Consider the following 72,089-nt stretch of genomic DNA (forward strand, 5'->3'; position numbering starts at 1 on the left):
TTGTCAGCCTAGAACTTTCACTCACTGACTCTGGTATCACCAGGCAGCTGTGAGGACACTGGCAGGTCATGCCGGGCTATGACAGGAGTGCAGGATTCCAGGTCAGAGTGCCTGCGTTTGTCCCTTTCTGCACTTACTGTGTGATACGGGACAAGTCATTGGTTCTTCTGAATTAGTTCTTCTTTAAAATGGGGCTATTGAAGTATATGCCCCACAGTGGGCTAGCTTGGATGAAATGCATTTTCAAGTTATGGCATATAATGAAATAGGCCAATCACATTAACATCCCAGAGAGTTAACCACGAGGTTGAATTCTATAACACAAATACGAAAGTTGACAAATAAACTTCCTTTATTATCTAGCTTCATTTCACAAAATGTGCAATCCTTCTTATGATCCACCATTAGATTTACTGTGGATTTTATACGATTTTAATGCAGGAAAGGTGTGCGTACATTCACAAGTCTTTGATTGTTTCACCTATTTTTTTCATGACCCTTACTCAGAAAGTCTCACCTGTGCTTATAACAAAATAGCTACTGCATGGGTCTGTGTTTTCTTCCTTTCCAATCTTCTCTCCTCACCCTTGTGTGTCCCCTGTAGCTCACTGATGGTGCCCCATCAGGCTCAGTAGATGTGCGTTGGACATGGCCATCAATGTAGAGGTGTGCTGGGTTCCTGTGGAGTCCAAGGGGCCCTGCGTTCTCTGGAGTTTCAACTACAAACAAGCTGTCTCCTGAGCAGGAGTGGGGGCCTCTATCCACCTTGGCTCGATTACACCTTTCCCCATGGCTCTTCTACCTGTGCCCTGATGTCAGTTTTTAGGATAACAGCTTGAAGGCCAATACAGCACTTGGGGTCTGCATCAGGGGAGAAAATTAGAGGACAATTATGGAGCCGTACTTAGAACACCTTCTCCGCTGACTGCCAAGGCTTTTAAACAAAACAAAACAAAACAAAGCTGGATCATAACCATGACCCTTGTCTGAACCTTTTTTTTTATTTCCTTAAGGAAGGATTTTTATCCCAGGAGGCACCTCAGACTTTCATGTAAACATTGGTGGTGGGCAAACAATCTAGAATAATAGACATACCTGAAGAGTGGGTTGAACACAAACATCTTTCTCTATATTCCCATAGAGATATGACTGTAAAGTGAAAAGAAAAATGAAGGCAAAGTTAAATATAAATGTAATTTTAAGGGTAACTTTTTACTCGATATTTTCTATACATCATAAGAACCCCTGGGCTTAATTGATTTTATTTACTATAGTAGTGGTTTTCCAGTTTATAGTACTGTCCTTTACATTTCAAACAAATGAGAGTGAAGGCAAAAAAAGAAATATTCACTGACCACACGCTTCAACTTTCAGAGATTATAGAATTTCTTAGGCCAAACAATGTCTCGTTTATATTTGGAAAGACTGCATTCTAATGATTTATACGGTCATATTTTCTTGAGGGGGGAAATTATCCTAAGTATTTCTTTCCTCTTCCTTCTCATCCACTCCATCTGTTCTATATCCAGTCTCACATCTGGAGATAGAAAATTTACAGATTCTAAAATGAGATTAATTGACAATTTGTTGTTGTTTTTACAGCATGAAAAACTTTTCCCCTGGGGATAAAAAGGGGCTAATGACAGTACTCAAAACTGAATTGTTCTGTTTCTTCCAGGTATATGGCATCTGAAGAATGATTTCACTTTTCTCTCTGGCTTGGAATAGCTAGAAAATTACTTATTATATACACAGTGTCATTTTTTTGTTTTGTTTTGTTAAATCATATTTGAGACTTTGCCCAGAGCAGAACTTTCATGGAGCTTGAACACACAGCGTAGCTCTCGCTCCGGAGGCAGAAGCTTGGCTCAAGTATAAATTCCAAAAGAGCCTCCGTGTGCAAACCAGACGCATGAAGAAGTAGAGAGAGACCTTATGGTATATCTAGACTGAGCTTTTGAAATAACCTCATTCGAGTATTAAGATTTGTTATGGTGTTTTGGGCATCATTCTGTTTCAGGATACCGAAAGTATTGGCTCAAAAGCTTAATTTTGCCTCCTAAGTTTTTCAGGGGCAAAAAAAAAATCTGCAAGTTTACAACTAAATCAATGCTTGTGAAATTTCTAGTCCATTCTCCTCAGACTGAGAACATTAGACTGAAAATTAGAAGGTTATTCTAATTTTTTTGATGTTTATTATTTAAAAAATTTTTTTTAAATGTTTTATTTATTCTTGAGAGAAAGAGGGACAGAGCATGAGTGAGGGAGGGGCACAGTGAGAGAGGGACACAGAATCCAAAGCAGACTCCAGGCTCTGAGCTGTCAGCACAGAGCCTGACATGGGGCTCGAACTCATAAACCGTGAGATCATGACCTGAGCCGAAGTCGGGCGTTCAACCGACTGAGCCACGAGGCGCCCCTCATGTTTATTTATATTTGAGAGAGAGACACAGCAGGGGAGGGGCAGAGAGGGAGAGAGAGGGAGACACAGAATCCAAAACAGGCTCCAGGCTCCAAGCTGTCAGCAAAGAGCCAGACATGGGGCTTGAACTCACGAGCCGTGAGATCATGACCTGAGCCGAAGTCAGACGCTTAACTGACTGAGCCACCCAGGCGCCCCTAGAACGTTATTCTAAATTGAAATTTGAAGATTTTCTTGAACCTGAAAAATGTGTGTGTGTCTTTATGTGTGTGTGTGCATTGGCTATTACCTAAGGAAATGGTTACACTAACTCCCAATTAAAGACAAAATAGCTAAAAGCACTGAAGGTCATTGTGTGTGTGTGTGTATGTGTGTGTGTGTGTGTGTGTACGCGCGCGCTATAGACTTTTGACTAGCAAACCTTTATAATATGCACATAGGAACCCAATGATAGAAAGTTTACAACTTAACTCATTTTGAATGATCATTAAGAAGCGCTTTCCCCCAACCGTTATTAATGCTGGAGAAGGGTTTATCTTTGTGGTGCATTCAAGACTCCTATCAGCCACATGGCATATGAAATACGAATAAATACATGGCAAAGAACTTCCAGAATGACTATGGGCTGCAGGAATCATAAGAAAGTACTACCAATGTGGCATATTTATAATTACTGGCCAACAGAACCAAAGCTGGGAGGGATGGAAAGAGTAGCCGCCTTCTCTCCATTTATCCCAGTACAAAAGCAGTTAAATCAAGTTATGGCCTGACCCTACTGGGAAAGTACGGGTGAACAGCCTCACAATAATCACCGCTGTTCAGTTGTAAAAGAAAGAAGGGTTTTCTGTTGTTGTTGCTATGTTTTGTTTTGATTTTAAGAAGTGTTTTGGCAAGTTTAGGAAGAGGAAGTTAATTCTATGCCAAGTTGTCATTGATTCTTGTGGGTATTCCCTTTTGCTCTCCTCCAGAGCTGGGAATTTCCCTGCCCTTCTCCACGCTGGCCTCTACGCCCCCCCATCCCCCGCTTCAGGGAAGCAGCTTGCACAGAAGCCTTTTCCTAGATCTAGCCCCCTTTACGAAATCCACACCTAAACAGAAAGTTTTTGATGTATTTGAGTACAGTACAAACAATTCAGGTGGAGTTTTATTCTCTAAAGAATCTTCTTTCTCAGAACCCAGAAGATAATTCTTCCTAGGCACAGAAGCACATCTCTTCACTCTATGACCTCAAAGCTCGTGTATATAAGACATACCATTTTATAATTTTAAGATAAGAATTTGTACTTCTGTACATTTAAATTAATTTTGTCATCTTATCTCATGATTATCATTTGTTATGATGGAATAGAATAAAAATATGAAAATTATAAAGTAGGCTTATAATCTTCTATTTTCAGTTTCCCCATTTACTGAACATTATTGAATATTAACTGAATATTGACATTGTCACCTGCTATCATATTTCTTTTTTTTTTAATGTTTATTTATTTATTTTGAGAGAGAGAGAGAAAGAGCTTGAGCAGGGGAGGAGCAGAGAGAGGGAGAGAGAGAATCACCATGTGTCTGGCTGCCAGTGCAGATCCTGATTGACCTCACAGAGCATGACATCATGACCTGAGCCTAAATCAAGAGTTGGACACTTAACCGACTGAGCCACCCAGGCACCCCTTCAATCATATTTCTTATTTAACTCTAAGATTAAAAAAAATCATCAGTAAGAACATGGTGATTTTTTTTCATTTTCAAAGGTAGAGATCATTAAAGGTACCTTCAATTCTGAATAATTTAATTTAATATTATTTAATGCCCCTAGGTTGGGTGTAGGAGAGGATAATGTTGGGCACAGACTGGAACTGTTTATCCAAATGTGTGTGTTAGGTAGGTCTGTACACTGAAGCTATTAAAACAGTCCTCATTCTACTCTGGGACTGAGTATGGCCCTGAAGGCCAAGGCAATATGCACCTTGAATTATTTATTCTTCTCTACAGGGTGGGACTAAGGAGAAAGATTAGTATTACTGATTATGCCTTTTGTCGAAGGCTCCAATATGGCCTGGTGGGGCACTTGGTAGAGCATTTGATATTTTTGGGGCGCCTGGGTAGATCAGGCAGTTAAGCGTCTGATGTTGGCTCGGGTCATGATCCCACGGTTTGTGAGTTCGAGCCCCGAGGTGGGCTCTGTGCTGACAGCCCAGAGCCTGGAGCCTGCTTGGGATTCTGTGTGTGTGTGTGTGTGTGTGTGTGTGTGTGTGTGTTTGCATGTGTGTGTGTCTCTCTCTGCCCCTCCCCCTCTCATGCTATGTCAGTCTCTCTTTCTCTCTCAAAAATAAACATTAAAATTTTTAAAAATATTTTGCTTATCGTGACAGTTTTTGCATTAATTTGTATTTTTAAAATTATTGCATTGAAATGTGGTTTCTCCAGATTACTGGGTATTTGGGACCTCCTTAAATTTTGTGCCTGAGGCGAGTGCTTAACTTGCCTTATTCTGGTCCCTGCCCTGCTTTTGTCTTTGCTCTGTTTTCCCAGCTCTCTAGAATGAGTACCTGGAGTAGGGCTCAGCACAGAATAGATGTTTGATAAGTGGTTAATGCTCTTTTTTTTTCTTTAAAATTTTTTCAAATGTTTATTTATTTTGAGAGAGAGAAGGTGTGTGTACGAGTGAGGGAGGGAGACAGAGAATCCCAAGCAGGCTCCACACTGTCAGCACAGAGCCCTACGTGGGACTCGATCCAACGAGCCGGGAGATCATGACCTGAGCTGAAATCAAGAGTCAGACGGTTAACCAACTGAGCCACCCAGGCGCCCCGGTTAACGCTATTTCCGATGAAGGCTAGCTAATTGTGCAGGCCGGTCTCTTTCAATACAATGAGCCTAGCCATGTGGGCCAAGGGACACTAATAATATGCTTCATGACCTCTCCTAGGAGGTGGGAAAAGAGGGATAGTACTCTCCGAGAACAGGCTCATTCACTGTGTATGAGACTTTGCAAGCCCACTTTGAATGCAGTCCCTACCCCATGAACACAGACAGTGTATCCATACTATAGAGGTTGTGGAACCAGATCTCCTGGCTTTATAGGCCAGCTGGCCCACTCCTAAGCCTGCACAACTCTGGGCACGTTACGTAATTCTGTGCTCAGTTTCTTTATCTACATCATAGGGATATTAATAGTACCTGCCTCATGAGATTTCTGTGAGGATTAAATTAATGAATACATACACATTAGAGTAAGTTCTCTAGAAAACTGCCTGAAGCAAAAGCTTATGTGTTATCTCTATCATAGAGGGCAATCCCAGGAAACAGGAGTGAGAGGAAAAGGAATTTAGTAAGGCAGGAAAGGAGTGAGAATGAATGTTAAGTGGGGAGTGCTACTGGGCTGCCCCCAGTTTGCTAGTTGCATGGTCTCACAGGGCCTTGCCGAGAGGCTGTATAAAAACATTTAGAGACAGGCCCTCAGAGAGGAGGGTCAGCAACCAACCGGCTTATCTGCTGGCCACTTCCTATCTCCCATCTTTCATTGGTCAAAGTCGACCCATGGGGTTGGAACTCCTTCATGTGTCTGAATTTTATTAGCTGGTCCTCCAGACAACTGAGAGGAAAGCAAGAATCTCCATGGTTCCTGTCCAGTCAGTGTGCAGGTCTAGCGGTCTCTTTATGTCAGTCAGAGCCTAACACGGAAGCTTCCCATCTTTAGTGGCCGCTGTGGCTCTGGCTGTAAAGCCACAAAGACCATATGAGCCATATTATTGGACTCGAGGATCTTCCCAGTATCCCTAACCCTGGAAACTAGCTCCTTCTCCTTTAGCAAAGTAACCTTTTTTTTTTTTTTTAAGCTTATTTATTTATTTATTTTGAGAGAGGCAGAGAGAGCAAGGGAGGAGCAGAGAGAGAATCCCAAGCAGGATCGGCACCGGGTGAGTCACCGAGACGCCCCAGCAAAGTAATCTTTTGTACTTTTGAAGCAAGCACTTGTTTTTTGATTGGTCCTTCTGCCTTATAAGCTGTTCTTGTGATCTTCAAGTATCAGGATTATTTTGTTCATTTGGAGCTTAGCTCAAATGTAACTTCCTCAGAAAGGCCTTCCAGTGGCCAGCACAGCTTTCTTCATTCTCAGATAAAGAGATACGTTGGTATCCTTCTCTTATGTCCCTACTTTTAAAAAGCATGTACATTGGCTTCAAAAATGAAGGACTTTTTATGTTATAAAAGGGCATGAATCTGGGCCCTCAGCTTACTCTCTCACACCCTGCAGCTTAACAGTTCACACAGCCAAACCACAAATGGAACTAATGTCTCATTATTGGCTTCCCATCACATCTGACCTATTATGAATCAGCCCCCTTTCCCTACCAATATCAAAATTGGCTTGTTCAGGAAGTGAAAAGATATCATTTCTCCTCCTGCTTCTCTTTCATTGTTTTTATTTAAAAAAATTTTAATGTTTATTTATTTTTGAAAGAGAGACAGAGACAGAGGGTAAGCAGGAGAGGGGCAGAGAGAGAGGAAGACACAGAATCTGAAGCAGGCTCCAGGATCCGTGCTGTTGGCACAGAGCCCGACGCGGGGCTCGACCTCACAAACTGTGAGATCATGATATGAACCAAAGTTGATCACCCACCCAACTGAGCCACCCAGGTGCCCCTCTTTCATTCTTTTTAGAACAATTAACTTTGACTTTGAACTTTTGGCTTGTAGTAAATTTAAGGCTGACAACTGAAATGGGGGGAGGGGGACTGGGAAATCAGTGAAATACAAATATAAAAGATACTTTTTACATTTTTTCCCTTTTCTCTTCATCTCTCTGTTCCCTGCACCCTATAGAACATGAGTCTGGTGGATGGATCCCTTGCTACGATATTCTTTACTCCAAATACTTGTGTCACTCGTGGTGTCTTATCATATTTGGTCAACACATGGTAAGTTACTCACAAGGCTCAAGAATTCATCTTGTCGCAAAAAATAATGCAGGAGAAAATAAAATATTCTAATATTTCCCCTGTAATCATAGTTCACTTTAGGATCCTCCAAGGAAAAAAGTTAATTGACCAATTATTGTCCTTGTTTCAAAATTAACAGAAGTCTGTACAGTCTCTGTGTTTTTATCTGTCCCACTATCAAGTAACTTCTGTATAAAAGATAATGATCAGAACCGACATCTTTATTTAACAAATCTGGAAATAAACACCCTTATTAGCGATTGAATCCCTTGGCTTCCATGCAGCACAACCATCTGCTTGGTGAACACTCATTTCTATGACATCTTGACTGTGGTCACCCAGGTTCCGGTTGGAATTTATCAATAATAGGAATGTACAAGATAAGTCTTTCCATTTTAGAGAAGCTTTAATCATGATGGACTTTCTTTCTTTCTTTCTTTCTTTCTTTCTTATTTTGCATATTGAGCTATAATTTATTCTTTGTGACATTGGCCCACTGATTCCTGTTCACCCTACAAAGCAGTGTTTGACACAGTGTGCTCTGTGGACCCCCCACATCACAGTCAACAGTGGTTCCTGCTGAAACTCAACTCTCCTTCACATAGGGCCATTTTATTTTATTTTTAATTTTTTTTAACGTTTATTTATTTTTGAGACAGAGAGAGACAGAGCATGAATGGGGGAGGGTCAGAGAGAGGGAGACACAGAATCTGAAACAGGCTCCAGGCTCTGAGCTGTCAGCACAGAGCCTGACACGGGGCTCGAACTCACGGACCACGAGATCATGACCTGAGCCGAAGTCGGCCGTTCAACCGACTGAGCCACCCAGGCGCCCCCACATAGGGCCATTTTAAATGGCAGCTGGTGCCTCTGGAGCCCAGATCCCTGCTTCCATAAGCTTTTTTTTTTTTTTTTTAATGCTTATTTATTTTTTGAGAGACAGAGAGTGAGTGGGGGGAAGGACAGAGAGAGAGGGAGTCATAGGATCTGAAGCAGGCTCCAGGCTCTGGGCTGTCAGCACAGACCCCGACGCGGGGCTCGAACTCACGAGCTGCGAGATCATGACCTGAGCTGAAGTCGGACACTGAACCTGCTGAGGCACCCAGGCGTCCCTTTCACAAGCTTTAATAAGCTCCCCCTGCATCCTGTGTTTGAAGATTACTGTTCTGAAGCCAAAGAGAAGAGCAAGGTCAGTGCCTCGTACATGTGTAGCACTTCAGACAGCTGGAGACAGGTATTATTTTCTGTTTCTCCATGTCATCTGTTCTCTGGACCAGGTGTCCCAGTTTTTTCAATTGTCCCTCATAGGAAATGGTTCCAGATCTCATTCTCTTTGAGCTGGGTTTCATTTTCTTAGAGTTTGCACTAAAATGTGATGCCCAGAATGGAATATAAGAACTGAATAGAATGCTCTAGCTGTGCTCTGACAGGAGCAGGAGGTGGGGCAAAACGAAGGGACCAAATCCTTAGCCCAGGCTACTGTATTTGTTATGAGAGACCATATATTAAACATATTTATTTCATTCAAGAACTTAAGTTGCCCATTGAGAATTTGATCTAGAAAAAGACAGCTTAAACGTAACTGCACGTTTTCAACGAGAAGAATATTCATACATTCATTTGAATGTATGGTAAAATGTCATTACTATGGGGATTTTTGGTAGTTGGCATGGGATTAAGATAGAGATGGCTTTTGGTCTAATTAAGCTAAGTGGATTCAGTAAACAAACAAAAAAAATGGTATGAGAGATGGCAAGGATATAATTAACCTACTCGAGAGAACACATTTTTCAAGTACAGGTCTCCCCCACTATCTAAAAGCAGAGCATTCCTATGAAAACTTTCTTAAGCCGAAACGGTGTAAAGTGAAAAAGCAATTACCATGAACTTATATGTAACATTCGGGAGCATCCCCAACCCCCCAAAATAACCTCTTGTAGGTTTTTCTCATACCTTAGGACACATCTTGTTAATGGAAGTACAAAATACCTCAAGGGAAAGCCCAGACGCTCAGACACAGTCCAAAGCTCTGGCAGCTTGGTGCTGAGATGCTGAGTATAGTTCCTGGCGAGGGAGCTTGGCGACCCCCTTCTGGCTACCGGGGGTGCCCTGCCTCTAGAAAGTTCGCTGCAACAAATGCTGAATGCTGTTTTCACTCTTTGCCTTTTTTCTTAAAGGCAAAATTCCTTGGATTTCCTTTGCTTTGTGAAAATAGGTGCTAATGCAGGTCTTCCATAAAAGTGAAGTGTCATAACATGAACTTTCAGGAAGCAGAGGGCACCTGTATGTGGTCTGATATTGTCTGTTTGTGTGCTGTCAATTTGCATATTAATAATTTCGGTCATTTATGAAAAAAGTATAAAATACTTTCATAAAGTACCTATGTACCAGTACTCTCTTTGGCCTAACAGGACATCATTGTATAGGTCTGACACAATAAAACTGCGTTTACTTAAAGAATATAATTCATAGTTTTCAACAGCTTAGACTGGTCTCCTTCCCAGTTTGTCTGAGTTGAATAATAGTCGACTAAATGCAACCCTTGGTAGACCCGCTCAGTGTTGATAATTTTCTTGATGTCATTTAAGACGTTGACATCTCTGTCCTTCATACTGTAACCTGGTGGCTATTACTGTCTGTGTGAACAGGTATTTATAAAAATAAGACACACGCCAGACAATTTGTAAATCCTTCCCATGAAGTCATTTAATATCTAGTAACAGTAGAACCTAGTTTTTTCAGTCCCCCTCTTACAAGTTCTTAGTCGCCTTCCTGTGGCTCCTCTTTTCCCCCTCCCCCTTTGCTTAGAGCTGGTGCCTACCTCTCTCTCTCTTTTGGAGATTTCCTTCACTTTTGTGGCCTTATCTCCACTTCTCCTCTACCAGCGACTTCCTGATCTGTAGTCCTCTGGGCCAACTGTTGCCATTTAACTTCAAAAACAAAGTAAATGTTTATCAGGCATCTCCTCTGTGGTCCTTTCATGACAGTAATCTTCTTTTAGCCTCATTACAACCTTGTAGAGTAGGTTGTGTTACTCCTGTTCAGAAATGAAACAATTGAAGCATAGAAAGTTGTATTTAATATTACTTTAAATTCAACATGAGTTTGGGAGGATGGTTTGGTTACTGACTGTCACCATGGCATCTCTGTGATGTTCAGAGACCAGATCAGCTTGTGCGTAACAATTGTCTATATTTGACCTAACATAGAGTAAGCCCTAAATAAACACTTGAGAATGACTGAATGAATGGTCAGGTACGCATTTTAGGTGTATGCTAGGTATCATAGCATACATGTTCTTTCTCTCACCACGGTTTGTTGGAGTCTTGGGTTTTCTCGCTCTTTCTGGGCTATTTCATTCTTTCCAGGCTATTTTGTAGCTAGTTGAGTCCTGAGCATCACCTTCCACTGGAATCCAAAGATCTAGAAGGAGCTTCGGTCTGTGACTAGGCTTTCAATGGATTTGCCAACGAAGCTTTACCTATCCTGTGGCCCGGAACCTTCTCAGATGGCCAGTGAAGAAAATTCCAGGAAGGCTCAGCTGCCTCCAAACTGTCTCCGAAGTATTAATAAAGAACTTTAGTAAATTGGCTCTTGAGCCTAGTATCAAATTCCCTTCCCCTCTACCAGCATATCCACCCCAACAGCAGGACAACGAGAAGAAACCACAGGGGCTTATGGACCGAATACTCAGCAACAGGAGGAAGGGTGGACTTTGTTAACTGCTCCAAAAGAAAGGATGGGAAGGCTGATGTGGTTTATTTTATTAAAAAAAATTTTTTTTTAACGTTTATTCATTTTTGAGAGACAGAGACAGAGCATGAGTGGGGAAGGGACAGAGAGGGCGTCACAGAATCTGAAGCAGGCTCCAAGCTCCGAGCTGTCAGCACAGAGCCCAACGTGGGGCTCGAACTCACAAACTGTGAGATCATGATCTGGGCCGAAGTCTGATTTTCAACCGACTGAGCCACCCAGGCGCCCCAGCTGATGTGGTTTATTAAAAAACATTGCTACTTCAACCAGCATTCCATGGATGAATCAAGAGGGAAAAGATTTAGAGGTAGATGTCATTATTGCCTGTATCATAGAGATCCTTCTGAGGATCCCAGCATGGAGAATAATTATGACATGGAGTCAGTGTAAACATAAACCTTAAGATACTGTTTTTTTCTCGCTAGTAATTTTAGGATCAGTATGCCGCAGCTTGGGAAAGCTGCTCTGTTGAGACCAACTGTGTAATATTTTGATAATCTATGATGTAAGCTCTGTCCTGTCTTTCCTACCTAGATACCAGCAATTTGTGAGGAGTCCTGCTAGTTTGCATTTGAATGACTTCAATATACTTTACTTCCACTTTTTGATGTGACCCAAGGAAGTAGGTTTTGAGTGTTGCCTGTGTGTTTGAGAAGCCTGAAGTTGTTAAGATAGGTTAACCTAACATGGGGCTCCTGGGTGGCTCAGTTGGGTTAAGCATCTGACTAGAGCTCTGTAGAGTAGGGCTCTGTGCTGGCAGCTGGGAGCCTGGAGCCTGCTTCGGATTTTGTGTGTGTGTGTGTGTGTGTGTGTGTGTGTGTGTGTCTCTCTCTCTGCCCCTCCCCCGCTCACGCTCTGTCTCAAAAATAAACACATTTAAAAAAAAAGAGAAGGGCGCCTGGGTGGCTCAGTCGGTTAAGCGGCTGACTTCGGCTCAGGTCGTGATCTCGCGGTCCGTGAGTTCAAGTCCCGTGTCAGGCTCTGTGCTGACAGCTCAGAGCCTGGAGCCTGTTTCAGATTCTGAGTCTCCCTCTCTCTGACCCTCCCCCATTCATGCTCTGTCTCTGTCTCTGTCTCAAAAAAAAAATAAACGTTAAAAAAAAGAGAGAGAGAAAACCTAACATCAAATTGGAAGCCAAGTAACTTGTGCAGGAGGTATATACAGAGAATATTGGGTGGTTTGGCTAGAGCATAATTATCATTAGGGCAGGGTGCAACAGGCTAGATTTTCTGGTTTTCAAAAATTGGAATTGTAATAAATGTTTTGATGTGCTAGTTCAATTTTCAGCAGCAAATGTGTATGTAGAGGATCTTACTAAAATTGAGACTTATTTGAAAAAAAGGTAATTAGTCTGATTTGAGGAGTTCAAAAGCAGCAGGGTGACTAGGAAGCCATTATAATGGCACAGCTAAGAGATGAGTAGCTTAGTGATGGTGGTGATGGTTGTGGGGGAGAGGGAGAAGATGGAAAGCCGTGCTCCTAGTTGATGGGAAAGATGGCACTTAGTTCAGTGTGGAAAGTGCCTTTCAACGATCTTTAGGCTCTCATGGTCACAGGATTTGGATATTGACTAGACTCCCAATTTTCTGGCTGAGTGACCAGATGTATGACGTTACCACCAACTCAGTCTGGGAATACAGGACAGAAATCTTCAGGTCTTTGAGCATTCTACTACCAGATTATTCTTCCTCAAACACCATTCTCATCATGTATCTCTCCCGATTAAGAATCCATAATGACCTTCTGCTGCACCTCAGAGAAGATAGTGATTTTGATTTTGGTACTCAAATAACTTATTTTGGTATCCAGAAGTTTCATATCTTCTCCCCTCTGGATTCCGGTGGGATCCCTTAAGGGCTGGGAGAATATCATAGTCTTCATTGCTGTTACTGTTGTTACAGTACAGTAACTAGCATAGTGCTGGGTGAATAGTGTATATGTGTAATACTAATTTGCTTAAAGGATTTGAAAACAATTATGTAATGATGCCTTTGAAATTCATGATTATGAGTATGGAGTGATTTAGAAAAATAATAATGTAACTGCCTCTACCTGAATCTATGTTATAACTCATAATAGTTATAAACACTTATATAGTATATTTTATATAATAGATATTAATTCTCAGTGCTTTCCTTCTATTGACTCATTTAATCCTCACAACAACCCTATAAGATAAACCCCACGAGACAGATACTAGTATTATAGACGAGGACACTGAGGAGGTTAAGGACATTTTTAAAAGTTGCACAGTTAGTAAGTAGAGAGTTTGGATTTGGATGTAGGCAAGTCTGGCTTAAATGTATACTTAACAGGAGTGCTTGGGTGGCTGAGTAGGTTGAGCGTCCCAGTCGATTTCAGCTGAGGTCATGATCTCATAGTTTGTGGGATCGAGCCTCCCATCGGATTCTCTCTTTCCCTCTCTCTGTCTCTGTCTCTCTCAAAATAAATAAACAACCATTAAAAATGTATACTTAGCTATCACATTACCTACAGAATCTTAGAGAACTCGGGATCCATTAATGATTATAGTTACAAGGTAAGTAGTTATCCCATTTATCAAAAATGAATACATGATTAATTAAATGCTGAAAAAGGTAACCAAAATCTGTTCATATGTCTTTCCATTTCTTCCATTATCCGATATGCTCATGCTTAGCATCATTAAAATAACAAAAGTTTAAGTAGTTCTTTTGCATCTATAATTCATTTGATTCTTAGAATAAGCCATGTGGTAAGTGGGTAATCATTATTACCCTCCAATTTTAGGAGGAAGCTGACATAGCCTGTGCCGGAAGAGTTCAGGTGCTGGTGTGTTTCTTTCTATTTTTTAAAGTTTTATTTTTATTTATCCTGAGATGGGGGGAAGGGCAGAGAGAGAAGGAGGGAGAGAGAGAATTCCAAGCAGGCTCCACAAGGACAGCGCACAGCCTGATGTGGGGCTCAAACTCACGAACTGTGAGACCGAAATCAAGAGTCAGACATTTAACCGACTGAGCCACTGAGGCGCCACAGGGCTTCTGTTTCTAATCCATAGCACTGGTGATTGGGTGTGTGACGTGACCCAAACTCTTTCAACAAGGGCGCGCCATCCCATTTTACTGCCTTGCTGAATTACCAATAGTTATTATTGCTATCAACTGTTGTGATTTGGGGACCTGAATTTGAATAACTAATAATTAAGAATCAATCGAGGCTCATCAATTCACCAAAATGGGGGAGAATAACAATAAGTATCCATCACGTAGACTCGTTCTCAGGATTAACTATGAATCTGTCAGTGTTTAGAATAGCTCTTGGCAACATGCAGTAAAGGTGAGCCGTTATTCTTATCTTCATTATTATTAGCATAAGTCCTAATGGCCTAGAACAATGATCTTTTCATTGATAGTGGCGTCTCATGATAGTGGCACCAAGAGCTGTCTTATGGAAGAAGGGTAGCTCTACACCCAACTACCCCTGAGATCTCATTTAAGATCTGCAATCCGTTATTTTCTCTTACATCCTTGCTGGGCCCATTTATATTACTCCAGGCCACAGTTTGGGCTGATAATGTCCCTGATCTAACTCTCTGTTATGTAAAAGCAGTATTTTCTACCCCACGTGTATGTACTGGGTGATATCTGGAAACCCAGGACTCTAAGTTCAAATCTAGAACAAATAAAGAACTAGTTATGATACAAAAAGTATTTTATTGTTCCTGACTACCGATTAACATTTATTAGAGAAGACAAAAATGCTAGTTGTCTTTATCAAGTATACCCTGCAGGATTGATGCCCCTGTGTTCAACTTGATTTTTGTGGTGACCGTTGCAACTCTTTTTCCATTTGTTATGTCACTTGACATTAATGTTGTTTAACAAATCAAGAAACAAAATATTCAAAACAAAGAAATCCACAAGAAAAAGATTTTGACTCATGAAAGGGGTACCCCTAACTTTCCTTGCTGGGTAAAATGAATCATAACTGGGTAATAACCTCAGGACAAACGTTTTCAAACAAAATATAATATTTTCGTTTTCCTTTCTCTTTGAATTTCACTCTTACGGATTTGTGGTTATAATGAAACATCCCCCCTATTTATTTCAGAGCTATCTTCTGAGACTGGAGCCATTTCTGTGCCAAAGTTACAAACTTCAAAGATGCCTGGCTAGTTATGCTGGGAAACTGGTGTGAATAAATGAGCCGATGGACTGTTGTGTCTGTAGGACCACTGGAGAAATAGTCAAGATTCCTCCCAATCCTTGGTAACTTCCTTCCTTCTCACCTCCCTGTCCTTGTCTCCTTCCTCCATTTTTACCTTCCCTTGTCTCTTTGTTTTTCCTTTCATATTGTCATCTTCCTTTATCTTTTTCTTTCCTGTTTTCATCTCTTCATTCCTCTCTTCCCTTCACTCTTTCACCTAGACTTTTTAGCTCCATTATTTACTTTCATCTGGGCAATTTTGTGGCAGCTTGTAAATTCAAATTCCAAACTGCTGTATGGAATTGTTGAATCACTATATCGTACACGCAAAACTAATAGAACACTGTGTTAACCTACTGGAATGAAAAAAAAAAACTTAAAGGCAAAAACAAAAACAAAACAAAATGCAAACTGCTGTTTATCAGACCAAGTGACTAAGGCTAAAACATTTATTCAGGTGATCTTTCTGTTCTTGCTTTCCCGATTTCTAGAAGGATTCAGTTAGTTCCAACATAGCTTTTAGCTCTTGATTTACTCTTGCATTTGCTATCCTGCTGCTAGCCCTACCCATTTATACTTTCCATCTGAATGTATCTCTCTCTTTGTTACTGTTAGATCTTTCTTGCAGACTTCTGGGCTCTTGTCTGTATCACTTTCAGTGTCCTGCTTCTATCTAGCTGTCTTGTGGGGAGCCCTACAGTGGGCCTGCCCAACTTGCATCACAGTGTGCTCAGCCATCTCTCCAGCTTACTCCTTCCCTGATAGTTGCTTGGTCAGCCTTATCTCCTAGACTGAGTGGTTCAGCTATTAACTTATTATGCTATTTATTCATTCATTCAACAAACATTTATTATGTCCTATACATAATCATAAAGTTGAATGCAACAGACCTTTCCTCTTTTCACATATGGCAGTTTTTTCTTGAGGCAAGTTTTCGACTGTGAATTCTACTGAATCTAAGAAAGCAAGTATTATTAAACATTTCATCTAGCTTCTTTCAAACAATAGTAGATAATTAATTTTTACACAAAATTAATCCAACAGATATTTTAAGGTATAATCCACATGGCACTACACACTAATTCCTCTCATTTCATTGACTCTAAATATTACGTCCTTATAAAATTAAACAAAGAAAATGGGATGATTGACAGAGTTCTTCATTTTTGATTCAGACATTTTGATCTTGCTTCGAGTCTAAGACTCAGATAGATGTAATAAGAATGTAATGAGAAGTAGATGTCCCCCAGTTATTATTTGGTTGTTGTATGTGTTTAACCCAAATGGGGAAAACTACATGAAAGATACTGAGAAGTCCATGAGGAATCTGGCTTATCTTAAAGTGCATATATTTGCAGAAAACTTAAGTTTCAAAAGCTGTGTGTGTTGAAGGGAATAGAAGAGAGATTAAGATCCTTGTTTAGTTAGAAAGAATACGTTTTCAAACAAAGAGACAAACAAACAAGAACAGAACCAGACGCATAAACACTGGGAATAAATTGGTGACTGCTGCGGGGGGGGTGGGGGGGGGATTGGCAAAATGGGTGAAAGAGTGTGGAAATTAACAGGCTTCCAGTTATGGAATGATAACTTGGGGGATAAAAGGTACGGAATAGGGCCTATAGTCAATGATACTGCAATAGCATTGTATGGTGACAAATGGCAGCTACACTTGAGGTGTCACAGCGGGATGTATGGAGGGTGGAGTCACTATGTTATACACCGAAATAAAACTAACGTAATAGTGTATGTCCACTGTAGGTCAATATAAATAAATCAATAAAAAAGAATAGCTTTTCATCTGACTCAATCAAATACGAGGCTCAACATTCTTATGTGTTTTCGACCCTAAAGAAGTGAGCCAAATTCTTTGAATTTTAATGCTTGTATGTTAATAATAGCGATGATGTCACTAAATAAAGCATGTTCACGATTATAAGCACTGTTAAGTTTTAATTTGGTTTCCTTTTCTGATAATAATTTAACAATGTTTTTATTTGCAAAGTAATACGCAGACATGAGTTACGAATATATTATTTTTAGGAAGATTCTCCTTAGCTAGACAAGCGGTCCAAGTCAAGCAAATAGGAGAGATCACCCTGGCTCCAGCAAAACTAGCATTTTGGAAGATGCATCCCTACACGAGAAAATAGGACACTTCTCTGAGTCTGGTGTTTGTGCCTCTGTGCAAAAACACTGGAACACCGAACAGAGAAGTTACACTATGGGAGGAAGCTAAAAAGAAGCAATTTTCTAATTTCCCACTAAGTCATCTTTGTTTAAGCTTAAGATATAAGATGCAGTATTTTCTGAGTCTCTACTGTTTTTTTTTTTAAACCGAAAGTACATTTTTTAAAAATAAAAAATGCTTATTCCTTTGGAGAGGGAGAGAGAGAGAGAGAGAGAGAGTCCCAAGCAGGCTCCGCTCTGTGAGCCCATAGCCTGACGTGGGGCTCCAGCCCACCAACAGTGAGATCACGACCTGAGCGGAAATCAAGAAGGGCTGCTTAACAGACTGCGCCACCCAGGTGCCCCTAGTTCCATGACATTTTGAGGTAGGTGTAAGTATCCCTATTTCACTGACAGGCAAACAACTCCAAGAGGGTCACCACAGCAAAGAGGTTATTCAAGCCACGTCTGTTTGATTTCAAAACCCAGGCTTTTTTCTACTACACATTGTTTTGTTTTTTCCCCCTCCTGTTTTGCGCTAGGTGTATGGAATAAAGTTACTCTGTCATCCACAGTTGGTACAAAGTGCTGCTTACTGTCAGGCCCTAGGACAGCGCTGCAACCAACCCTCTGGCGGCGTTCCCAAGATGCCAGCTCTGAGACCACGCGCAGGACCGGAAGCAGGAAGTCTCCCGTAGGCTCAGGAATAGCGGAAGGGGCTATCGGTTTACAACACTGTCGTAAAATACGCGGCAGCCGAAAGCCAGTCAAAAAGTCCCATCAGGGGGCTTGGGCGAAAAGGAGAGGGAGGAGGGATGGGGGCAGGTAGTGCCGAATGAAGAGCGGGAAAGGGGCAAATGGTTAGATTATCAGAGGAACACAAGTAGGGCTTTGTGGTGAGAGGAGAGGGTGGGGGTGAAGCAGAGTTGAAACGGGAAGAAACTTTGCTGAAAGAACAAAGAAAAGTGTAGTGTTATCTTCATTAGAAGAAGTGGAAGTTTGTCTCCTGCGACACATTGTTCCAACCCATTGTGTTGTGCTAAGATACTGGATTATCTCAACTGTTCGCCATTAGAAAAGTGTAGATTCCCGGGGCCACTTTGTAGCCAATGCTTAATAACGTGTCTGAGCTTGTGGACTTTACTGTGTGCCACGCTGAGGTGAAAATAGCGTGTAGTGATAGCCACTGACTTTCTCACCAATTATCCAGAATCCCTCCTCTTTCAAAGAGGATACAGAGATGAGAAATAATTTTAAAAAGCAGAGATAACTCATCCCTTGGGGCCAGTTATGTGTGATTCCTAGATTTCCTGGAGGTGAATTATAGTTCAATGTAACATATAGGTTCTTTACCAGGTCCCAATAGCCCTGTTGAAGTTAAATTTATGAAACACTTTGATAAACCTCCTTGGATACCCAAGGGCCGTCCTAGGTTCACAGCCTATTTTATGGAGGTTTGCAAACCTTTCTGCAGCGCTGAGTTGGATTTCAGTTGAGTTGCATGCAAACTTGGGCCAAGTTTCAAGGGAACACTAGGTAGTTCTTTCAGGTAAAAGCCAGGTGAAACTCAAAGGGTCCAAAGTGGGTTTTGATTTGAGTTTTCTTTTGGGTTCTACTTGAACTTGACACTCAAAGTGAAACTCAGGAGATCTGAACCTCTTGCAAACTCAGGCTCCAAAGGAGGTTTTGGGGAGCAAACTTGCATGTTGAAAATGCTGAGCTAACAGTAATAATTGGTGCATTAGTTTGCTTTGCCCAAACCTCTGAGTAGTTTCATCTGGAAAAAGAAGGGTTCTCTTAGCATATGTAGAGTTTAGTAAAGCTTTGCAAGAGGCCTTTGGTCTTCGTGACAGATTACCTGCAATAAGGCAAATGCACAGGTAAGGCCAGATTGCCAAGCACAGTCTCCAAAATAAGCTACGGAATTGGACCAATCACATTCTCATATCACATTCCTGAATGGGGATTACAGGCATCTTGGACAATTCAGTTCACCTGGCCAATTTAAATTAAAGCTGGATGTGTTGTCTGCATTACCTAGACAGTTGGTGCTGTATAGATCAGACCACAGCGAGATGAGAATATTCTCTTGTAAGAATAAGTGGAAAGAGAATCCTGGGTTTTCCCTCACCCCCATCAAACATTCATAAAGGCCAATGTATGACAGTCCTTAAAAGATAAAGGCACAACAAGCATATAGATGAGCCAATTGCCAAGACATTTTACAAGTTATGCTTCTGACCTGATGAGGGGTTGGTGCTAGGGCAGAGGGGATTTAATTTACTTTTGGCAAACAAGTCTGAATACTAAATTAAACTTAGCAGGAATGAGGGGTTTTTTGAGAAAGGAAACAAGTTGGCAGAATTTTGGCGTATCAACAAAAGGAAATCACACAAAGAAAAGGATTAGTCAAAATAAAGATCAAATGCAGATAAAAAATAAATTGGCTTCAATCCGGGAAACATTTGTTGCATTTTACAAGCAGGTCTTTCCTTCCCCTGTGTGAAGAACAGAGGAACCTCCTGATCTTCCCCTAAAGGTCATCCAACACAGGGCATGCTGGTGATGAAATGCTCTGGAGCCCCTGAGAAAGCCTAGCACACGTGCAGTATTGAAAAGAAATTCAAACCTCTTAGGCTTAAAACTATAGACAACATGAAGGCAATGAATATTACTAAGCAAATTCTAAGGAAGTGTTGTACCAAGTATTCATACCTCAGACATACTCACATAGTGGCTGCTTTAACAAAATGAACAAACAGTATCTATGTATCATCTTTCTACAGAGTAGGCATTCTGGAAGATACTGAACTTTTTTAGACTTCAGAGGAACCTGTGTGATGCATTATAACCAAAGCCACACAATCTGTATGGCCTGGTACAAAATGAAAATTCAGAAAACCTTGTTTAAAAAGGCATGTTGAAGGTCTATATCTTTTTCCTTTTTTTCTAGGGTCTCTCTTTCCACGTGTGGTGTTTTTTATTTCCTATTTAATGTTATTTTAAGTAAAGAAAATTAACATTTGAAATTATTAGCACACGTCTCACTGCTTGTCTTTATTCTGTGCACAGCCAGACTTACATGCAAATATAAGAGCACTGACTTCATATGCGGGATTACTGAAATTACACAAGTCATATTTTGTAGTTCATACATATGCTTTTCACTCTTACCAGAACAGTGGAAATGTTTCACAGAATTAACTCAACTGTTTTCATTTCACTTCTTGATATGCATACATTCTACCGACACTGTCTCCCTTCAGCTTACTGATGAGTAAGGAAGGGCTAAAAGGAAAAGGAACCCTCGGGTCACCCTGTTTTTCCCTGAACATAGAGGATTCACAGAAGGCTTGCTGGAGAAGGTGGCATCCAAAGATAGTAGGAACAAACTGGACATGAGAATTTCAGGAGAACGTCTGATAAAGAGGAAGAATTACTATAGGAGATGAAATAAGCTTTAGCATAATTGATGATTTGATTTTTGGCTTATTTTTTCTTGTTCTTGCATGTTATGGATTCTCTATAATCAATTGACACATTTTGTAAATGAGGCGTTCACATTCATCATGAGAATTAGATTGCCTCCAGCCAGTGTCAGTGTCATTCAGAAACTTCCATCTTTAGGCTACAGATTATAAACCCAGTCTTGACTAAACCCTTCAGACAAATATTCAAGATGTGTCGGCAGTTTGAATACCTTTTAAAAAACTATGTCAGAAAGAAAAAAAAACTATGTCTAAAAAGAAGTTCTGGAAAGAATACTAAATCCTAGATGCCACAGAGGAACTAAAAATGGAATGACGCTGGACATTGGAACATTATTGAAAGCCGACATGTGGCCTTCCGTGAAATCAAACTCTGAGGTCGTCTCGATTCTCTAATCATTCTACCCGTCTGAGGAACTAACTGAGGCTTCAGTTTTAGGGAACACCGGCCTTTGCTTTTATTACACATATTTATCTTTTAGATGAAGAAGTACAAATATTATTTTGAAATATCCTTAGAAGAGTGTTGTATATTAATTTCTGAGTTTGAAATGTATTTGCTTTTCAAGCTGTTTCATTATTTTGCAGGTAAACATGCACACACATATACTCATTTTACCGTAGATGTGAGTAAAGAGATGTATAGCTAGATCTACTTATGGAACTCTTATAGGAGGAATGTGAGCAGGGAGGGAAAAACATTCTCGGGATGCATAGTGCGGTACATATTCAGTTTTGTAACCTTGGACAGCCGGGACATGTGAATGGCTGATAGATTGGGTTAGCATGGGGTGATGAAACTTGGAGCTAACTCTTGGGGAAAAGTCTGCATCGAACCTTAAAAGCCCGTGGCCTAACCAGTTTTATTGGAGGTGTAGGTCCAAGAGCCCGTGTAGGAAGCACACAATTACAATTAGTGGGTCATCTTTAAAAAGCAAAATGAAAAGGAAAAGAGGAGAAGGGAGGCTGGTCAGCCAGTGGTGTGTTTATGATCAGGATGTGGGTCGAGTCAACACAATGCACTCCATGACCACCAATATTCCCCTAAACCATAACCTCAGAGCTGTGCTTCGTTAGTCATATGGAAAATCACAGAAGAAAATGTGGGTTAGTTGTGTAAATGAGACACCACTCCAGGAAAAAAAAAAAAAAACAGCTCAAAGTGTGTGCCCTGGAGACCATGGGTCAGAAACATTTTGTACAGGGGAGAAACATCTGTAAACAGCAAATGCCATACACTTAAAAAAATTTTTTTTTAATGTTTATTTATTTTTGAGAGAGACAGAGACAGAATGCGAGTGGGTTAGGGGCAGAGAGGGAGACAGAGAATCCGAAGCAGTCTCCAGGCTCTGAGCTGTCAGCACAGAGCCCGATGCGGGGCTCGAGCTCACAAACCGTCAGATCATGACCTGAGCCCAAGTCGGACGCTCAGCCAACTGAACCACCCAGGCACCCCGCCATACACTTTTGAATTGTCTTAACAGTGGAGGTGGCTTTCCACCCTCGTTTAATTTCCCTTGTGACCAAGCATCTTGTCCTCAGCAATGACTACAAAGCCTGTTTTTAATAGGCTTATACTTGTTCGTTAAACAGAAATAAATTGCCAATCTAAATTTTTATTTATTATGACCTAGAACTTACCTTGTTTATCTGCCTTACATTCAGCGAAGTTTAAAAGGGGAAGAATTTAATTTTGACAGACATATTTATTCATTTTCTGATCCTGTTTTTCTTTTTGTAAATTTCTTTGCAGAAAGAACAAGCCTTAGAAAGCAAGCGGTCTGCTTCTGTGGTCTATTTCCTTACACTTACTAGGCAGTGTTTATCCATTTCTTCACAGCCTGACCTAAGTGTCTCTGATAATGGCACAGGTGTAAGTGACAGAACAAGGGAAATGTCAACCAGATTAGTTTGAAACAGTAAGTCCAAGGTTGCCTTTATTTCTGTAGTTTTCAATAATATGCTTGTATACATTTTAGAAAGTGGCCCAAACTGAGCAAATATATTTGTAGTATTATCCCGAAAATAGTTTGGTCTTATGGACCCCTGAAAGGGTCTTGAGGTCCCCAGACCATTGCTGCGAAGGTGATTACCTCCATAGCTGATTAAAAGCCTTCTAGATTGCTGACTATACATTTAATCTTCACCTTGTTTTTCGCTTAATGTATCCTAAAGATCTTTCCACATCAATACAAAGAAATCTTCACTTGCTTTTATAACAGCCTAGTATTCCATTGTCTAAATTCACCATAATTTATTTTGGCAGTTCTCTTCCGATAGGCACTTGGGTTCCCTTTGCCTCATTAAATTTTTTTTCTCTAATAAACGATAATAACGAAAAAACTAGTAAATATAGCCTTTAATATAAAGCAGGCATATTTGTAGGAAAACTTGCAGAAGTAGATTGCAAATTACAATTTTGCCTGGTCTAGCCAAATTACCCTTCATGGACTTTGCTCTATTTTGCATGCCTACCCAAATTACATGAACAGACTTTCTTCCCCAACTTGCTGTTGGGAGCTTTGATAATCTGGTAGTTGAACAATATTATTTTAGAGTAGTTTTAAGGTACATTGCTCTTGTTATGAGTAAGGCTGAACATCTTTTCATACGTTAGGACCTTGTGTATTTCCTTTTCTGTGAACCAGGTTATCTCAGATTGTTGATCTTTTTCTTCTCAATTTATGAGGGCTTTTAAATGAAGGATTAGGGAAAGGATATAGGGACCTTTGAAGTATTGCTCCTGCTATGACTTTCAAATGCTTTGTCTCAATTTGTCATTTTATTTTAGATTGGCTCATGGTGTCTTTTGCCATATACAACTTTTTAATTTTTATCTATTTCTACTTTACCAACTTTTTCCTTATTCTTGGTTTCTGCATTTGGGGACTTGGTTTAGGAAGATGTTTTTGGGGTGCCTGGCTGGCTCAGTCAGTGGGGCAAACAACTCTTAATCATAGGGTTGTGAGTTCGAGCTCCACATTGGGTGGAGAGATTATTTAAAAAAAAAATCTTAAAAAAAAGAGAGAGAAAGACTTTTTTTTCTACTCCAGAGTTATAAAGAAATGCACAGATATTTCCTTCTTGTACCTTTACTTTCTTATATCATAGTTTACATTTAATCGTTGGAACATTTGTAGAGTATCTTGGTGTACAATGTATAAAAGATGAATCTTATTTAATATTTTTATGCACTACCCACTTTTCACAACACCACCTTCTGAAAAATTCCATCTTTACAATTGAAACATAACCCTTATCATGTAATACATTCTTGAATATATTTGATTTAATAGCATGTGAAAAAAAATAAAATCTTATGAACTAGTAGAACGTATTCCAGCCATGCAAAAATTGCTTAATATTAGAAAATGTATTCATGTAACTTCATTAGATTAAAAGATCTCACACCCACCATGTTGATAAATGTTAATGGTAAGATCGAATTGACTGAGAGACCAAAAACACCTCCTGATGAATCAAGAAAATTTACTTATCTAGAAGCTACAGAAGGAAGTCTTGCAATCAGGATACACAGCAAAGAGGCCAGCAGCATTCTCCAATAACAGACAGAGGACACTGGCAGATGTACAACTGCAGATATAAGTCCAAGAGTGTGAGAGCCACATGAGAACTTCTAGAAGTTCAACTGATGCCCTCCAAGCCCAGCCTTATTATTCCTGAGGCTGTGGCAATTCTCCTACAGGCTAGAGTGGCTATTTGTGAGAAACCATGTCATCAGGGTGACATGTATCATCAGTCTTGGTGGAACCCAGTGCACACGAGACTACCTGGCACAATATAGGACAGTGTGGTTTATTCAGTCTATTTACCCCCCTCCGCCTCGTCAAGATACGCATCCCATTCGAGTTATTTTCCTGGACTTAGAGTTGTGGAAAAAGGAAAACGGTCAGTTATAAACTTCTTTGGTAGTATTGTTAACAACCTCTTAGCTGAAAGACCCAACCTATATGGAGAAAACATATATAGTGATCTCACAGATGTAAAAAAAAAAATTACTATCAAACAAAAGCTTATAAATATAGAAATTAAAAAAACAAAACAAAACTAGGTCTTTACCAAGAACTTATAGCCAACATTCTTGTGGTGAAATATTAGAAGAATTCCTACAAAGACAAGAATTTCTGCTAAAGTGCTATCATTTAATATGTATTAAAGGCCCTAAAAATACACTGAGAAAAAGAAAATATAAATGTTAAAAGGGAAGAGGTGAAATCGCAACTTATGGAGATATGATTACCTATACAGGAAATTGAAGAAGAATCAGCAGACGATCTATAATATCTAATGTGAAAGTCCATTAAGGTAGCCAGATACAAGATTAACATACAAAAATAGATAATATGCTGTGCATCACGATAACTGGTGAGAAAATGGAATAGGAAAAAGTCCCACTTACCATAACAATAATAAGGAAAACTTTTAAGATAATAATTATAATAATAATTGTAGGACCCATATGAAGAATACCTCAAACCTAAGGTTGTCAAAGAAGAATTGAAAACATGGAGAGAAAAGCCATATTCTTAGATGAGAAGATTTAATATTATAAAAAACAATTTAATTCTACCCAAGTTAATATATAAGTTTAATGCAACCCCTACTAAAACATTACAAGAATTTTAAATGAAGTTTAATTCTAAATTTTTCTGGAAAATAATTCTAAATTTCAAAGAGAAAAATATGCAAAAATGTTTAATACAAGATTGGAGGAAATCACAATCACTGGAATTTGCGTTACTATGTATGAAAACATAAAGCTTTACTAATTATATTGATGTTAAAGTGGACATAAAGATCAATAGAACAGAACAGATTGTCCAGAATTCAATCTTATTTATATACAGATATGATTAATATGGTAACTTAAATCTATGGGAAAGGTTAGTAAATATTATTGAGCAGTTTAATAAATTATTTGGAAAAAGTAAGGCTGGACACAGAGACATATCCAAATTTCAGATGAAATAGGAGCTATATGTAAACAAAAACAAAGTAGAAGATAGTTTGACTTGTCTAGTTAATTAATTGAGATGGGATGTGTTAAGAATCTGAGGGCACATAATAGGCCCTCAATAAATAGGGACTCTTGACCCTCTGGCAATGCCCAGCGCGGGGTCCTATTGTCTATAGAAATATGTTCGGAAAAGATGATTCCTTTTGCTCATCATCTAAGTCATTTTTACTGTGTTCTACCCTGGAGTCTAACCAGGAACACCTCCTCCTAGTAGGTTCTTTATTATTTAGACTATTTAGTCTATTTATTATAGTCTTTATCTTGCAACGAATAGCCATCATTTAGAGTCATAGCACATCATGGATCAAGAATGCTCCTTTAGGATTGGATTTCCAAAGTTTAATTTGATGTTTTATGCATGCCTAGAGTGCCTGTGGCTCGCACGCAAATGGTTTGATCCATTTCTCAACAGCCTGAGTGCCTTCTGAGAAACAGAGATGAGTAAATAGTTGTAGTTAAAACAGTAGGCAGTCCCAGACTGCTCTCCTACTGGGAGATTAAAATACCAAATGCTCCTAAAGAGTCCACCTTCTTCAGAATGAAGAGAAAGTGGAAATTGGGTGAAATTTGGCCATTGGGTGGCCAAATCATTGGGTGAAAATAGGCATAATAAAATTAAAGCATTCATTTGACTAAATGATGCTGATTCTAAAAGGTAGAATCTATAGAAGAGTTACAGTAAAGTGGCTTTTTTTTTTTCCCCAGAGGCCCACATAATCTCAGCAGGTTTTTTTTTTTTTTTTGGTCATATTTCATGAATGCGTTGTTAAAGATGAAATTTCAGTGTGAAAGAGCTTTCAGCAGCTAAATCTTGAACTTTTTCACAACTTAGCCCATATATACCAAGTTCTACAAACTAGTACATGTTCTATATCAGTGTGTGCTTGAGCATATATTCCATATTTGCTTATTGTCGTTTGTTACAAGACATGGGCTTTCTTGTTTTGCTTTTGGTATCTGACGCTCCAAAACAAGGTTTGTTGCATAGGGATGCTAAAGTTATCAAAACCCAATATGGTCTCTCTGAATACCCACTTTGTTTAAGTCAGCATAGATCTCCATCACATTGACATTTTTTGTAATGAGTTTCTTAATCACTCTCTGAATGTTGTAAACATCTAATAATACAAATTAAATATAATACATACTGATTGTGAAGTGAAGTTGGAAATCTTACAGTAGAGTCAATAAAATCAACGAAAGTGGTGATGGAAAAAGATTCCAATTTATATATGAAGCTATTGACACACGAGGACCTGGTGGAATTAGATCAATTAATAACCAAAGAAGTAATAATCGACAGGACTAATAGCATAATAGGTATTTCAGAGACTTATTTGTATACCAGTGTATTAAGAGAACATCTTGGAAAAGTAGAGCTCTTGAATAATTTTTCATGACTCTTACTGTGATCATTTGGCAAAACTCAAACAGGTAGCGAATGGTATATCCTGCTAGCCTTTATTTTTGTCAGAAAAGTTACCTTAAAAAGAACCAATGCTTGATTCATTCTTTGGTCTCATAATTACTGCATAGCTACAATTTTAACTTCTGTAAAATACAAGATGAAATACTGAGTTTTATAAGTTTTGGTTACATTTTTTCAAAATAAGAAAATCAAACCTTTTATTTACTCAGTACATGACATTTCTTCTCTATTTTAAGTAGATTCACTTTAAGTGAGCTTTTTGCAGGACAAATAATCCTCCAATAATGAAAACCTGCTGTCCTACAAACCTTTAGTTCTGCAGTTGCAGCAGAAACTAGGAAGAACAAGTTGAATAAGACATGGGCCCTATGCTAAAGAAGTATACAATTCAGCCAATGTACATCACATTGCCTCGTTTTCTTACATCTTTCATGACATGCACATTATTTTGAGAAGGAAATCAAGGATTTTTTTTCCTTTATCCCCTTTCCTTATTCCCAACAAAGCTAATTGTTCCAAGACTGTGGAGATAGTGAGTTTAACAATTGCAAATTTGAGGTGGAATTTTCAACACTTTATTAGACAAAGGCTGTTTATGTTTTCTTGTTTGCATTGTATAAAGATTCTTATCTATTCTTGTTGCTATGTGACGGAAACACAATGTTTTTCGCTCAGATTTTTTTTTCCTCCAAATAATGATGATGTAAACTTAGAGGAAAGTTGGCTTTTCTGAAGAAGTTTTATTATGATGTTTGAACATGAAGAGTGCATTTGAAGATTTTTCTTTCTCTATTGGTCTGTTGAGTTCCTTTCTTTTCTTTTAGAACTTGTTGTGGGAAAGAAAAAGAGGCTTTTACTATAGCACTAAAATAATTTAGCTTTTTATCTGTAAGAGTGAAAATAAAAGGAAAAATTCTGAATGTCTATGACATAGATGAGTTGTTATATATTTATACACACAGCTTAGCCAAGGTAGTTTCAGAAATGATCTTCCTACCTTCCCTGATTATCAGTGCCTTTTAAAATATGTTACTAGCCAGGATTTTATTGCTACTAGTAGAAATTCTACTCTCTACAAAAGCTGTCAAGACATATTTATTTTATTTATCATCATAATTTTTCTCTCCCCTTCCACGTCCGTCTTAACACCTATGTGAACAGAAATAGTTGTGCAGGTGAAGAGTAGCTATAATCCACGTGTAATACAACTGCAATTTCTAAGTAAGAAATCATGCTTGCAGTCTCGCTCAAAGAATGATCTTTAATTTGATCTTTAGAATCTCAATTAGGACTTAGGATCTCAACGTGAGGACTCGATGTGCTGGTCTGCTTTCTGTACAAAACAAAGTTGGCTAAAGTTAGCAAAACCAGAAAGATTGTGACCCAGGAAAAATACACCGAGTTTGCAGTTTCTGCATGAGATTAAGAAAAATAAATTGAAGAAAATCAAAATTCTATCGATTAGAAAAAAAATTATTTTTATGAGACTGTGTGTATCCACCTTTTAGTGGTGAAAGAAGACTCTAAGGAGGATCAAAGAAGCTTCATTGCTCCTTCTGTTCACTTGGTGACCCTTTTAGGTCTTAAACTCAGAAGGACTATTCTCTTTCCTGGCCTTCAAGGCTGCATATTCAATCCACATGTGACTCCTCAGTCATTCTGAACAGAGTGTGATTTTTTCTTAACCCCACATGTTGCGAACTATCTGGGAGAGTGCTGTCCTCCAAATATCTCCCTCTACAAATCCTAAACAACAGCTAGACGAGGCCTTCTTCTCTCTCATTGCTGCTGTCCTGGTTGTTCAACTGCCCATGTGGCTCCCTTCTATCTAAGTCTTAGAAGGGCCACCTGAGGCCCTCCAGTCCTGTTTCTCGATTCTGGCCACAACAGCCACCCAGCATCACAGATGCAACATTATCTTGACACTCTCTGGAGCTTCTTCTTTATCCTTCACCAGAACTGCTGTCCCCACTGCCATCTTTGTTATGAAAAAACTGGTCGTGGCCATAACAGATACTCTCTTTCAGTGATGCAGAGATGACTCCTCTGCATTTCTGCCTTTGGTAGAATGCTAAAAATCAGAAAGCAAAACAAAACAAAAACAAACCTTTGTCTCAAGGGCATACACTTTAAACTTACCTGTTGTCTTCTCACAGTTGGAACAGAGGGCTGAAGTCAGTTTTTCCATTTCTCCCATTTTGCCCCATGACAATGTGAGATAGCCAGGATGCAGATGTCCTGGCAGAAGTGATTCTTGTTCTTCCTGATCCCCTGCTTGCCCCATGAGACGAAGCAACGTTTCACAGACACCTTTCAATTCAACCGTGGGAGCCCCGATTCTCTCTCCTGATTCCTCACACCCATTTTCAACAATCACAATAGTTCAGCCTTCTAGAAAGAGGGAGATTGATTTTTCCACCATGATGGTCCCTGGCCAGTAGCCTTAGTCTCCTAGGGCACAAGCAAGCCCCTCATGTGATTTTTTGGGGAGTGGGCTGGTACATAGTCTGCTGCTTATGCTAATGTGCATTTTATACTTACTTTAAAAATTTTTTTATTTAAAAAATAAAAATGTGTAATTACTTTAAAAAAATTAGCACAGATTTTTATAGTTCATCAACATTCATTAAACATTTTCTTGTGTCAGGAACTGTGGTGTAAGTTTTATTGGAATGCTTTATGGTAGATATCCAAAGAAAAGAAAGGAACAGGGGGAGAAATGTAAAGGAAAAATGAGAAGCAGCAATCATGAGGTTGGCCAATATCTTTGGCTTTGTTTTTCATTCTGCCTTATGCTTCTTAATAGGTGGTGTCTCCCTGTTTCCACTTCCCCACGGCGGCTTGTCCCAGATGGCAAGTGGGGGTCCAGGAGCAGGAATTACTCAACTTTGAAAGGTTTTCTCAACATATGGATGAATGGATGGGTGATCATGTGTTTACCTTACTATTTTTAATGTTTTGTTTCTGAAGTTAGATTACAGGCAGCATAAAAAAGTTAGGCAGTCTTTGGCCAACAGATGTCTGTTACTAACTGCTATTATAGGGTGAAAAACAGAAACAATATGGCAGCTATCAATTCTGATTGGTGACACGACAGACCAAATCATTTCTCTACTTACAAGCCTCCACTTTCTTTCCATCTCAGAACACAACACAACAAAACAAAATGAAATACCAAATCCTTTGTGTGGTCTACAAAGCCCCACATGATTTCACTTCTACTTACTATTCTGACTCTACCACTCTCTCCTTTCTCCCTACAACCTAGTCAGCCACATTAGCCTCCTTGCTCTTTCCTGAACATGCTAGTATACTCTTATCTCAGGACCTTTGCACTTACTCTTCCTTCAGCTTGGATCTCCCTGCCCCCAATAGGCACTAGACTTTTTCCCTCACTTGCTCAGATCACTGCTCAAACATGACCTTACAGAGAGACTTTCCCCAACCACCCTTTCTAAACTAGTTCCCCTTTCCTATTACCATAATAAGTTTTATTTTTTTGTAGTGATTACCGTCTTTGGTTATATGTTTATTGTCTCTCTCCTCAATCAGAATAGAAAACTTCATGAGTTTGGATTTTGTTTTTGGCCTCTATTCCCAATACTAAGAACAGTACTTGGGGAAAAGCAGGCACTCAAACAAAGCAGATGTTATCAGTGTCCTCCCTTGTACCGTTTAAGCCAAACTCCAGCTGTGAATATCTGCATCTTCAAGTCAGAGGATGCTTTCAGAAACTGCAGAAGGCCATTTTGCCTAGGCATCAGGCTTGAGGCTATACAACTCCACCCCCGCCAAAGAGCATGCCTCAATCGATAATTCTCAGCATTTGCTGTACAAATATTACAGCTCCCTTGTCTTTCAGTGGAGGAGGGGTGGGGGTAAGGGGATGGGGGAAGGACCTTCCCCCCTTCGCAACAGCACACTGTTTTATTGGCTACCTTCCCTTCCCAGTATCACTTTCCGGCTCCCCTACCAGCTCGCACCACTCAAGTAAATATTTACCCTCAAATTCTTGTCTCAGGGTCTGTTTGGAGCGACCCAAGCCAAGATGACAGATATTTGTTATCGTTGAATGAATTATTCACAGGGGGTTCTAGATACATGTTTAGAAACAAGACTGGAGAGGGGACAGCTGCAGCAGAGTTTCGTGGAAGGTGGAAGGTTAGCTCAGCAACCAAAAGATGGGGCTACCACATCCTAGGGAGGAGAAAATATTACAAAAAAGAAAGAAGAAAGAAAGAAAGAAAGAAAGAAAGAAAGAAAGAAAGAAAGAAAAGGAAAGAAAACGAATTCGTGACAGCATCTGAGAATTAGCATCTGCAGTTGAGTCCTCAGAAATCTATAAGGTTGAACACAGAAACAAATATACATAATGTTGACTTCACAGGTGTGAACCCTATGTGGTTGTACAGGGCTCCATGCTCAGATGACCCTGTACTTGGTTTGAAGCTCTGCTCTTGCCATCTTCAAATTCTTAATAGAGTTTTTTTTTTTTTTTTTTTTTTTTTTTTTTTTTATTGACAAGGAGCTCTGCATTTTCATTTTGCACCGGGCCTCACAAATTATGTAGCCAACCCAGGGTACACACCATAGTTTCTCATTATAGTTGAGGAAGAGGAATAGAATATCAAGGGTTTAGAATGAGAGAAATAGGTTTTATAGAGCTAGGTGGTAGGTCCTAAGAAATTCTAAGGATCTTTTCATAGGCTGCTTTCATTAGGAGTGCTGATTTCTTATTTCAGATCATTGTAGCAGTCTTGAAAGTAGACATAGATGATCTAGCAATATTTCATGATACTAGTACTTAGTATAAGTCATTAAAATATTTCTGGATGGACGTAATATACATTACTACTTACAGTTCTATTTATACAGAGAAAAATACAATTGATACTAATTAGACAAACTATGATGGAATACTTACAAAAAGGTCATATTTGTCATCTTAATTCACCTGTAATATTTTGTTTGTGTGGTGTGTGTTCTATTTGCTGCTGACTTTTTAACTGATCAGTCACCTGACTTTCCAGTTGGAAGGCTGCCAAGTTTTTGATATTTCCAGTCTGATAATTGGCACGTAAGATACTATTTTTAAAATATGCCATTTTGTTTCTTTCCCCTTAAAATAGTGAATATTTTAGAGGTGTCTGGGTGGCTCAGTCAGTTGAGGCTCAGACTTCAGCTCGAGTCACGGTCTCATGGTCTGTGAGTTCGAGCCCCATATCTGGCTCTACGCTGACAGCACGGAGTCTGCTTTGGATTCTCTATTTCCCTCTCTCTCTCAGCCCCTTCTCCACTCGTGCTCTCTCTCTCTCTCAAAAACAAATGAACATTAAAAAAAAATAAGCTGGTGAATATTTTAAATGGTACATTTAAATACTAAAAAAAGTCTTTTGATATAAAGAAGTTACTTGAGAAAAAAACAATTATCCCTTGTGAGAAATTTTGGTTTGTGGATTTTCAAGCCGGGTGGCAAGTAAGTCAAGTATTGTAGCGTTTTCCACTAACTAAAAACAGATGTCATGTGATGATGGGTGTTACATCTGCAGCTGACACCCACTTCAAAGAACAGGTGCCTGTAGATGTTCAAAAAAGAAAAAGAGGCTCTTGTACCAGTCTACAGCAGCCTTCAGGAAGTGATGAGTGGGAGCACTGGGAAGACTGGCTCAGTGGCAGCTTTCGGTCACCGTGTCACAAAGATGCATCAGGGCGCTTAGATGTTCATTGCACTTTGTCCTGGGTAAGTCTTCAATGTCAGAGGTCAAATTGCTGGGTAATAACATTTATTAAAAAGTAATGACTTCACATGTGAAAGAATGAAAGTGGACCCTTAATTTGCAGCATATACAAAAATGAACTCAAAATGGATGGAAGACTTAAACATAAGAGATCAAAACTATAAAACTCGTAGAAGAAAATGGAGGGGGGAAGCTTCATGACATTGGATGTGGCAATGATTCCTTATATAGAACACCCAAAGAATAAGCTACAAAAGACAAAATAGATAAAATGGACTTCACCAAAATTAAAAAGTTTTATGCATCAAAGAACACAACAGAGTGAGAAGACAACCCACAGAGTACAGAAAACATTTGCAAATCATATATCTGATAAGGGATTAATGTCCAGAATATATAAAGAACTCCTCCAACTTACCAACAACAAGAAATAAACAACTGTTCAAACTGGGCAAAGGACTTGAATAGACTGTTCTCCAAAGAGTATATACAAATGTCCCCAAAACACTTAAAAAGATAATCAGCCTAACTCATCATTAGGGAAATGCACATCAAAACCACAAAGAGATATCACTTCATACCCATTAATGTGGCTTCTATCAAAAACCAAGAACAAAAACTGTTGCCAAAGAAGTGGACAAATTGGAATCGTGCATTGCTGGTGGGAATGTAAAATGATATCACACTGTGGAAAACGCTATGGTAAAATGTTAAGTAAATTATTATGTGATCCACCAATTCCCCTTCTAGGTATACGCTCAAAGAAATTGAAAGCAGGGAGTCCAACAGATACTTGTACACCAATGTTCATAACTGCATTATTCACAATAGCCAAAAGGTGGAAAAACCCCAAATGCCCATACACAGATAAATGGGTAAATGAAACGTTATATTTTTATGCAATGGAACATTATTCAGTCTTAAAAAGCAATGTAATTGGCACATGCTACAATATGGATGAACCTTGAAAATATGCCAAGTGAAACAAGTCAGACACAAAAGAACAAAAATTGTATGATTGATTCCATTTAAAAGAGGGACCTAGAATAGGCAAATTCATAGACACAGAAGTAGAATAGTTGTTACTAGGGGCCGGAGAAGTGGGAAATGGGCAGTTATTGTTTAAATGTACGGAGTTTCTGTTTAGGATGAGGAAAAAGTTCTGGAGATGTATCACATTGATGGTTGCCCAACACTGTGGGCATACTTAATGCCACAGATGTGGACACTTAAGTATGATTAAAACTCTAAGTTTTACACTATGTGCACTTTCTCACAATTTTAAAAAAGAAAAGAAGTCCGTCAATCGGTCAGAAAAAGATGATTTTTAAAAATTTTGTTAAAAGTTGGAAAGAATAGTTTTGATTGAAGTTGAGTTGATATACATTATCACATTAGCTTCAGGTGGTATTAGGTTTTTTTTTTAAAACGATAACATGCATATGAATTTTAGGCAAAAGAGAAAATTACCAAGTGGAAAGCAACAGGTTTTCTAATGGCCTGGCATCATGGTGAATATGTTTTTAGACATCTCTCTTTGCATTTCTTTAAGAGGGTTGAATGAATGAATAAATGAACTGGCAGTTGCATGGGCTGAGATACAGAGCATAAGTAATTTAATAAGAATGAGATCATACTATACATACTATTTTAGAAATAGAGATGTTAGGGGCGCCTGGGTGGCTCAGTCGGTTGAGCGGCCGACTTCGGCTCAGGTCACGATCTCGCGGTCCGTGAGTTCGAGCCCCGCGTCGGGCTCTGGGCTGATGGCTCAGGGCCTGGAGCCTGCTTCCGATTCTGTGTCTCCCTCTCTCTCTCTGACCCTCCCTGTTCATGCTCTGTCTCTCCCTGTCTCAAAAATAAATAAAGGTTAAAAAAATTAAAAAAAAAAAAAAGAAATAGAGATGTTATATTTAATTTGACCTAAATATAACACAAGGATAAAAACTAAAATAAAACTAAATAGCTGAATGAATTACTGAAATTCAGAGTTTTGTTTTATTTTGTTTTTTCCGAAAGAAGGTGGTTAAGACTGGTTCCAATTTAGATTAGAGCAAACATTTTTTTAAAGCTACATGCCTTAATTTCAGACAACATGTGAGCTGACTCCATGCAGGTGAAGAAATGTCATGTGATCAAGCTCTGCGTTGGGCTCAGCGCTGAGCACACAGCCTGCTTGAGATTTTCTCTCTCCCTCTGCCCCTCTTCCCCATTCGTGCTCTCTCTTTAAATTAAACAAACAGGGGCGCCCGCAGTCGGTTAAGCGTCCGACTTCAGCCAGGTCACGATCTCGCGGTCCGTGAGTTCGAGCCCCGCGTCGGGCTCTGGGCTGATGGCTCAGAGCCTGGAGCCTGTTTCCGATTCTGTGTCTCCCTCTCTCTCTGCCCCTCCCCCGTTCATGCTCTGTCTCTCTCTGTCCCAAAAATAAATAAACGTTGAAAAAAAAATTTTTTTAAATAAATTAAACAAACAAACAAACTTTATTCATTAAGTTTGTTGAGATGCTATTTCAAAGACCAAATTATCTGTATGTTGGATAAATTATTTCTTTTTTTTTTTAATTTTTTTTTTCAACGTTTATTTATTTTTGGGACAGAGAGAGACAGAGCATGAACAGGGGAGGGGCAGAGAGAGAGGGAGACACAGAATCGGAAACAGGCTCCAGGCTCTGAGCCATCAGCCCCAGAGCCTGATGCGGGGCTCGAACTCACGGACCGCGAGATCCTGACCTGGCTGAAGTCGGACGCCCAACCGACTGCGCCACCCAGGCGCCCCAAATTATTTCTGTATTCAATTTACCTAATTCTCTTTGTCCTCTATTTCCCTGTTATTTTAATTTCTTTCTTTATCTTTTGGATCCACAAGGAATATTTCAAGCACCTTTCATTCAAATACCAGGTAACTCAAATTCATATGGATAGCCATGCATACCTATTTAAATATATTGTTTGTTGTGGCCTATAGACATTAAAATCTATAACAGTATAATTTTTATTCTTAGTTTATTTCATTGCTTGAGAGCAGCTCAATCTTTTTCCGTAAAGTATCAGAGAGTAAATACTTTAGGCTTTGTGAGCCACATATATTTCTGTCGCATATTCTTCATTTTTTGTTTTTACAATCCTTTGCAAATGTAAAAACCAATCTTAAATTGCAGGCACAGGCCATACAAAAATAACTGTAGTTTGTAGATCCTTGCTCTTAGAATCACTTTATCATCTCATTCTGTGGTTTATTAGCTCGACCTTCTGTTCTTTATATTAAATCTACACATTTGTATATTATTTTATGTAATAAAGTGCTTGAGAAATCTCTTTGTTATTTTTTTTCAACAAAGTTCTTCACCTAATTTTGCTGCTAATATACTTTTCCTTCCTCTCAGTCTCCCTCCCTCTTCTCCCTTGTGTCCTTTCTTTTCCTTCCTTCCTTCCTCCCTCCTTTTCTTTCTTTCTTTCTTTCTTTCTTTCTTTCTTTCTTTCTTTTCTTTCTTTGTTTCTTTCTTGTGTTTGTCTAGTTGCCATGATGTTCTTTCCCTCCTGTTCCTGTTTTATTTAGATGACTTAGTTCAAACACTCTGCCCTTTGTAATATAGTGTGGGTGTGTTCTCCCTAATTTTCTTCCCACTTACTGCTGAAACCTATTTATTATTTTCCCTCTGGGCTAATATTTGAGGGTAGTTTTATTCTTTCAAGCCACTTTTTCTGTTGCATAACAACAAAGAGGTGAGGGAAAAGAAAGAGGGTGAACTTAATTTGGGCTTATACAGTCCTTGCTGGGAAATCTTATTCTGCAGGGTCTTTTAGGATGTGAAATGTCCTATAACCCAGTCCAGTTAGCCAGAAACATATTCCATTTATGAGTTTTGGCTTACTACCCTAAGATAGCACAGCACCCCATAGGGTGATAAGTTCTGATAGCCTTCTGCCTCAGTCAGGCTTCTAAGATAATTTTAGGTGCTTCTACTTTTGAGGAATTTCTCTAGACTTTTCCCACAGCTACTAGTAGGCACCCTAGCCCTACTCTGAAAGACTTTTAGTTCATCTTTTTTATTCCTTGCTGGTTATGTCCATGGAAGAATTAGAAGCTATGCAATGCCAATTGTGCTCCATCAAAAATGTTTGTCCTCCTACTCACCCCTTTCCTAACTTTATAGTTCAATTTTATTTGCTTTTCCTAGTATGTTTGGAAGGGAGATTCTGCAATCCTGCTTTGTTCCATAATTCCCCCCCAGAAGTCCTTTAAAAAAAATCTTTACAGTAAAAATTCCTATATGATCTATACACCAACACAATGCCAATGATTGTAGGCTAATTATAAAAGCTATGATCTTTTAGATCAAATAAGTATCATAAAACTCAAATGCCAGTGCCAAATTATGATGAAATTCTGACTACAATTAAGTTGGTAGCATAATCTTGAGGAAATCAAAACAAAAACATGGAATCACAGGATTAGAAATGGCCCTCAAAGGATACAATTTGACTGTATTGTCTGTGGGACACTGGGCTGATAGAGAGTTTGCAATCTGCTGTAGAGACTGGATACATCTGGCACCACGCATACACACACACACACACACACACACACATGCACACATGCACACATGCATGTGCACACACATCCCCCCACAACAATAAAAGGCAGTACATATCAGGAGATAGTCTGGTAGCAGTTCTCAGTAAAGAGAGGACTCCAAGGTCTGGAGAGAATGGCGAAGTCTTCCTGTAAGAACACGAATGTGATCTGAATCTTAAAGGAAGCATAGACTCATATGTCCCTCTCATAATTTTTAAATAAAAAGAAAATTATTCTTAGCTTCAGACTGCACCATTTTAAACATACCATGATTCTGGGCCTGAATCACATAGGTTTTATTATTAAGTAGAAATTGGTCCAACAGCTCATTTGCGTGTTTATCTTCATCTAAGGGCTACCTTAGAATTAAAGTCATGGAGAAATAATTCACAGCTTTCACCAGTGTTGTGTTCTGTTACCTACAACCTTGTTTTCTTCTACTAGCCAAAAGTATCGCAATTTTAAGCATCTTGTGGAAGAATAATGTCTTACTAGGTCACTAATAGAGAAAAAGTGGACCCTCAGCTGTAAAAATATGTCAAAATAAATTTTACATTTATTTGGAAGAAAATCTGAGTTACGCCTGCTAAGAAATTTTAGAAAATGAAAAGCAGGGGCACCTGGGTGGTTCAGTCAGTTAAGCGTCGACTTCGACTCAGGTCACGATCTCACGGTTGGTGAGTTCAAGCCCCCTGTAAGGTTCTGTGCTGACAGCTTCGGATTCTGCTTTGGATTCTGTGTCTCCCTTCTCTCTGCCCCTGTCCCCACTTGTGCTCAGTCGCTCTCTGACTCTCAAAAATAAATAAAACATTAAAAACTAAAAGAAAAGAAAGAAAATGAAAAAGCAAAGGGAGACATGTGTCCTATGAGTTTTTAAGAAGTAATATAAGCCCACTTTAATTAAAATAGTGTGGAATTGGTATAGAAATGATTGGGCAGAGCAGTAGTTTGAAAAGTCCGTAACTACAACTGGAAATGAGGATATAGTATGTGAACAAAATGGCATTTCAAGTCAAAGGGGGAAAGGATAGTCATTCAATAAATGGCTATTTGAGGGAGAAAATATAAAATGTGTACTATTAATATCCTTTTATACAGAAGTCTCTGTGTATGTGTATATCCCTACCTCAAGGTCCAAAAACAATATGTTTTTAAATGTTAAAACTAAAACCTTTAAGTGCTAGAGAATAACTGTTAATATCTTTACAATCTCTGGCTAGAGTGAGAATTTCTAAGTTTCGTGCCAAAGATAGCAGATTAAATTACATAAAAATGAAAACATTAGGTTTTTTTTTTTTGGTAAAAACATTAAAAATTAAAAATCAAAGAAAAGAGACTAAGGAAAATACAGCTGTTTTTATAGTAAAGGACTATTACATAAAGAGTACAGAGAAATAAATAATAAAAATCGTTCTGTATAAAAATGATTACATGCATAAATACGCATTTCACACGAAGAGAATATGAAATGAAAGACAAATATATTTAAAAAAATTTTTTTTTTCAACGTTTTATTTATTTTTGGGACAGAGAGAGACAGAGCATGAACGGGGGAGGGGCAGAGAGAGAGGGAGACACAGAATCGGAAACAGGCTCCAGGCTCTGAGCCATCAGCCCAGAGCCTGACGCGGGGCTTGAACTCACGGACCGCGAGATCGTGACCTGGCTGAAGTCGGACGCTTAACCGACTGCGCCACCCAGGCGCCCCAAGACAAATATATTTTTAAATTAGGGTATCATTAGTAAGCAAAGAAATATAAGGTTTTAAAAGGCTAGCAAGATGTTATTTAAAGAAAAACAACAACAAATGTATAAAGATTGTTTAAAACAATTTTTTTCATGTTTTTTCATTTTTGAGAGACAGAGAGAGACAGAGCACAAGTGGGGGCAGGCAGAGAGAGGGGGAGACACAGAATCTGAAGCAGGCCCCAGGCTCTGAGTTGTCAGCACAGGGCGCGATGTGGGACTTGAACTCATGAGCTATGAAATCATGATAGGAGCCTAAGTCAGGATGTTGCCTGAGCCACCCAGGCGCCCCAAAGATTGTTTTTAATGATAGTATTTATTGTTGATAAGGTTCACTCACTGCCAGAAGCACTTTGGCAAGCATTAAAAATGTTTAAAACTGGGGCGCCTGGGTGGCGCAGTCGGTTAAGCGTCCGACTTCAGCCAGGTCACGATCTCGCGGTCCGTGAGTTCGAGCCCCCGCGGTCTGTGAGTTCGAGCCCCGCGTCGGGCTCTGGGCTGATGGCTCGGAGCCTGGAGCCTGTTTCCGATTCTGTGTCTTCCTCTCTCTCTGCCCCTCCCCTGTTCATGCTCTGTCTCTCTCTGTCCCAAAAATAAATAAACGTTGAAAAAAAAAATTTTAAAAATGTTTAAAACCTTGACTAAGGATTCCACTTCCAGAATTCTATCTTAACGATTAAACTGTATCACAGGAATCTTCATAACAATATTACTCATATTAGTAAAGAAATTGTAAACAAGCACTTGTTCAGTAAAGTTATTTTGTTTCCATAAAATAAAATCCCACATAGCCTTTTAAGGTGATGTTATATAAGGGTATTTAATGACATGAAAGGCTGTTCTATTACGGAAGTAAAATGCAAATTACAAATATTGCATACACTTTATTTTTTTTTAATTGTTTAACATTTATTTATTTTTGAAAGAGAGAGAGAGACAGAGCACGAGTGGGGGAGGGGCAGAGAGAGAGAGGGAGACACAGAATCTGAAGCAGGCTCTAGGCTCCCAGCTGTCAGCGCAGAGCCTGACAGTGGGGGTGGGGCGGTGGGTTGGGCTCGAACCCATGGACCGCAAGATCATGACCTGAGCCGGGAGTCAGACGCTTAACTGACTGAGCCACCCAGGCGCCCCTATTACATACACTTTAGAACAGCTCCATTTTTTCCCACAGGCCTGGGCTTTTCTCAGTGAAGGAATTTCTGGAGATTTTTTTTTTTTATTCTTTGTCTTTGCCTGTGTACTTTCTAAATTTTCTACCATAAACTCTTATATAGAGAAAAATGTTATATTTTTTTGATGGTGTCAGAAGTTTTTGCCAGTAAGCGTCTCCTGAGGGAACCGCCCTGATAACATTTTGTGGTTTTGATATAATAACATCTGCTTTCCAGAGTTTCATCCTGATGTCGTGTCAGTAGTGTTCCTTAATCAGAAAGACCAAATTGCTTTGTTCTCCTGCAGCATTGCAAAATTATTTCCACAATTGGGCTTAAAAACAGAACTTAAAAATGGGGTGCGTTGGAAGTACGATGGTGGTATTCGATGCGTGTCAGTTATTTAATTTAATATAACCCTGAATAACCCTAAATAACCATAGAGGAGAAGAATAAGAGTGAGTGTTTGGACAGGCCGGATTGGAAATCTGAAGACCCAGGTTCTAGTTCCGTTTGTTCCACCAGCTTGAGGTGTGCTTTCGAACTAATGAGATAATAATAATAATTACAGGCATTATTATTATTAAGCCCTTGATTACCATAGATCGCTTTCTGCAGCACTTTACTGTACTATCTATCTCTAATTCTCCTAGCTTCTTTCTCAGGGTGTGAAGTATCCCCATTTTCCTGATGAAGAGAGCAGCGGAGGTTCTGAGGGCGGGCTTGCTGACTGTTACCCAACTTCTAAGTTGCAGAGCAAAACTGGGATGATACCTCCAGTTTATTTCATTCACTAACGCCCTATTGCCCCAATAAACATCCATTAGAAGCAGCGGCTTTGGTTTACTTTGGTGCAGTGGCTTGCACAGAAAAGCTCAGCAAACGATACGGACAAAAACCTTCCACTGCTGTCGTGGTTCTATCCAGCAAATACTGAATAAATGCTCCTTTCTCCATACAACATACCCTGTTAAGTATGGCAGGAAGTGGCCCTCGCTCTGTAGAAGCTCAACATCTAGAGTGCTGTGTTTGGATCCCAGGCCCTTCACTTACTTAGCTGTAAGGCTTTGGGCTTTACTAGCCTCGGGCTTTGACTTCTGTGTATCCCAGCTTCTTCATCTGTGAAATGACAACAATAAGAATACCTGACTCAAAACGTCTTAGGAGGACGAAGAGAGTTACAAGTGATATGCTTGGAATAGTGTTTGGTACCTTTTAAAGTACGAATATGTATTTATTGAAGAATTAATAAACAAGCAGTCTGGTGCCTAATTATGTAATGTTAATGGTGCTCAGTGGTAGAATTGCTTGCCTACTTCTTTGAATTTTGTGTGTAATGTCATTCCCTCTAGTTACATCCATTTCTCTTGAGCAATGTTCCTGTGCATACACCGAACTAGCATGCCTTCCTCTTCTTGACTACAGAATTGAAAAAATAGTATCAGTAATAGTAGCAAAGCCATCGGTTCATTGGCGAGGTTGAAGATATTTGAAAAGATTTTGCACTACAAATATGTATTTATGACTAGTATGGATCAGCCAGTTGTCCTTCTCAGGAGCTTTCTTTAAATACAGAGGTTAAAGAGAAAACTAAAGAACTAAAAATCATAATTAGTGTCAGATATAGAATTCACTCTCATAACGTGATAGTTAATGTCTCAGACGCTGTGCCTCTTAAATATGCTTCAGATATTTCACGAGACAATATGCATATATGCTTTCCTAAAATTTGACAGGATTCTGTGAGTAGGTGTTGGTGTACGTCTTGTTTTAGTATTTTAATAAGCTTGGACACTAGCCTTTTAATGAGTTTGTGACATCATACAAAGTTCGGATTATGTATCCCTGCCTGGGTTGGGAGGTACAAATATACATTTACAAAGTCAGAAAGACAGTCCTATTTCACGAATGATGAAGCAATTCTTAAACAAACCAACATGAGGAAACAAGGAGTAAGCGACTTGGTTAAGCACATGGTGCAAAGTAGTAGCAGGGCTAATTGATTAAATAATGAAATTGTTGGCAAAGTAGTGTTTGTGCCCACTAAGTCAGATAGATTGCTGAAATACATATGTAGAAATGCACACGTCCTCTCTCAATATAGTTTGTTTTTCTATGAATTCATTACAATATATACATATATATGTATACACACACGCACACACACACACACACATACATATATATATCAAACAACAAATTATGACGTGCCAAGTATCATGGAAGATGTGGAGATGTGCAAAAGAAAACAAGGACCGAGCTTGGGAGGTAAAGTGGTCTTTGGAGAACATACTTTTGCTATTCTTTCGAGCATTTCAGGTTATTTCCTCATTCATAAATTATCAGGCATTTAAAATATATATAAATCCAATTACTTAATGGAGAGCTCAGTTGCATCTGATCCACCCGTCAGACGAATTCACTCATTAATGAACAAATGTAGTAAGAATATCTTGAAGTGGTTAGTATCTCTGAAGATTTTCGGCCTCAGGCCAGGCCATTTTCACTTAAAATGTAACCATAATCATGCACATGTCCAAACTCATTTACTATGAAACTGATATTGGTTTTGAAATAGGTTAATGCTTGTTTAAGTATAGGCAGTAAAAATATCTCAAAGATTTTTTTCCCTCTCTCTCTTCCTTTGTTTATCTTTAAGTGCTCAGTGTTTGAATACAGTGAAATAGCATTTTTATAATCTTTGTTTTAAAATTCTACTTTATAGCTAACTTACAATTTTAAAAAACCCCTTTTTATTCTTTCAAAAAATGATCTAGAATGGAAACTCAAATACATCCTGTATTACAAAAGTGTAACCAAGTCTCATGTTAGACTTGAAAGGCCTAGAGTATTTAATCTTATTTACATTAAACAATGGAATAAAAATCCAACAAAGGCTCAAAGGTTTTAAAAAATTGTTTTTGGAAATAAGAAAACCTAATTTAAGCAGTAAAGATAATTATCATGCTCAAAAAAAATAAGTAGCAGTGAATCACCAAAGACCATTTTACTATGACTCATAATGATATGTGGTCAGAGTCTTTAGTAGGTATACTTTTTTTTTTTTTTTTAAGAATACCCTTTGGTGGTTTTCTTCTGCCTCCAGATTTTTCATAATTTGGCATTGCTTTCTGGGGCTGACAGTTTTCATCTCTAGAAGATTCACTACACTATAAATACAGTTCTTGTGGTTCACATGGTACAACAGAGTTGTTCTTACAGATGAGTCCCCCTCAGTGTCACCTACTCAGGTCCTTTCTCCACCCCCTCCTGTCGCATGTGCAGACACATAAAGTGTTCAGTTGATAAACAGGATGGCTTAAGGTGAAAGGTGAGAAGGAAAAAAGGATAATACGAACTTTTTAAAGGGCGGATGTATTACATGTTTGTATCCCCCTTAGTGGCTAGCATAGTTACTCTGCCTGTAATAGAACATTAATAGATATTTGTTGACAGAATGAATGGATAAAAGAGTAGTCTTTGAGGAGAGTTTGTAGCCTCTTTTATCGTATTTGGGAAAGTGATTTAATTGAAACAAAATCGTAAATAAAGACACTGGAATAATAATAACCTATGTTAATGGTACTTTATAAAGCGTATAAAACACTTTCACATAATTTATCTCATTTGAGCTTCCCAAAACTCTTGTTAAGGAGGCAGATGTTATTATAGGTGGAAAATATAAGGTTCAGGATCAAAGATGACAGTGTTTTCCTTCAATATCTCACTAACAAAGCACCAACCTCTGGGAGTGTCTGTCCTCTGGATAGCATATCATTAGTTGTGGTCATTGTGGTAAGCAGCAAACCATTCCAAAGATTAGAATTACACCAGCTTAGGGATGAAATAATTAGTCTAAAGAGTAGCCTTTATGTAAATGTGGACACAGTGGCGGGGAACGAGATGGGATAGAAGCTTATAAACTAATATTATGCAAACAATAAACATTTAATGAGGCCTTACTACATGCCAGGCACTTCAGTAGGTTCCTTCTTACACATTTGCTCTATTTGGCAAATGAAGAAATTGAGGCTTTTAGAAATTGAGTGACTTTCCCAAAGCCACACCACAAGTATGTGCCAGGAGTAGAATTCTAATATCCAAAAAGTATGATAAAGGTTCTTGTCTTAAGGAGTTTAGAATTTTGTTTGAGGAAAAACTGTGAGTTACACACACCACTGGATAGAAATAGAGCACAGAACAGACTCACTTGTCCTAATTAACAATTCAAATGGTGCAGATGGCATGAGCTAGAGTGGTTAAGTTCTAAGGCAAGGTAGAACGCTTGAGTTGACCCTTGAAGGGGAGTAGGATTTGGGATGGTTCTAGGTAAGAAAAAGGTGTTTCAGGCAAAGTAAAACGCATCAGTGAATTGCCAATGTAGACATAAGCAAAACAGAGTCAAGGGACAATAAAAAGTTCGGGAACATTTTCATAATCATCAACAACTGACATTTTATGTGACTTAGGGCATGGTGCTAGATACGTCAGAAAATTTGGGGGCCTTAGACACTTGATACGAGGGTCAGAGGGGTGATCAAGGACTGTGTTGGTTGATAAAGTTCTCATGGAGTAGCTGAATGTTCAGCTCAATTCTAACAAAATCTTAGCACTCAGATATGCGTAGAGGAGGAAAGTGAGACCAAAAGAATGCTTTTGGTATATACATACTGAGTTTACATGTGTTTTGGTAGAGCGCCATGTTGTTATGGGCCTTGGATGCCACAGTAAAGGGTTTATGCTTTTTCGGTCAAAATTTAGAACCATGAAAAGTTTGAAGTTGCCTGTCAAGAAAGACAGACATAGATATGACTTTGGTTTATTTGTTTTTGTTTTTGTTTTTTTGAAAAATTGGCCATGTGCTTGTTTATAAAACTGACTTGAGAAGAGAAACAGCAGTTAGGTTTAGAGCCATTTTTCCAGTCCGTAAAAGAAGACCTTGAAAGGTTACACCAGGACCTCAAAGGCCAGGCAAATAATGCCAGTGAGCATACGGGTTGGTAGTGAGGAATGGTAGGGATTGTGAAGAACTGAAGAGCACAATCCCTCCCCTCCACATTTCATAGCTTCTCTTTGTTCCCATTAGAACATTTCTGAAACTGTAGTGCATCTTACAATTCTGTCACTGTCAGTGAGAGGGCAGTTGTAATACAGTTGTCATTGCCTGTGCATGAATGAACTTGGTCATAGCTGTTTGTATTATGGCTGATTCGATTTAATTACATGCATTACTGATACTACCTGTATTGATTCAAATGGTCATATAATCTTTTAAAAACGTATGCTATTATTTGTCACTGAAAGTAAAGGTAAGTAGGTACCCCCCAAAAGGCATGTAAACAAAACAGGGGGGCATACATTTGATATTAGCTATATGTGTTTTCTATTGCTTCCCTAACAAGTTTACACAACCTTAGTGGTTTCAAACAGCACAAATTAATGACCTTACAGTTCTGTAGATCAGAAGTCTGATGCAGGGTTTATTGGGCTAACATTGAGGTGTCTGTAGGGCTATCCTCCTTTTTGGAGACTCTAGGAGAGAATCTGTTGCCAGTTTCCAGGGGCTACTCACATTCCTTAGCTCATAGCTGTCTTCTTTCATCTTCAACACTAGCAACAGGGGGTTCACTCCTCAAATCACATTTCTCTCTCTTCAGTATTCCATACATCTCCCTCTGACACTAATCTTAGCTGGGAAAGTTTCCTGCTTGTAAGGACTCATGTGATTATGTTGGATCTACCTAGATAATCTTCCTATCTCAAGGTCCTTAACCTTAATCTTTATGTCTTTGCACCTGTAAAGTCCCCCCTTTCCCTGCAAACTAACATACTCACAGATTCCAGGGATTAGGATTTGGACATCTGTGGAGGCCATTATTCTGCTTACCGCATTGGTAAAGAAAAATTCATCTTTTGAGAAATGACCATAGCTCCATATTTTCTTGCAAAGCAGCAACCAATATTTAATGAGACCCCAAAAAGGGAGTTATTGCAAAGTAGATGCAGCTGTTGTATTTTGTTATTGAGAAATAATACAGATTTTATTACAAGCCAACCAGATAAAGGAAAAATTGCCCAGTCCCTCAGAATGAATATGAAATATTTCAAAGCCAAGAGGCTTTCCTGATTAGATACTTGCAATATCAGAGATATAATAGACTGTTTAAAATCTGAGCCACGTAACTTCTCACTGTTTTAGTGCCTAAATCAGCTCAGCATTTTTTGCCCAGTGAAGTTCTAATATATTTAAACTATGTTGATTTTACATATATACATATATAGAATATATTGAACTATATAGAACTATGTCATCCTCTCTTTGCCCCTTGACCCCTTTCTATATAAGAGTAAAAGAACGAGACAAGCTTCACAAGTCAGGGTATGTGTTATTCCTAGGTGAGAGTACGTTAGTGACAATTTCCAGTGTGGGTGGACTTGAGCTTCTGAAGGGTGAATATTTTCCAGTTTGCCTTTCTATCAACATCAAAGACTCTATTGTCATATCTGCCCCCATTTACTGCCTCAGTCTTGTGCCTATTATAAATGTTCTCAACCTTAAGATTTTTTAACAGAGGTCTTGTTTCATAAATTTAAGTTATAGTTAATTAAATGGAAGCTTTTTGAGTACCTACCTGTGCCAAAAAACTGCTATTCAATCATTCATTCATTCATTCATTCATTCATTTATTCTTGGCTAATGTTAATCAAAGAAGAAAATAAATAAATGAAAAATTCAGATGTTGTAAGTGCTGTGAAGGAGAGATACGTAGTATTACCAGCCGGTCGAAAAGGATTTGACATAGTCAGGGAAGGAAGGAAAGGCTTTTGTAAATGATGATTCTCAAAGCTTTTAAAGAACAGCAAGATTTAAATAGACAAAACGAAGGAAATGCATAGTACTTGGCACACAGTAGGTAGTCAGCAAAGAGAAATGATGGGTACATTGTGTCCTGCTCATGTACTGAAATCTCTGTTCAACTTTGATGGCAATTTTCTGGGAAACCTGGTTTTCTTTCCATTTCAAAGCATATCACCCCAGGATGACAGCTGATGATGTCTTTTTGACCCCTCTGTAGTCTCTTTTAAAAACTGGTTTTCAGGGACCGTTAGCACCTGTTCACTGGAGGAATGCCAGCTCTGTTTGAGATCATGTGATAGGAGAGCCATGGCCTTTAGCTACACACGAACCACACAAGTAACTGTGGTTTGCCTAGTACAAAAAAAAAAAAATTCTACTTTAGAAACTGCCAGCCTATGGAGTTGTTGTGACGCTGTCTGTCTTCGTGTCTGGCTGTTTGGCTGTTTGTTCCCATGTGTACTGTGACTCATGTTCTGTCCTGTCCCTTTGCCATATGGTTCACAAAGGTTAAACTCCCTCAAGGAAAAAAAAACCACAATCACACGATCATTTTTAAAGTAGTGGGACTTAGGTTTTGAATCCATTTGTCAGTGGAATGTCAGTTGAATGTCTTTTGCTTAAAAAAGATAAAACATGGTCATAATATAGATCAAAGGTGTTTCTTTTTTGATGGTGAAAGGTCAGTAAGGCATGGAAAGGAGGCAGGGCACAGGTATCGTTTGGTGAAAAACATTGGTAACATGCTAACTGGGACCTGTTTGGGGAGATCCTTGCTTCCCTCATACATGAAGGTACAAAGTTCTCACAAAAAGGCACGGGGTTCTGGGCTTTATGGGTTGGGAAGTGGAAGGAGAGAGTTGTCCTCAAGCATCTGGTCCAGCTGTGTTCATTCAACCATGGCTCTTCTGATGTGTAGCCCTCAGCAGCCCCAGCTCTTTCATTTTCATCGAGTCTCAAATGGATACATAAGTTTTTGTCTGAATTCCTATGACCATGACAATCACCAGAGAAGTCAAAGTCTTTCTACCCTGCTTTGGTTCTTAACCTCTGTCAATATCATGAGCAGGAAGAGACTTTTCTAATACTAACAGCACCAATATATAAAGTGCGTCCTGGGTGCCGAGGCTGAGAGTTCACCCAGAATGCTGTAATCCCCATAGCAATTCCACGAAGGAGTTGCCATTTCCATCTTATCGAAGAAACTGAAGTGTAATGATGTCACCAGCTTAACAAAATGCACTTACCCAGGGATGTGTGTCTATGTGCAGCTCTAAAGCCTGTGTTTTTGTTTATTATTCCAAAACAGCATTTTTGTTACTCTGGTTTTTGTCCTTTTTCCCCCCCTAGTCTGGTCATCATGGACAAGAATCTGGAACAAATTATTTAGTGGCTCTTTCCAGATCTCAGACTCATTTTCCTTAGTTTCAACAACGAAGTAACCACAATAATATTGAAGTGATGGAGTTCAGAATAAATTTTCTTATCTTCTTCCAGATGTGGCTGAAGTGAAATACAAATAGGTGTCATTTTTTTTTTTTTAACACAGCATTGAACATAAAGATCTTTAAGGGTTTCTGAAAGCTGGGATATTCAAGTGAACCTTATCTGTGCTGACTTCCTGCTAATGGAAAATTCTAAACAGACACACTGGTATTGACACTGTGATTATCTTTGAGGCTTGAAAATCCAGAACACAGAGCCACAACAGCTAGTAACAGACACAAGGTGTATAATATAGAAGCACAAATTTCAGAGCGTTTACTGGATTCATAATGAATTTAGAACCCAGTCAATCTAGAGAAAATTCTTATATTAAAAAAAAAAGAGAGAGAGAGAAAGCATTAGGAGAACTACCTTGCGTGAAAGCAGTTGAATTTGTGTTTCTAGAGTATGACTGCATACACAGGAACACATTAAAGCACTGGTCTCAATTAGGTGAACTGAATCGGAGTATCCCTAGAGAGAGTCCGTGAAGCACATCCTTCTGTCTGTCTGCAGCCATGGATAATGCCTGCAAGAAATGTACTGGGGTAGGTAAAGGGAAATGATAAATCAACACGTGCCATCCCAACTGCCCCCTGCTGAGGGGCTCCCCTGCTGGCCCCAAGGAAACATAAAGTAAATCTTCTGAAGTTGGCTAGGAACTCTCAGACCTAAGCCAAGAGGTTAATTTTTAAAGTATTCAGGACACTTTTTAAAAATTTTTTTAATGCTTATTTATTTTTGAGACAGAGAGAGACAGCATGAACGGGGGAGGGTCAGAGAGAGAGAGGGAGACACAGAATCTGAAACAGGCTCCAGGCTCTGAGCTGTCAGCACAGAGCCTGAAGCGGGGCTTGAACTCACGGACCATGAGATCATGACCTGAGCTGAAGTCGGAAGCTCAACCGACTGAGCCACCCAGGCACCCCTAAAGTATTCAGGACATTTAAATGAACATTAGCCCATTAAATGAATAAAGTTGTGTATATACTAACAATGTATATTGTTGATTTTTCCCCAGTATTTGACTGTAGAAAGGTGCATTTCTTTTTATATGGATCATCCACCAAAAAAAAAAAAAAAAAAAAATTCTTCTGGAGCTTACATTCAAAGGCAATTTGATTCAATTCTTACATTAGTTGAAAGTAATTTTAATTGTTTTTTAATGTTTATTCATTTTTGAGACAGAGAGAGACAGAGCATGAATGAGGGAGGGTCAGAGAGAGGGAGACACAGAATCTGAAACAGGCTCCAGGCTCTGAGCTGTCAGCACAGAGCCTGACGCGGGGCTCGAACTCACGGACGGTGAGATCATGACTGGAGCTGAAGTCGGCTGCTTAACCGACTGAGCCACCCAGGCGCCCCTTTTTACTCCCACTTATTTTGATGATTATAGCATCTTCACTATGTTTACAAGATTTTTCACTAATTTTGATCTTTTCTTGAAGACAATGCTTTAAATTTGTAGCATATATTTCCTTCTCAACAGATTAGGTAGCGTCAAGGCTGAATTTCAGAAATTTCTATTTATTCCTTCCTCCTTTCCTTCCTTCCTTCCTCCCTTCCTTCTTAATATTCTTCACCAAATTATGGTTTCCTATATTTGACTGACACTGTAAACACTATTTCTAATGTTTTTATGGCTACACCATTGTAGATAAAATGTATTGATATTCAGTAAATATTTGTTAGGCTCTTCTTTGGAATAGATGAAGGGTTGAGCAGCTATAAATAAAACCTTCAAAATACTGAAGGAAATGTTCATTTTAAGCCAACACACTTATTTAAATTAGCTGGTTATACTAATCAAATGTATGAGAACACTCAATAAGATTACTATTATATATTTCTTTCACAGCAGGAAACAAGATAACATCTTTGGTAATTAGACTAAAAGGCCACCTCGTGTATTATTAGCCCAGTATAGAATTCTAAGAATTTTGTGCACCCACAAGAACACCTTGTAGCCTAGGATTGCTGAAGGAGAGTTATTTATCTCCGAAGAATGTACCTACCATGAATTTTCAGTTTATTCTTACATGAAATCTTTGGTTCCTGGAAAAAGATGAGGAAATGTAATATTCTGAGATCTGAAACAATCGTAGCAATTCAAGACGCTATAGCAGAATAAAGACATTTCAGGCAAGAGGGTATTAGAGAAAGAAAAAAGGAAAACAAGATTTTGTTAACACTATAGCTTTTCAAAAAATAGAAAAAGGAATAATCAGCATGTTTCCCCCAGTCCATGCTGTTTGTCCCTCTCTAAGCCTGACAAGGCCAGGCTTGGAGCCCCCATTTGAAGGATTTGTCACTGCTTCTGACTCCCTCTCTTCATGTGATATTTCAAATGATTTCTTTATAAGAGCATAGACCATATTCTCTGCAGTTAATGACTATGCACAAGTGGCTTCTTTTGAGTTTCTTTATGTCTTTGCATTTTTTCTGTCTGCTAGGTCCTGCAGATAGTAGTTGTTCCAAGAATCTGTTATAAATCAACCCTCTTGTATGTCAGGCCTTAAAAAGATAACCCTGCTACCCTCCAGATGTCCTTGAAGAAGATCTGATCATAACATCTCTTCGCTTCTTTACTTTTACTTTTATGAGAAAAGTATTTGTGTATTTCTGCAAAGGGTAAAAAAGTCTATATAGAAAAAAATAGACATTTAATATGATATAGAGTGATATAATGAATAGTTTCTGATTGCATACAACACTAAAGGTATGCATGAATGTAGACAGAGAAATATGTGAAAATCATGGTAATCTCATCACATCAGAATTAAGTTTTCTTTGTTTTTGTTTGTTTTTCTATTGACGAAAGTGATAATGAAGGAGAGATAGAAGCCAGAGTTAAAAAAAAAAAAAAAAGTAGGTTAAGTAAATATATTGCTGCATTTGAGTACATTTTTTGAATAAATTATGAAAATTCTTTGGCAATTCAATAAAAAAATTAGGTAGCTGCGTGTCCATTATGTAAATTCAAAAGGAATAAATACTTGTTTTCCAGACTATAGATACCTATTCTCTGAGCAAGACAAAGCTTTAGAAAGAATAAAGAATAAATACTGTTTTACTGAACAGTAATACATCTTTAGAACAGTTTCAGCAAATATATATTCTCATCAGTGAGACTGCTGAGCTAAAAATATATGTATATTTTAATTTAAAATTTAACAGATGCAATCAAAATGCTTTCCAAAATGATGTTAATAATTTATATTTCCAAATACAAATTCCCTGTTTACTCACCTCAGTCAGTAAGCATTGATATTTTAAAATATTAGTCTTGTATCACAGGTATAAAATGAAATCTACAAAAAATTAGTGGAACTTATCAAAGTTGTAGAATATAAGGTCAATATACAAATATCAGTTCTGTATTTATATTAGCAACAAACAAATTGAACACATAAGATTACAATAGCATAAAAGCATGAACTACTTTGGGATACATTTAATAATATATACACAAAATCTGTATAATGAAAACCACAAGATAATTCTCCTCAAATTGGTCTCTAAAACCAATACAATCCCAAACAAAATATTTACTTGGTGGTAGTGGCTATATTATAATGTTAAAAGTAATTTCTCACAATCAGATTGTACCAAAATGTTAAAATATAGTGCCTAATTTGTCCTAGGAGATAATAGTCAAATATATAAAACAAACTAAATTGTTCAAAATATCTAAACATTTCTCTGAAAAGCAGGGTGATCCCACATCCTGTAGCAAAAGACATTTCTGACTTATGCCTTTTGTCCTGACATAATTATTAATAATGTCCTCTGGCAATCTCAAAACTACTTTGATTTTGATAATAAATTATATGGTCATCATCTCCCCCCTTCCATTGTGCCATTAAAAGCCTATCAACACAGTTACATGATTATTATTTATACAATTGCCCTTTAAATCAAATAGGAGAAGAAAAAAGTTATTAAACAAATGCGTGTATTCTGTCTATTCTATTCACTTATACATTTTTTCCACTGGTGCTTTGATTGTTTCCTGTGGATTCAAATTACTGTCTAGTGTTCTTTCAACTTGAAAGCCTGCCTTTAGTGTTTTTAGTATTTTGTTTATTTTGTAATGCCTTAATTTCTTCATTGTTGTAGGGTAGTTTTGCTGGATATAGAATTCTTGGTTGACAGTCTTTCTCTTTCAGCATTTGGACTGTGTTATTACACTGCTTTCTGGTCTTCAAGGGTTCTGATTAGAAGTCAGAGTATTACTGCTACTGAAGATCCCTTGTACATGTTCACTTTTCTGTTGTGCTTGCTTTCAAGGTTCTTTGTTTATCTTTGTCTTCCAACAGTTTGACAATGATTTGCCCAAGTCTTAATTTCTTTGAGTTTATCCCACTTAGCATTTATTGAGTTTCTTGAATGTGCAGATTAATGTTTTTCATTAAATTAGGACATTTTGGGGGAGCCTGAGTGGCTCAGTCAGTTAAGCGTCTGACTCTTGATCTCAGATCACATCATGATCTCACAGGTTGGTGGTATCTAGCCCCACCTTGGGCTCTGCACTGACAGCATGGAGCCTGCTTAGGGTTCTTTCTCTCCCTCTCTCTCTGCCCCTTCCCTGCTTGTGCTCTCTCTCTCTCTTTCTCAAAATAAATATATAAACATTTAAAAAGATAAAGTAGGAAAGTTTTAAATAATTGCTTTTTCAAATATTCCTTCTGCTCCTTTCTCTGTCTCCTTTCCTTCTGGGATTTCCATTATATTTATCTTGGTATCATTGATGTTGTCTCACAGGTCTCTAGAGCTCTGTTTATTTCTCTTCCTTCTTTTTTTCCTCCATGTTCCTTAAACTGGATAATCTCAGTTGATTTATCTTCAAGTGCATGGATGCTTTCTTCTGTCAGTTGAAATGTGATACCAAGCCCTTCTAGTAATATTTTCATTTCAGTTATTGTACTTTTCAACTCCAGATTTTCCATTTGATTCATTTTTTTAATAATTTTTACTAACTTATTGGTATGCTTTTATAATGAGACACCACTCTCATACTTTCCTTAATTCTTTAGTATGGTTTGCTTTATTTCCCTAAACTGGTTTAAAGTCTTTGTCTAAGCAATCCAATGTCTGTGCTTCCTCAGAGACAGTTTTTTTCTGACTATCGTTCTCCTGTGTGTGAGCCATACTTTTCTGATTCTTTGTGTGTCTTTTAATTTTTTGTATTAGAAATTGGACATTTAAAATAATATAATATGGCAAACTGTGAAAATTTGAAACCCAAGGGTTTGTTGTTGCTTATATTGTTCATTTGGTGACTTTTCAAACGAATTATATAAAGTCTGTATATTTTGCGGTGTGTGGCTGTTAAAGTCTCTGCTCTGTTAGCTTAGTGGTCAGCTAGTGACTGGTCAGAGATTTCCTAAAACGCTTTCAACTAGTAAATATTCTACCCTTTGCTGAGGGACTCTGTTGTGTGTGTGTGTGTGTGTGTGTGTGTGTGTGTTTGTGTATGCCTGTATGTACATATGTCTGTTGAGGCACACTTTCAACTCTTAGGGAGACAGTCTTTATTATATAAAAAAGAAATTGTTTTTATACCATATACCTTCAGTATCTTCAGTTAAAAGCAATGTAAAAACCCATGAAACATTTCAAATGAACAACATTCAACACTGCTTCTCTGTAGACTATGGTTTGCCTTTGTTTTCTAATTTAAAAAGAAATGACTGTCTTCCTGTGCTCAGATATCCCAAGGACCATGTGGCAATGCTTACAAACACCTTCTTTCTACAGCAAAATACTTGCTGTTCACAGAAATAAATGTGTGGGGCATACATTAGACTTAGACTGTAAATAACTGAGCAGGCAGAAGTCTTGAACAGATTGTCTGCTTAAATATCATTGTTAGTATAAAACGTGTTACAGTGAAACCATGCTTCCAACAATTATTGCAATATTGCAATATGCCCTCCAGCATATTGAGCGGCAATGTTTCAGAACGTTTTTAAATGTTCTGTTACATTTGACGTCTTTTTATGTCCACCCCAAAGCATGATTAGACATTTAATGTTCTTTAAATTAATAAAAATTCTGAATCCATAAAGGCTTACTTCCTCTAATTTAAGATTCAAAGATTTTAAGGGGGGAGCCTGGGTAGCTCAGTTGGTTAAGTGTCTGACTTTAGCCCAGGTCATGATCTTGTGGTTTGTGGGTTTGGGCCCCGTGTCAGGCTCTATGCTGACAGCTTCGAATTCTGTGTCTCCCTCTCTCTCTGCCTCTCCCCTACTCTCTCTCTCTCTCTCTCTTTCTCTCTCAGAAATAACTAATAAATATTTAAAAAATTAGGAAAAAAATAAATGAAAGATTTTGAGGGGAACTCATGGTTAGAATTTGATGGCCCAGCTTCCATGTTTCTTTTTGGACATGTTAGCACACACTTTTTATAGTAAAATAAATGCTCAGTGCATGGAAGTTGCTGGCTTTTTTTGTTCCCTATGTGAGAGACTACATGGGGAATGGTAAAAAGAGGCGTGATATTAAATTACCCTCAATGTTTGTGACATGTGGTACCCATATTTCACATAATTAGTAATACCTAACTTAATTCACACATGTTTTAACTGAATCAAAATTTCATGGCAGGGATATGTGTTATCAATGGAATGTACAAATATTTCTGAATCTCACCCCAATTTTGTGCTTTGAGCTGAAAATATCAATAGCTATTCAATGAACACCTCACCAAGACATCAAAATGTTACTTCAAAATCCATTTGTACAGTAGACAACTATGAAAGAAGAATCTAGCATTTGTGGAAGAACTTCTGAGTTGCATCTTTAACTGTTCCCTATCGAACACTTGCATTTTTCTGATTTTCACCATGACAGTGGTAGCACTCTGTGCTGAGCACCGCCATATGCAATTCAGCTTTTATCATGTCAAATGACACTGAGTTCTCAGAAATTGGGGGACAGAGCACTCATTTCTTACAGTTCGTGATATACTTTGTCATGTGGAAATCTAAGAGACATTCCTTGTGTTTTTCAAAGACTTTCAAGGAAATGATCTCTTAAGCCTGATTACAGTCTCTCTCTCCCTCCATAAGATTCTGAATTTGTCAGAGATCAAGCTAGAAATTAAATGCCATGCTGTGCTCTTCATTCACCAATCTCTTTAGGCACTTGGTCACTAAAACTTATTTCCTCCTCTTTGAACCAAAACAAACAAGCAAATATATTTAGATATTCATGAATCACAGCAGTGGACATAAGCTGGCTCAAAACTGAAGATTCCTTCTCTACATGCTATACCAGCCAGACAGCACCCCACTTGAAGGTCTGGGTCCCAGCTCGGTGAACTTCCTCCTCTTAACTCCTGGGGCACCAGCACCAGCCAGGCACAGCCCCTCCTCAGAGGCCCTGCTGAGTCCTTCCTGTAGGCCTCTAGGTTCTGATAACTCCCACATCTTCCTTTTTGCCTTTGGGTGGTAGCTGCTTCCTGGGGTTGCTTAGCTCTGTTTTACCTCAGTGGCCCCTTTTGCTTTTCAGTTCTTTAACACTCGTACAGTCTTTCATTGTAGTTTCTGTTTTTCTGACCAGACCCTAGTGGTAACAATGTGTGTGTGTGGGGGGGGGGGACGCACTGTGAGGTTGACAGGACACAAGAAACTTGGCCTCTGCCTCTTGGCCTCTCTGGACGAGAGACCTTGGCTGAGGCAACGCTAACCAGAAAGCAAACAGGAAGGAGCAAGTCTTTTCTTCAGCTCCAGCCTCCCTGTTTCCCTCTAGTATCTTCCATTGGCTGAGCCTAGCCGGGAGGCAGATGGCAAAAGAGAAATGTGCTTCACTGTGTCTCAGCCCCAGCATCTCAAAACAGGGTTTAGAGCTGAGATAATCAATCAGTGCGCGTAGTTTTGACCATTGTTTTCCAACATTAGTGATCTCAACTGGACTTTTGACAAGCGTTAGAGAGTCAATGTACTGTGTTAGGCATTAGGAAGAGAGGCATTCCACAATATACACAGCATTAATTTTTTTGTCTTGGATAAATATATAGAAATGTACATTTTTATTTCATTACTAACAACTACCATTTAGTAAAAAAAAAAAAAAAAAAAAGTGAGTGTGTGCCCATACTTTCCAAGATAATCTAAAACTAGGAATCAGAAAGTGACAAAGATAGAGTTGTAAAACTTAAACTTACCTGCAATAACACATTGTGGAAACACTTGAAAGTGTGTGTGGAGCCCAAGTAGCAGGGGGCGAGTTATAACATTGGAGTCACGATCCTATCATGTCTTCATCTTTCCTTTAAAAAATATTTGTTATTTTACTCACCCTGTTTATTAAATAAATAAACCGTAAAAAAGCTTTTTTACGGTTTATTTATTTTTGAAAGAGAGAGAGAGAGAGAGAGAGAGACAGAGGGTGAGTGGGGGAGGGGCAGAGCAAGAGGGAGACACAGAATATGAAGCAGGCTCCAGGCTCTGAGCTGTCAGCACAGAGTGCACGCAGGGCTCAAACTCATGAACCTTGAGATCATGACCTGAGCCAAAGTAGGATGCTTAATGGCTTAACCGACTGAGCCACCCAGGTGCCCCAATAAATACACCTTTTTATTTACACATGTTGAACTGCATCTATTCATTCATTTGCTAATTCAGAAAGTATTTATTGAGCATTTAGTATGAGCCTGGAAATGTGCTCTATAATAGGAATATAGTAGCAAAAAACAACAAACAAACATGTTTCTGTGTTAAATTTCCCAAGATAGACATCAAGCAAGTAATATAATAAAATGGTTGGAATTTATTATAAGGAAAAATTGCAAGTCCATTGCTGGTGTACCTCACCAAGTCTATGGAGTTGGAGAATGTCTTCCTGAAGGAGTGATAATTAGGTTGAAACCTAAAAAAGGAATAGAAGTTGAACAGGTGATGGGGAGGGGGGATGGGAAGGAAGGATGTGGGGCAGTGTGAGTAAAGTTGCACTGGGAAGGAGTCAAGAGCAAGGAGAATGGGAAGAGTATTCTAAGTAGAGAACACTTCATATTCAATGACAATGTTGCTTTCTCTAGACTGTATTCTCCTTACACTTTTATGTTATTTTTCTTCTTTTCAGTTTGTATGTCTGGTTTCTAATGAAATGTTTGTCATATAGTAGGTGTTCAATAAATGATTGAAAATGTGTGCATGAATGTGTCTTCCCTTTTCCCAAAGTATAGAACCTCACTGATTTTTCTAGTGACCAAGGTGCCGACTACTAGGCACTTATCCCTCTAGGTGTAGGCATTTTGGTTTTAGGAAGCCCAATTTAAAGTCCAAAGATCCCACTCCTAAGAAGAAATAATATATTGGGTCATATTCAGGCAATAATAGAAAATTTTGAAATGATACTAGCATTTGAGAGTTCATGGAGGCACTAGAGGTTCAGGACCTCAAATAGGAAAGCAGGTATTGTCATATTTTAGCTCTGCCTAAAACACTCAAATATAAAATATCAATAATATTTGCTCAGTTCTTTAAAATGGAATTAGAAAACATTGTATCTAATTCATTTAATATTTTTTATGTTCACATTTAAATGAACATAGGAATAGAAAACTATTAGTCTGTATGTGAAGTTTTCTAATAAAATTCTTTTTTTTTTTTTAAGTGGGCTTCATGCCTAGCATGGAGCCCAACACGGGGCTTGAACCTAAAACCCTGAAAGCAAGACCTGAGCTGAGATCAAGAGTCAGATGCTTAACCGACTGAGCCACCCAGTCATTCCTCTAATAAAACTCTTTTCTTTTTAAACGTTTCTTTATTATTGAGAGACAGAGAGAGACAGAGCATGAGCATGGGAGGGGCAGAGAGAGGGGGAGACACAGAATCTGAAGCAGGCTTCAGGCTCTGAGCCGTCATCACAGAGCCCGACACAGGGCTCGAACTCAAGGACTGTGAGATCGTGACCTGAGCCAAAGTCGGGCACTTAACTGACTGAGCCACCCAGGTGCCCCGATAAAATTCTTAAAGATGTGAGAAGTGAAATGTTGTTCTATGAATACAATAATAAAAATAACATATGAGTTCTTTCACAGGTCTATATAATCAAATTTCTAACTAAACAAATAAGCACAAATACACAATAACCAACCAAAGAGTACTAAAAAGAAAACCAAAACAGGTGCTTTAGTTAAATTCCTAACCTTTTAATTAGAGTAAGTAACAAGAAGCAGGGAAGGAAGGAAGGAAGGAAGGAAGGAAGGATAACTTCTATTCCTGCCGCTAGAGTCATAATAAAATAGTAAAGTCAAGTCAAGGTCAGGTAGAAGTGAGAAAAGCTCACTTAAAGAGCAATTAATTATCCATTTACAAAGTAAGGATAGAGATCCTAATTTGCTATACTTAAAAAAATTTAAGTCCCTGGGAATACTAGGGTATCCAACATATTAAATTATAATATTTTTGTGTGACTATGTACTCATGGATCTGGTTTCTGTGGTAGGGAGGGGCTGGTTGAAATAATTAGGAAAATGTAGCTTTTTAGAGCTGGACTTTGCAAACATTAAAAAAATGGTCCTATCATAGAATTGTTTAAATTGTTTTCAGAGAAACAGTTTCTCATGTGAAATTGGACATAGTTAAATTAAAGTGCTCTATTAAAGTATTAAAGAATGCACAGAGGACAACCTTCATTTTTCAGGTATAGGCTATTGAACTCGGCCAATATTTTCTACAAATAAAATCATATTACAATATATTCACAAATAACTGAAAAAAAAAAGACTGGAGCAAGAAAATTGGGAAACTGGGAAATGGTGGGTAGTTAGAATGTATTTTCTGCAAATGAAGTTAAGAGAAAGCCCTTCTCCCCACTAGCATATGAAATTAAATACAACGTTTGAAGCATAGAATAATTATATTCCCAATCTCAAACATACCATTTGAGAATAAGTCAGGACAATATGCATAATCTCAATTTTAAAATTATGATAATGGCCAAAGTAAGTAAAACCTCTCTTAAGATTCACTAATTTTTCAAGCAAATTGACACTTTGTCTCTTTATACTCATGTAATAAAGTCTAAAACCCTTATTAGACAGTATTTTGCCTGGAACTTAAAAAAATTTTCTTCTTTTCATCTCATGGCTAATGTTTTCCCATTATCAAGACTTTGCATGCTTTTAACACCCACCCAACCCCATCACATTATTATTTAATTTTGGTTGAGGTCTGAGTGACAAGTACATTGATACAACTGAATCATCCTTCTGCAGGCATGTTCTTGTTATCAGATTGGTTTTCAAGTAGATTTATACATTTTAAAAGTGCATCCGTTGAACAAGATTAGTCTTTGCAAGATATGACATTTATCCTAGCAATGGGTAATAGAATTTCATACTTTAGGCCTGTAAAGCAAACTAGATAGTAAGCTGACATATTGTTAAGTAGTTCCTTTCTTTCTGGTTATCAGATTAAACCACCAAAATGAAGCTGAAAGAGTGTTATCATGAAAGTTCATTGGATCAGGGCCAAGTTTCCACCCTCCTATGATACCAGGATTTTCCAACAACCAAGTCAAGTTAGGTCTTGCCCTAATACAAAGGAGAATTTAGAAAAAGTGACAGCTGAGAGATAAAATGAAGAAGCAAGCAGAAGCTGATGTTTTCTTGGATTTCTATGGTGAATCCAAAAAGCATTCCAAAGAGAACTGTGTAAAATACAAGAAAAGCTAGATGTTGTTTTCTATCATGCCTGTAATTTTAGGCAAGATAACACATTGCTATATAAAAACGATCATATTGAATTATATTCCCTAATTAGGATGCTCTGTAAACATATATTAATAACATAATGGAAGATCTAAAATGTTAGTGTTAGGCAAAATGCTAGCAACTTCCATTTAAAGAGTCCTTTTGAGGGATATAAAGAGTTTGTGGACTTTCAAAAATCCAAGAATCCCATGATACCACATAGTGTAATAGTGTGAACAACTCCAGACAAGTTTTATTAGCTTTTACGGAAGTAAAATGAAGTATGATTTCCCTCAAACAGCAGAGGATTTAGGTAGGGAGAATGAAATTATTTGACTTGGAATTTGACCAGGTTGTGGGGGATATTAGCATACATTCTTCTTGAAGTAGTGTGTAATCTTTAATAAATACAAATGTGCAAAGAGCTCAAATTTTACTTATTTTCTGGAAGAGAATTCCCTTTTGGTTGATGGAGAAGTAAAAAAAAAAAAAAAAAAAAAAAAAGAATTGCGTGTAAATTCTGCAGGTCCTTTGTAAAGCTCTCTCCTTAACCTTCACTCACTAAACTCACATCTCCCTTTCGATATATTTTTCCCAACTTCTCATCTTCATGTTTCTCCTCCATTATATCTCTTTGGCCTAAATTATGCAAAAATACATGGTCAAGGATTTAGCCCATGTCCTGGTCTTTTCCTATCTAAACTGCTACAATCCGAAAATTGTTGGATGCCTGACCTAATTTTAGCACTGGGCATGGCGTAACAGTTATTATCTACCCTTTTCTATGGCATCAAATTGACTTTATGATTTGTTTCCTTTCTTCTCTTATTAATCTGTCAACTTCTGGTTGCATTTTGGATCTAGGTCCCAACCCTCACCCTGAAGGTTGGTGTTATGCCTGGCTAAATCTATTTACTCATCTTGTCTTTTTTTATTCATAATTTTTTTTTGCATAATTCTCCATTTAGAAACCTATTACTTTCCCAAAACCAAGGTTTTTTTCAGTGTTTTTTTTTTTTTTTTGCTGAAAATGTTTTCTTGCCTTTGTTTACTATTCAATTAAAAATAGAATCACAGACTAGAGATACATTAGCTCGTGCAAGGACATGTAGTCCAATCTCTTCCCAAATGAAAAAATATTCTTAAAAATTTCCCAACAAGATATTTTCCATAATGGGAAATTCACTGTCTCTGAAGACACACCATTCCATGGTTGGAAAACATTGTTTAAATTGTACTTATACTCAACTGAAACTTTCCTCTTTGTAAATCCCACCCTTCTAGGGCAACACAAAATATGTTGATCTGTAACCTACAGGGCATTCCTTAACATATTTGAAAATAGCAGTCATATCTTCCTTTGGTCTCCTTTGTCTAGGCTAGATAGCTTCAAGCCATTCAATCATTTTTTTCTAAAGCATAGTATTCACATTCTTGTATTTAGTCCCCAACTGTCTCTCAGTCTTCATGGCCCCTATGTATAATCCTGTGATCCCCATGTTTCCCTTTCATCAATTTCCCAGAAAGCACTTATTTCAATATTATTTGATATTGAATTTTGATATTGAATAAATTTAATATTTATTTGGTTGTTTAACATAATTTTTGTGTTTTACTCGTGTTCTAATTTGTATGTATTGCCTATGACCAATTGTAGAACAGGGACTATATTGTATTTTTACTTTCATTTGTATAGTGTATATTAAAAGACAGAAATGGGCAAATTTTTCAATTCTAAAATCATTATCAAGATGGATAATCAAGATGAGACATTTCAAACAGCTTTTTATACGTGGAAATCAGTGTATTATTATTTGCTGTAATCTATAAGGATGTCCTCATAGAGTTATCAGGTCATACCAGGATTAAGCATTAAAGCTAGAAACTTGCTCTTATGTTCAGATCTAGTGAAGAACACTATATATATGCTTGTTTTACACTCAGAGATGTCAGAAGTTGTTGTTGCTGTTATTGAAAAATCGTAGAAATGTTAAACTGGAAAGAAACTTAGACGTCATGTCATAAAACCTACTTAAACACAAATAAACAAGGGAGGGTAAAGTGGGTTACCTAAGATGCACAGTGACCTTTGAGTAATTACTGGGACAAAAGCTCCTAAAGGATGGTAAGTTATTCTTTCTTTGCACCAAGTTGCTCCTTAATAGGAAGCACAACAAAGGAGTCTTCCCATGCCTTTCTTCTTGACAAAGTTTTCTCTAGTCACTGCTTATATTGATAAGTATAACATATTGATAAGTATAAGTATATTGATAAGTACTGTACGTATGTCCCCTAAGACCCATGCTAAATACTGGGAATCTGCTACAATGTAAAGGACTGCAGAATTCAGTTCTACCACAACTCAGGATAATCTAGTTTCTTTCTAAATCGCCCATTTATCACCTACTCTAGAGTGCCAATAGGAAGGCACATAAACTATTTCTAGATATCTCTCTTTCTTAAACATCTGTTCGCTCCCAAAATGTTTTTTTCCTAAAGCAGAAGGAGCCAGCCAGAGGCAAAATCTCTATACAAGCTCAGAATTTAACAAGCCAATACCCCTGGGTCCAATGCTGAGAAGAAGAAGAGAGAGAGGCCAATGTAAAGATTAGCCAGTATTTGGCCCTTTCTGTTGGGCTTGTTGGCCAAATTTTTAAAAAAATCATAATTTCAACATCATTTTCCTCTCATGCTTTTTATTACTTTTCTCTTCTTTTTCATTGACTGTTATCAGGCTATGATTTACCTATATTTACCTATACATTAAAACAAATGTCTGTATACTAATATGTTCTGAGTGTGGGAAACACATGGTCTCACTTTCTGCCTAATCTAAAACACCTGGGAGTGGACAATTAATTCTTTTTTTTTTTTTTAACTTTTTTTAATGTTTACTTATTTTTGAGAAAGAGAGAGACAGAGTTCAAGCAGGGGAGGGGCAAAGAGTGAGGGAGACACAGAATACAAAGCAGGCTCCAGGCTCTGAGCTGTCAGCATAGAGCCTGATGAGGGGCTCGACCCACAGACCATGAGATCATGACCTGAGCTGAAGTCGGACGCTTAACCGATTGAGCCACCCAGGTGCCCCAGGGGACAATTAATTCTTAAGCATCTTGAATGATTAAACATATCTTACAGAGAATATTGTGTATTGAATTTTATTAAGACTCTCTTGGAGATGTGGTTAATTGTATGCTGCTTAATTTCCTGCCATTCTTCTCATTCATGAATCAAAAAATGACTTAAGGAACAAACAGTCCTTGAGATAAATCTGAATAAATTATTAACACAATCAAAATGTAATAATACTGTAGAAATATTGTTTAAAAAATCATGAATGACCCACATTAATATTACTTGAGAAGAAGACATTTTGTCAAAAGTTTCTTTGTCGAGTGTGGTTTTTTAAAAAAGCATAAACCTTTGAATAAAATATTTGTTCCTTAAAGCTTTTCAGGCAATTAATGTGTTGGGTAACATGTTAAAGAGTGGAAACTACAGAATTTCATAACATAAATTTTCCAGTTAGAAAATCAAGTCCTTGTTACACTAGCCTTCCTAAATAATTTTAGTGTAAAATATCAACAGAATGGAATAAAACAATCTTTTGTGATTATTCATGGTATACCTAGGAGGCAGCTTTCATAATTGTGACTAGTGACAAAAATAAAAAAAAAACTCACTTAAAGCAAACTTTCTAAACTTTTATTCTTTGTCATAGAAATGATCATAATCAATAGTGTTTATCATTAATTTTATTTAAACACCATTAGCATTTTTATAAATTATGAGAGTTCCTAGGCATGGAGCTCTTTTAAAAAAAAACTTGGAGATATTTATTGATGTCTCCTACTGACTATTTTTGGGGTGATAATTATTCTGGCTATCTATTGCTACATAACAAATCACTCCAAAACTCATTGGCTTAAACAAAGACATATATTTTTGTTCATAACTCTGCAATGTGAGTAGGATCAGTGAGGACAAGTTTTTTCTATTTCACTCAGCATTAGTTGGGGTAATGGAAAAGCTGGGGACTGACATCATCTGAAGCTTCACGGTTGTGGATGCGGGCTGTCATCTGGAATCTCACCTCAGGCTAATGCTGGAACACCTACCTACACGTGGCTTTCCCATGTGGCTGGCTTCTTAACAAAATGGTGGCTGGGTTCCCAGGGTGAGCATCTCAAGAGGAACAGGGGGAAGCCTTATGTCCTTTTATGACTTAGCTTGGGAAGACACAGAATATGGCTTCCACTGTAGTCACAGATCCATCCAGTTTTAAGCAGGGAAATATAGACCCTCATCTTTCAATGAAGGAGTGCCAGCATCACATGGTAAGCAAAGCATGTTGGATGTGGAATACTGATGTGGACATCTTAGGAAAATATAACCTACCACAATGGTGATGAGAACTCATGAGAACTAATTGTTACTCAATGTTCTACTTGGAAAGGACTAATGCTTATGCTGTTTATGTAAATGCAAATATGGGTATAAGTCCTGTAGTCATACCAATGTGATTATGTAGATCTCAACCAAAGTCAAAGGAAGTCTTGCTTACTTAAATCATATCTGAAAATCATAAATCAGTATATAAGAAAAATGTTTAAAAATAACCAATCACATTGAATGTTTTCCCTAGGAGCCATTTAGGAGCCAAAAGTCTTCTAAATGACCTTAGGTCAAGTTACACAAAAGTAATCAATATTAAGGGTCCTCTCTCAGTGTGATATTTTTCAGAACTGCCAACAAATTTTACGGGATAGTCTACAAAATTTGTGGTCCAAAATACTGGCAACATTGTTGTGTGATTGCCCCATATCCTATTTTCCAAGATGACCAATGCCTCCAGCCCTACATCTATAAGGAAATGAGGAAGAGAGAAAAGCTTCCCTTCTATTTTCCTCATTTTCCACCTTTCCCCTCTTACGGAATTCTAAGAAGAACTATCCCAAGTAGTTTAAATGGTTTGGATTTATATTGTCTTAATCTTGTCTTCTCAGAGTTTTTCCAGCTTTAGGTTCCTAAACAATGTATCCCATCTTCTGCCTTTCCGAAGAAAACATAGTATGACAGGTCAAGGAAGGGAAATTCCTCAAGCAGTTCACTGCTCTAAATGACTTCTAATGAGAACCTATTTTACCTTGTCAAACCCTACCTTTTATGTTTAAGCTTTTTTCTCCTTTAAATTTGATTTGCAAATTTTCTTTGCTTTGAATTTTCCCTTGGCATTTAAAATGCTTTGCCCTTTGATTTGTTATTAATATTCCGTTGATGCCTTGGAGCATTTTGTATCATGGATCCATCTCTTTCCCATGGCTAAGAAGCCATGTGTATCCCTAAGTTAAAAAAAAAACACAGGCAGCATTCAAGATGATACACAGAAATGGACAGTGTATAGATCCTACAGGAAGTTGTGTATACACGAACAATGTATGTCCAGCAAGCCTGGATTTAAACCAGGATGGACAAATCCACGTTGCATCTTTTCACTGAAATATTCCCACCCAACATTTTTTTTTTTTTTTCTTTTCCAACGTTCTTCAACGCTCCAATCCAAACGACTACATTTCCCTTGGTCATGCTTCTTCCAAAAAGACAACAATCGAGTACCATCTCCCTTTTTTTTATTTGGTAGAGCCCCTACTACTTCCACGTTATTCCTTGCATAAGAAACTGCACCCTTTTAAACTGTAGCTGCTGACTGTTGTTGAAGGGGAGGAAACTGGCGTGTTATTTCAGATTATTTACCTGTGACTTTTCTCACTAAAGTAGATTCAGCTTTGGTGGAGTCTGTACCTTACTTAATTTGAGGGTCCTTCTTTAAGAAAAGAAACATGAAATTATTACAAAATTATTTAAAAATAAGTATGTATTTAGATTGAGGAAAAGAATCTCAAAAAATTTATAAATTTATATTAAAAGCTGATACATATCATATATATGTATATATATATATAATAAATATATATTTATATATAAATAATAAATATATATAAATAAATATATATATAAATATATATAATAAATAAATATATATAACATATAATAAAAATCCATAAAAATAAAAATAACATATTTAGGAATTAATGGTCTATCATGCTTCTGTAATACTTTTCCCTACATTTTGGCCTGCCTATAATTTGATCTCTCCTTCCCCAGACAATGATTTTATAATTTTCTGTAGAAGGAATAGAAAGGTAATTCAGTAAGCATAAGCTGACTGAATTTTCTCTTTTTAGTTTTTTTGTTGAAGATGCAGAAAAGTTTCTTTCAGTTTCACATTGCATAGTGGCAATGTCACATGATGCTCCATGGCACTGGCAACATCATGGAAAGTTTAGGACTAAGTAAAACCTGGGAAAATTGAACTCAGGTTGCTTTCATGCATAAGCTGGAAGGTTTCAGTGCATTTTGTGACTTCTTGACTGATCTTCAATATCCTTTGAAGTGATGATACAATTCATCGCCTTATCGTGTCCTCCTCGTAAAGTAGAGGTGAGTGTGAACAAAATAAATACGTTTCACGAAACTCAAGTAAAGCTATCCCCGTCTCAATTTTCCCTTAGCCAGAACCTAAAAATGTGTGTGGCCACATCATTGACACCTAACATGAGAGGAGTTGTGTTGCAAGGAAAATTGAAGTGAAGAGACACAGAGACACCAAGTGTGAGTGTACATGTTAGTTTTGAAATTTCACAGAACGCCACAGCTGTGTGAACAAGCTCATGGGGCCCCTCCCATGCCCTCAAGGGAGGAGTTCATAGAAGTTAGGGCTTCTGAAGCTTAATCTTACTGGTTTCATGGTAAACCCACCTCTGTTCCTCTTCTAATACTTGTAGGATTTTTTTTCAGTAAATATTTTAAAAAGTCTATAACGTGCCTGGCATCATGGAACACAAATATGAATTTGTAGCTTGGGTGTGTTCAGACTTCTTCAAAACCTACTTTAAATCTTGATTTGTTGGCATTTTCAGGATTCTTTCAGCATGCATCTTTCTTTTTTTTTTTTAAGGTTTTTATTTATTTATTTTGAGAGGGGAGGGAGCACAAGCGAGCGAGGGGCAGAGAGAGGGAGAGAGAGAATCCCAAGCAGGCTCTGCAATGTCAGCGCAGAGCCCGATGTGGGGCTTGAACACACAAACTGCGAGATCATGACCTGAGCTGAAATCAAGAGTTGGGAGCTCCACCGACTGAGCTATCCAGGCATCCCTCAACATGTGTCCTTCAAATGCATTTGTGCTTCATAGTGGAATCCCACAGGTCTGATTAAATGCATCCCCCCTGTCATAAGCCAGTGAAATACACTTATTAACTATTGAATACAAGTACAAAATAATTTTGTGTAAAATGCATTTAAATACTAAGCAAATACCATCGGAAAGTGAATTTACATAAGAAAAAGTCTTGGAGTTGTTGTAAGGGAAGTGACAGGCATGGACCGAAGAAAAGGGTTGAGCATGATGGGAATGAAACAAACAAAATACTACAGAGACAAGTTTATCAAGGCCTGTTATGCATTTGAAGAAATTGGAGTCCTCAGAAATCAAGTTACTTGCTCAAGAGTCTATCACTTCTAGAGAAGGAACAACTTCTAGCAGCAGTGTGTTACTATGTGGTTTTAAATGTCTCCAATGTGGTTTATTAAATCTGAACACGAGCTAAACCAATGACATTGTATAGAAAAGCAGTGAATGGAAGACAGGTAAAGGAACTATTTTTTTCTGAGGAATAATTGATATACAACATCACAGTTGAGCCTTGAACAATGTGGGGGTAAGGGGTGCTGATACCCCACACAGCCGAAAATTCATATATAACTCTTGACTCCCCCAGAACTTAGTTACTAATGGCCTTGCCTTGACTGGAAGCCTTGTCAATGACATAAACAGTTGATTAACACATATTTTGTGTGTTTATATGTATTATACACTGTATGCTTACCATAAAGTAAGCTAGAGAAAAGAAAGTGTTATTAAGAAATCATAAGGAAGGGGAGCCTTGGTGGCTCAATTGGTTACGCTTCCGACTTTGGTTCGGGTCATGATCTTGTGGTTCATGAGTTTGAGCCCTGTGTAGGGCTCTGTGCTGATAGCTCAGAGCCTGGAGCTTGCTTTGGATTCTGTGTGTGTCTCTCTCTCTGCCCCTCCTGTATTTGTGTTCATGTTTGTTCTCTCTCTCTCTCTCAAAAATAAATTAAAACATTAAAAAAAAGAAAAACCATAAGGAAGAGAAAATACATTTATAGTACTGTACTGTATTTACTGAAAAAAAAATCCACATTTAGGGGGACCCATGCAGTTTAAACTTGTGTGTACATTATTTCCAGATGAGCAATATAATTATTTTATAATTATTCTATATTTGTGTATAATGTGAAATGATCACTACAATAAGCCTGGTTAACATTGGTCACCACACATTGTTACAAAATTTATTTTCTGTGATGACAACTTTTAATATCTAGTCTTTTAGCAACTTTCAAATATGCAATACAGTTATTATTAACTATAGTCACCTTGCTGTACATCACATCCCAAAACCTTTATATTTTATAAGTGGAAGTTTGCACATTTCAACCACCTTCATTCATTCCACCCCCTCTTCCCTCTGCAACCACCAATGTGTTCTCTGTCCCTATGAGCTTGGTTTCTTTTTCTTTCAATGATTCTGCATGTAAGTGACATCATACGGTATTTGTCTTTCTCTGACTTATTTCACATAATATAGTGCCCTCAGGGTCTATCCATGTTGCTGCAAATGGCAAGATTTCATTCTTTTTTTTGTGGCTGAATAATATTCTAATGTATAAATATACCACATTTTTTAAACCATCATTTGTTGATGGACAATTAGGTTGCTTCCACGTCTTGGCAACCGTAAATAGTGTTGCAATGAACACGGGATGCATATATCTATTGGAGTTAGTATTTTCATTTCCTTTGGGTAAATACCCAAGAGTGGAATTGCTGGCTCATATAGTAGTTCCGTGTTAAATCTTTCTGGGAGACTCCAACCTATTTTCTATAGTGGCTGCACAATTTACCTTCCCGCCAATAGTGCACAAGGGTTCCCTTATCTCCACGTTCTCAGTAACACTTGTTATATCTTGTCTTTTTGATAATAGTCACTCTAATAGATGTGGGGTAATATCTCATTGGGGTGTTGATTTGCATTTCCCTGCTGATTAGTGATGATGAGTGCCTTTTCATGTACCATCTACATGTCTTGTTTGGAAAAATGTCTATGCAGATCTTCTGCCCATTTCTAATCTTTTTTTTTTTTTTTTGCTCATAAGTTATATGAGTTCTTTATTTATTTTGGATATTAGTCCTCTATCAGATACAGATATGCCCACTTTTTGGAAGTTTCTTTTTATGCCACTTTCATGAAAGACCTACATTAGTACCTGTTTCATTAACTGAAAGAAATAAGAAGAGGATTTTCGTTTTCATGAAAAAGGTGAAATGCAAAAATAGTGATCAGTGTTTGTTCTGCAACAAGCCACTAGAGAGGCAGAGCACTCGTCCAGCAGTGAGAGTGACACCACCATGCTGCTTCCCCAGGAACCATGCTCACCATCTTAGCACCAAGCCGCCATAATTTTGAATTATGTGTGTGAATATCTGTGCTTTATCTTAATTTATTTTGTGTATCCATTAGCAAGATGTGTCCTAAGGTATCAGAAAAGTCTAAGAGAGGTTTTTGGGTATGAAAATGTTCAAAAAATTTTCCGTATAAATGAATGGCATTTTGGCTTACAAAAGTTTTCATAGGAACGCTCTACTTTGGGATAGCAGAGGAAAGTGGTATATAATTTTGCAAATATTGTCTTCCATTTGGTAGGTTGTCTTTTCATTTGGTTGATGGTATTCCTTTGCTGGGCAGAAGCTTTTTAGTTTGATGTAGTCTTTTAAAATTTTTGCTTATGCTGCCTTTGCTTGGTATAGAATCCAAAATCATCACCAAGACTGATGTCAAGGAGCTTACTGCCTATGTTTTCTCCTAGGTAAATGGTGATTAAAAAAAAAAATTAATGTTTATTTGAGAGAGAGAGAGAGAGAGAGAGGGAGCGAGCAAGCGGGAGAGGGGCAGAGAGAGAGGGAGACAGAGAATCCAAAGCAGGCACCAGGCTCTGAGCTGTCAGCACAGAGCCCGACATGGGGCGGGGGAGCTCGAACCCATGGACTTCGAGATCATGACCTGAGCCGAAGTTGGATGCTCAACCGACTGAGCCATCCAGGTGCCCTGGTAAATGGTGCTTTTAAAGCACATGTTGCAATGCCTAAAATATGGCAGGTGTTAAATAAAGGTCAGCTATCTTTATTTCACTGATAATTAAAACAATAATTCTATCATATAACAAAAACACATTCAGAATACCTCCAACTTCCTTGCTAACTTTATGGTCTCATGTGTCCTTTCAAACTTTGTCCATACACATGGATAATCTAAACATTATTATAGTAATATTGACTACATTTTTCATATGACAATTAGTTTGGAAGAACAATGAATATAAATTTAAATTTAAAACCAGAAACCTATGTTCAACAAGGATTGTTCTCTTCAACTTAGTGGGAGCTTTTATAGTTAAGATTTCCAGATGGATTGGATAAATTCAGGAATATTGGGAGCTGTGCTCCGATTTTTTTTTGAAGATAGTCTGGAGAGGTTGAAAATCCCTCAAGAAGGCCTCCTAGACATTGTTCTGAACCCAATGTTGAAAGTTGAGGGGCGCCTGGGTGGCGCAGTCGGTTAAGCGGCCGACTTCAGCCAGGTCACGATCTCGCAGTCCGTGAGTTCGAGCCCAGCATCAGGCTCTGGGCTGATGGCTCAGAGCCTGGAGCCTGTTTCCGATTCTGTGTCTCCCTCTCTCTCTGCCCCTCCCCCGTTCATGCTCTGTCTCTCTCTGTCCCAAAAATAAATAAACGTTGAAAAAAAAAAAAAAGAAAGTTGAGTAGCGGGTGGTGCAGTATTACCTTGATGGGGACTAAGAGCCTTGACTGAGGACAGACATACTGAGTCTCACTTGCTGCAGCACAGAGCTGAGAAAACACGTAAGAGTCATTAGCCCCGCCAAAGGACCAGAAGTACTAAAAATTCCGATGGACCAAGAAGACTGAAGTAAGGATGGGAAGGCCTCATGGAGGCCTTACCATTGGAGGCAGTGGTAAAGTTCAAAAGTGTTGGTGGTGGATGTCAGCACCAAGGCACAAAACCATACCATTGCCATCTCAGTGGGGACCAACACAGCATTCAAGGGCCAGATGGGCTCTGTCCCTTCAAATTGGCTGAATATTTATTTAAAAGAGATAGAATTTCACCAAAAGAGCCTCTTTTGTTTTAATAGCAGCCTTACTGATATATAATTAACATATCCTACAATTCACACATTTAAAGTAT

Source organism: Lynx rufus, unplaced genomic scaffold, assembly GCF_022079265.1.
Source record: "Lynx rufus isolate CCGP_SWC_20201006 ecotype Redwood Valley unplaced genomic scaffold, mLynRuf1.p SCAF_6, whole genome shotgun sequence".
Taxonomy (NCBI): Eukaryota; Metazoa; Chordata; class Mammalia; order Carnivora; family Felidae; genus Lynx; species Lynx rufus.